Source organism: Zootoca vivipara, chromosome 1, assembly GCF_965207765.1.
Source record: "Zootoca vivipara chromosome 1, rZooViv2.hap1.1, whole genome shotgun sequence".
NCBI lineage: Eukaryota > Metazoa > Chordata > Lepidosauria > Squamata > Lacertidae > Zootoca > Zootoca vivipara.
In genome coordinates, this window is record NC_142582.1 from 57,910,675 (window position 1) to 57,982,763 (window position 72,089).

Genomic DNA, 72,089 nt, shown 5'->3' on the forward strand with positions numbered 1-72,089 from the left:
TAAGCAACATTTCATATAATAGTTGAAGAGCGGCTCTGCAGATTTAAATTCCAAAGGAGAGGCAAAAGGGATTTGGGAATAAGGCTTTATTTATGTTTAGAGTATATGTACTGAGGTTAATTAAATGTTATCTGACCCAGAGTGCATTATTCATTCTTTAGAACAGATACCTGTATTCAAGTTCGGTGGTTGCATTTTTTTTACAACAGGAAGAAGAGATGCAATCTGGAAGTGGTAGTGGTTGCATTTAGAAATTTGCATTCTTCAAAGTTTGAAGCTCAAGCAGGGTTGGTCCAACCATTAAGTGGACCAACACACATTTTTCCCAGGCAGGCAGTGAGTGTGTGCCAAATCTGTGCCCCTCTGCTTCAATTTTAGCTTGGCCATCCATCTGCCCATCCAGTGATGGAGGCTCGTCACTTCTCCCTCCACTGTCTTGCCCCTCTGTCTTGCCTCACTTGGGGAAAGGGCCAGTGGGACCTTCAGAACTAGCACTTCTAGGCAGCTTGGCCAGGAAAGTGCCTTAGCTACCACCATGTTTTGCCAAAGTGGCGAGAAAGACTGATCCTGCATTGTTTCCTATTTGGGGATGTTTCCATTGCCTATACAGTATATTAACAGGAAGAGAGTGTGACCAATGCTACATGGATGATTTCAATATGGGGGCTTTATTGCTCAAACAAGAGGTTGCCAACTTTTTTAGGTTTACAGGCACATTTGCAAACTGGGCATCTCACGCACACTGCAGCCAAGCACACGCGGCAACCAATTATATTAGCAACAATACAATGCTTCTTTCAAGCCAAATTTCAGCAGGGAAGGGGACCTTGTGGATGCCCGGGAAGGCCACTGTGGGCACATGTGAACCTGTGGGTGCCATGTTGGCAACACTTGCTTTAACTCTTCCCACAACACATGTGTATTTTGGCCTACTGTCTAGGAATAACTTGTTTTCATTTAACCCATTTAGCTTTTACATCTATATCTAAGGAAAAATAATAAGACAAATCCGTACTTTAGAATCTACCAAATACCTTGGTGAGCAAGGTCTGGAGACTAGAGAAGGCCTTCTAACCCAATCATTCAAAATCCAGGGGGGAATACTAGAACTCTAATTCCTGTTTATCTTTTCACACATTTTAATCTGCTTCATTGGATGAATACTAAGCTACTCCTACATCAAGCAGACACTTCTGGCTGCCTTAATTGTTTGGTGTTCTCTCCAGGGAAAAAAGAGAAAGAAAATTTCAAATGCCCAAGAGAGCTACAGCAAAAATCTCATGCATGTGGTCCTTTTATTCCTTGCATTCCACAAGGTGAACACAAATACAATACTTCATAATAAGCTATTGCTGCTTATTGTGGTGAAGAACACATCATCGTAAGCGTTCAAGATGCTAAAATTAAGCTCATCAGCCAAAGAAGAAATGGGTAGAAAGAATACAATGGCTAACGGTTACATATCCCAGTGTATTAATCTTTCATAGTTAATTTACAAATGTGAATTATTTATGGACAGTGTTTTACATTTGACTGATCTCTGCTAAAAAGCAGGGGTGGATTAATAAAATTTTAGGTATTAGGGAGGCGTGAACTACAGTAGTAGGGAAAGTGTCTTGATTCCTGATCAATTATGTATTATCTTCCTACAGTGTATCACAATTCTTTCTGTATGAATCATATACTTTATTATAGTCTGTCACTCATCAGTTTAGGATCCAAAGCAAGGCCTTATCTAGGGGGGAATGATAACATAGCTATAGACTGTACCACTTCAGTGTGCAGACAGCAAATACCATTTTTTAATTGGGGTGGGTGGGCAACAGTAGAGGTATATAACATTATGCGTTGTGTAGTGCAGGAATGGGGGGGAACCTGTGGCCCTCCAGATGTTTCTGAATTGCAGCTCCCATAATCCCTAGCAAGCATAGCCAGTGGCTAGAGATCATGCAAGTTGTAGGTCAGCAACATCTGGAGGGCCAAAAGTTCCCCGCACTTGATGTAGGGGAAAGTTTTTCTCCCACTGTCATAAAACCTGAGACCATCCACTGAACCTGAATAGTTGGAAATCCAGGACAGGCAAACAGAAATAGCTCTTCACACATCATATTATAATTTGAATGCTCCTAGAATTGGGGGAGCCATAGGGAAGAAGCAGTAGGCATGACCTACGGTACAAAACCATCTGAGAAATAAAATAGGTGGGAACCAGGAGAGGACCTTTTGTGTTACACGGGGTTTGAATCAGCTTCCCAAAAGAAATCTATCTAGCCCCTTCACTGCAAACTTTTTTTTTAAAGACCATTTTATTTAAGTAAACTTTTTTAGGATTCAGATTTTTTGTTTTCTGTTGTTCTTTTAAATTCCTGTGCCTTTTGCTGTGAATTGTCTGCTTTATACTGAATTTTATATTTTTGTTTTTGTTTTGATTTTTCTGTAAACCATTTTGTGTTACTGTACTTTGTAAAAAAAAGAAAAAGTGGGATATGCATAAGAGAAATAAAGAAAGCTAGGCACTTTTGATTCCCACTTATATCCGCTGGAGAATTAACCATGCACTCTCGTTGAATTTAGGAGACGTCAAAGCTGCAATCTGTGCACATTTTTCCTGGGATTAATACACCTCAGAGTAATTTACCTCAGAGTACTTTACCTCTGAGTAAAGCTGCATAGTGGAAGTGTTTAATATTGGCAAGAATGTGACTAGCACCAGATTGTGAGGGCAATTGGGGGGATATGTCATGTGCGACAGAGGAGCCAGGGGTGCATAGCCACATGGCTTCAATGCCAGTGGCTTCTCCTCCACCTCCTTGTGGCGCTGCCACTAGCAAGAGGCTGCTTCAACACTCCTTCCCCTCTGGCAGGAGGAGGAGGGGAAGGAACCAGCCACTGGAGCTGCACTTTGCCTCTGCACTGTTTGGACATGGGGGTGACAACCCCCCCAAAAAAAATATTGGGGGGCCAAAAGTACTTGGTCCCCAGAAGCTGGTGCCCCCGAACGCTTTACAGATTTTTTAAAAATTCTAAAATTCATACATTTGAATTTCAAAAAAATTCACATTTTTATTTTGACATTCCTCTTTGGTGCTTGTGACTCTTAACTCTGGCTCATGGATTTTAAGAGAGTTATGTTGCAATTTTGCAAGTCCAGGAGTCCCATTATATTATTTTCTATAAAAACCCTTCAGTATGACCAAGATTCTTGTGACATCTTAAAGACTAACAAATATCTTGCGGAATATACCTTTGTTGACCAAATCTCTTTTGCTATGTTCATTTTCTTATTCATGCTAGCCAGAAAACCTAAAACAGCAGAATCCCATTAGTAGCAGAGGAATAAATGCTGCTAATAGTTTTCAAAGTGCCTTAAAACTTCCAGATGGTTCACACCTCAATTCATTTCATGAATGCTCTGGGAGTATCAAATGATTCACACCAATTGTTTTCAAAGGGCAAAATCCATTGGGAAATTTTCATAAATTTCACTGAAATAAATGAATGAGAGCTACTCAGAGTCTTTAAAAAACACACACACATCTAAACTATAAGAAACTAGACTTGGCCACAAGCAGCTGGAAATTTTACAATTTACTAGAATAATGTGAGTCTGTAACATGTCGCCACGGGAGGCAGCAGTAGAGCAAGCTGATCGGGCGTCTGGGGCAGTGTGTATGCCCTGTGCCCAGGGGCGGGCCAGCCACCCGGGGGGCAGGATGAGCTGGGGCAGGACACTCTGCGAGGCCTCCGAGGAGTCTGCCTGCCTCCGCCCTACAGCTGAGGGGGAGGTGGCGGGTGGACCGTTTGGTCTACAAAGAGAAACCATGGCTCGGGCGTGCTGCAGGCCCCGCAGTCAGTGCCGCCTGGCATTTTGTCACCCCCCTCAGTGGTGCAGCCTGCCCCCACCTCACCCCCCTTCCTCTGCCCCTGGCTGGAGGTGCCTGCAACCATGAGGTTTAGATCAAAAAGAGGCCCTCTTTTTGCCTCTGATCCTGCCCACCACTCGCCTAGAAGAGAATGCAACAGTTCTTCACCCATAGGTGAGATGAAGCAGTTGTAAGGTTTCTGTCATGATTGATCCAAGTGCTAGGATGGAAGCTAAATTAAGAACATCTGGAACAAAGAGTCTGTCATATTTGTACCATTCTCCTTCCCATTTCAAATCAGGGACAACTTCTCTGTATCCTATTTCTTGATATCTGTGTGGACAGAAGATAAAGCCTTATATAAGCTTTCCGAGAGCACCTTGGAGAAGGAAGAGTGATGAGGGCACAATGATGCCACACATGCCAGCATGTCCCCACCCCTACTGGCTCCACCCCCAACCTTCCCACAGCAAGCAAGAAGGTCTGAAGGGAGATTCTTTCTGCATTTGGCTGAATGTGTTCAGATTCCTCCCCACAATGAGGAATGTGCAAAAGGCCTTATGTCTCAGTGTACGTTGGTCAACGCTGGCCTTGTGTCCCCTTCACCCTTTGTTTCCCCACATGTTTTTTGAAAGTTTGAATAGTTACGGTTAGTAACTATTTCCGAGAGAAATTCATTCCCAAATGCGTCATACGTTTGCATTCAACAGTAGCTGAAGACCCATCAACAGCAGTGGATGAAGTAAGTTAGACTTAGTTTAAATAATGCAGCAACACAACCCAGTTATAAGCCCAACGCAATTCATGTTAGGTTTATAAACCATTCCTGAGAAAAATAATTATCTCACAAAGTTTACAGCATGGGGGGAGCCTTTATTTCCCCCCCCCAAAGCCACAGACACCACTCTAGTTTAGAGCCTTATGTGCACACCATAGACCTCTTATGTGTACATTCTGCCTCATCCATTGATGGAGCAGCTCTGCGCTCCTGAAGAAATTAGTACAGCGATTCTTTTTCTGCACTGTAATGAGTATAACAGTCTTTGCCAAGTCATGATTTTTGAGGTCACAAAGCGAAGTATTCCTGTACCTAGTTGCACCTGTATAAATGGTGTTTAATTTATGCCTGCTTATTTGGGTGCAAGACTGATGCTAAGGACTGGTTTCCCATGAAATCTTACTATCCATAATATGAAATGCTACCTGAAGAGGAAATAAGGATTCCAATCTGGATCAGCAGTAGAATATTTTAGACCAGGATCTGATGTTAATTGGCTGGTGTTGAGCTAGTTATTCAGCACAGGCTTGGACTTTGATCAACAAGCTGGCTCCTGATGATGTTCTAGGTAGAGTTTTATACATTTTCTCCTCCCTCCACTTCAGAAACACATTCAATCCTATAGGAAGCAAACCAGGTGATGGCACCTTCCCATTCCACATATAAGAGCTGAATGGACTGGAAGCTGAATCATACTTAAATACTGGCAATGGGTCAAGGTCCTCTGCTCTACTTGGAGGAAGCTGGCTATCTTAGAGAGTGCAGATAAAACCCATTGTCTTCGATCCTAAAGCACAGAAGGAACCGCTAAATTCATATTGACAGCCAAGTACTTGCCTTGGAATCTAGAATGGGTATTGATGGATAACACGTCTCGGGATTCTTCCTCAGTGTGCCTAGAATTGCCACAAATCTCACCAGTGGCTCTATGCAAAATTTAGTCTGGGTTAATTCATCCTATACAAAAGTGTTTAGTAAAATATGAGAGCGTATAGTCAAGACCAAATGTTCACTCACAGAGCAAGGAGGAAAAACTGAAATCCCTCTTTGCTATTTCTTTTCCAGAGCCCTGTAACATTTGGTCTCAGAATTATTGGGCCATTTTCCTGATCCCTTCTACAGCTGTTAGTTTGTATCATTAGTAAAAGAGAGGGAAATAATATTCTACACCCCCCCTTTCTCCTATGTCAAGGGAACAAAACTAGGAAGACCACAACAAGTTAATCTCCTGCCCTCTGTCACTAACAACATCAGGCATGCACATTAAGAAGTGTGTCCAGGCCGTGCAACCCCTTCACTTGCACCTGCCATTTTTGCAGCAATGAACAAAGTGCACAGTCACAACTACAGAGTCCATGAAAACAGAAGGGAAAAAACCCCAGAGGATGCCCTGGCAGAAGTCAAAGGAAATTTGGTATCATAAAACATCCAGCCCAGATGCTCTGCAATTTCTCAGGTTCAAAAAAGAACTGAACAAGATTGTCAAGGAGCTACCCCTACACATCCAAGAACAGATCCTCACAAACACACCAGCGGAACCTCGACCAGGAACTTTCTACCTTCTACCTAAAATACACAAACCAGGAAATCCAGGACGCCCCATCATCTCAGGTATTGGCACCATTACAGTGGGTGTTTCCAGCTATATGGACTCTGTTCTGAAACCATATGCTATCAGTGCTCCCAGCTACGTACGTGACACCACAGATTTTCTGAGGAAAATACAATCTTTGAACAATCTTCCTAACAATACTATACTAGCCACTATGGATGTGGAATCTCTATACACCAACATCCCACACAATGATGGTTTACAAGCCATAAGGAACACCATTTCAGATAAAACCACAGCGGACTTTGCTACCAAACTCTGCCACTTTGTCCTTACCCACAACCACTTCAAATTTGGTGATGACCTGTTCCTCCAGATCAGTGGCACAGCCATGGGCACCCGCATGGCCCCACAGTATGCCAACATCTTCATGGCAGATTTAGAACATCGTTTCCTAGACTCCTACCCACTCAAACCTCTCTTGTACCTACGATACATTGACGATATTTTTATTATCTGGACACCTTAAAACCATGGAAGCACCTGGGATGAATAGAGACATCGGATTCTTATCTCATTATGCATGATCAAGCTCTCTTTAGCACCTCAGCCCAGGACTAATTGCAGCCATCAGCAGCCATTAACAGCCATCTCCAGGTTTACCACTCCCATCAGCCCACCACCCTTTCCCACCCACCCCCACCACCCTCTGTATATATATAGGGTCTGACACTTCTGTTTCTAGTGTATCTGAAGAAGTGTGCATGCACACGAAAGCTCATACCAAAATATAAACTTAGTTGGTCTTTAAGGTGCTACTGAAGGAATTTTTTTATTTTGCAATTTCTCAGTTTCAGGTAGAAAGAAAGGCATGCAGCCTAAAATCCATTAAGCAAGTTTAAAGAAATTTTGACTTAAACTCAACAAATCTGCCGTCAGTGTTGCTATCCTAGTAAACCACAGGGACAGGGAATGTGCATTCAGTAAATCTTGTTGATCCATTTTTTGTTCCAAGCCAAGTACGTTTAACCCTGAACCCAGAATGGATTAATGGGGCTTATCAAATAGTGATCCTCTTCTTGAAGGTTAGTCCTGCAGTTTCCTGGTAGATCAGTAAAGTTGGCATGTACATGATCAATGAACAGTGGTGAGAACTTGTGTTTCAGGATTTTCAGTGTTTCAAAAGGTTCTGGTAGATTGCAGCCGTTATGACTCGTAAGACAAGTGAATTGAAGGATATTCAAGAAAAGAAAGTTCCCCGTCCCCTCTTCCCCACCCCACACTATCAGCACCCACTGAAAAATATTTCCAGAGACTCAGCGGTTCCTTCTGAACAATGTGTGATGGGTTACAGAGGGCTGTTGGCCAAAACGGAATCATTCAAATTCAGGTGCACTGTCTTTCCCTCTGACCCACCCATCCCATACAGTTCAGGAGGGGCTGTTTATGGAGAGGCTTTTCAGGGCTTGCAGGTATATGCAAGAGGGAAAAGGAGAAAGAGAAAATGCTTTCCAATCTCTTACTTTAGGATCCAAGCCAACAGGTTTTATCTGCATTCTCTAAGATAGCCAGCTTCCTCCAGGTAGAATAGACTGAGGACCTTGACCCATTGCCAGTGTTTAAGTAAGATTTAGCTTCCACTCCACTCAGGCTCTTATATGTGGAATGGGAAGGTGCCATCTTCGCCTCAGACAGCAGAATGCTTTGGTTCAACCTCTGTTCTGTGTGATCTATAAGATAGGCATGGGCTTGGAGAGTTGCCCTTTCCCTGCTAAGCCACTGGTAGGTGCAAATATTTGGGGATCCAATAAATTCCTGGGATTCCAAGGGGCATGTAGCATCAGATAGATTTTCTCGGCCTCACCTTTCAGTTGGTGGCTTGCATCAGCAGCAAGCTGCTCTATCAATTAAGAATTGCATAGCATGTGAGGTTGAAAAGCCCTGTTTCTGTGCAGAAGCAATTGCACCCACTCAAGAAGGTCTTTGTAACCTGAACCAAAATCTTTTCTCTTCTGGCCAGTTGACATAAGCAAGCCTTGCTTTGAATGCCAAAGTAAATTCAAGAAAGGACAGAAAGAAAGAAGGAAGACTTTGCCTTGGGATTTGAAAGCTGCTCATTTCCCCTCCACCCCTGTTCTCCAGACATTTGGCACAGAGGGGAGAGATGATTGGGGGGAGGCCCACAGTGGCTCCTGTTTGACAGATCAGGCTCCAGGAAGCTGTGAGGCAACAAGAGCAGCTGCTGTGTGCTGCCCTGCCATTTTCAGAAAAGAGACTGGAGCAGAAGAGAAGAAGCTGGCTGCAGTCAGGGGGTTCAAACACATGATCATTGTCTTCTTTTGGGTCTGTAAAATGTCTTCCAAGTGGGCCAGGACATCATTTTAAGGTGTTCTTCAGTCCATAATAACCAACCCATTAAGACACCATGTGTATTGATTTACAGTGTGGATAGTAAGAGAATGATTGCAGTATAATTCAGAGTGATAACGTGGAGGCTGGTTTCCATAAATCATAAAGTAGTCATAATAATAAGAGTCAAAGTACAGCTAAACTGCTGTAATCAAACAATTCTCCAGAACAACTTAAGTGACATTACCGGGCAGCTATACATAACCAGCTATTGCCTACAGACTCTTTAGCTAAGCCCCCAATGGCCCTGCCTTGTGACACAACTTGGAAGACACATTCCAGTGGTGCAGCCTCACACCTATGTGTTATGTGTCTAAAGACTGGAGCAGTGTGAGCAGGGCTGATGGCACATTTCTTTTCCACCCGATTCCTGCCCTCCCTCCTGGAGGTGGGGAGGAGGACTTTATCTTACCCATATGGTGGCAGGATTCTCATATTTATTGCCGCTTTGGGAAAGTGGCTATGACATTGTAGCAGGAATGCAAAGAGGGTTTCTGAGGTAAGATTTAAATACTGTACTGATTCCTTGTAGTCAAATATAATGCTACTAGCTGACCCGGCCACGCGTTGCTGTGGTTCTTTCCTGTGATCCCCCCTGTCACGATCCATGACGTATCCTGCCCCTCCTCCCTCCACCCCGGCTCATCCCTGTGTTTCGGTAGGATACCCTTCCCTCTGTTGTCCCTGGGGAGTGTTGGCCCCTCCCCCCTGTATCTCCATACCTTGGCCCCCACCCTTGGAGAAGGAACTGTTAGGTTCTGGGTTCTATTTCCCAGCATGCACTTTTGTCTGAGCCCTCTGTTGTCCCTGGGGAGTGTTGGCCCCTACCCCTGGTATCTTCCTACATTGGCCCCCATCCTTGGAGAAGGAGCTGTCAGTTTCTGGGTTCCATTTCCCAGTATTTACTTTTGTCTGAGCCCTCTGTTGTCCCCTCCCCCCTGTATCTCCATACATTGGCCCCTGCGCACGCATCGTGAACATTTCTATAATTACCCCCAATGGCCCTGCCTTTGACGCCTCCCTTTCCAAGGAGGCGCAGGTTGCATCCACAGCAAAGGTGGCATTTTTCCATCTCCGCTGCATCAAGCAGTTGGTCCCTTACCTCTCTTGCCCCGATCTGGCCACAGTGATCCATGCGACGATCACCTCCAGGCTTGACTATTGTAACTCGCTCTATGCAGGGTTGCCCTTAAAGCTGACCCAGAAACTCCAGCGGGTGCAGAATGCCGCGGCGAGGCTCCTTACAGGGTCCCGGCCGCGGGATCACATTCATCCAGTGCTTTACCAGCTGCACTGGCTCCCGGTGGAGTACAGGATCAGGTTTAAGGTGCTGGTTCTGACCTTTAAAGCCCTATGCGACTTGGGACCCTCGTACCTACGGGACCGCCTCTCCTGGTATGCCCCGCGGAGGACCTTAAGGTCCACAAATAATAATATTCTGGAGATCCCGAGTCATAAGATGGCTAGATTGGCCTCTACTAGAGCCAGGGCCTTTTCAGTACTGGCCCCAACCTGGTGGAACGCTCTTTCCCAGGAGACCAGGGCCCTGCGGGATTTGTCATCTTTCCGCAGGGCCTGCAAGACAGAGCTGTTCCGCCTGGCCTTTGGGTTAGACTCAGCCTGACCCCTGTGTTTTTCTCCCTCATGGCTTGGATTTATGGCCTACTTGAAATGAGGCTGCACTTTAAATTTTAATACTGTATTTTAATCTGTATTTTAATCAATTGTTTTTATGTTTTATTGTGGTTCTGTTGGTGTCAGCCGCCCTGAGCCCGGTTTTTGACTGGGGAGGGCGGGGTATAAATAAAAATTTATTATTATTATTATTATTATTATTATTATTATTATTATATTTAGATTAAGGATCGGGGGTGATGATGTGCCCTGGGACCCAGAGAACTACTTAAAGAATCCCAACCCGGGGGGGGGGGCAAATAGCGAAGCCCCATAGCAACAGACAGGCCCAGACAGAAGGAGGGGGGTCATATGGGCCACCCCTATGAGGGAAGGTTACAATGTTGGGACTTCCAATTTAGAGGGGGGGAAAGCTAAGTGTGGGGAGCAGTAAATGGATACATACAGCGGGATTGTATAGAATTATGCATAGTGGGGGAAAAGGGGATTAAGAAAAGTTTTTCTCCATCTCTCATAATACTAGAACATGGGGTCATCCAATGAAGTTGACTGTTGAGGGATTCAGAACAGACAAAAGGAAGTAGTTCTTCATACACCATGTAGTTCACTTTAAAAAATACAAATGCAACACCAGCTTGTCCTATGGGGAGTTGCAAAGCATTGTTGAGGCTTCTCCAGGCTACTGGTACTTTAATTAGTCATTTCCTCCCCCCACCTTTATTTTAAAGAAGCATTTGCTTCTGCAGGGATGGTTTTTCTACATGAATTTGCTAGTTCTGTCATTTTTTTTTTGAAAACTGAGTCCCTGAGTGTTAGAATGACTCCATGAAACTTGGGTACTGAGAACGGTCATCAAGGGATTCAGAATTGATATTATACAGGTACTCTCTTGAGTCAGAGAAGGATGTGGGTAGTGACAAACTAACCCCAGAGCTCTTTAAATACTAAATTGGACAAATCACTGCAAAGTGATGTTGCAAACCACACTTTCAGTAGGAAGATGCAAAGGGTTATATCAAAACTAGCCCAGATATGGGAAAAGACAAAGTGGAATTATAATTGGATCTATCTCATTGTTTTAAATAAATGGCGCTATTATTGTTGCAGCTGGTGGAATTGTACAACAGGGACTAACTAAGAGCTAAAAGAACTTTTAAAATCATTTAGCCTTATTGATTCACATGATGTTAATAGGCAGGTTTCAAGGAAGTAAATGGCTAGAAGAAGAAGGGAGCATGGAGGAAACCCTTCCAAGATTCAGTTATCCTTTCAAGAGTACAGCAAATGAATGGAGAATTCCAGTGGTAGAGTATGGATTTTATTAACGGACAAAATAAAGGGTGGGTTGTGGGGCTTGTGTAGGGTTGCCAGACTCAATAGAGGACAGGACTTCTGTGTCTTTAATTGCCCTGCTCTCTTTTGAGTCTGGAAACCTTAAAGAGAAACCAGCAGACCCTTTGCTTGGAAATTACACAAAGGGTCTGCTGGTTTCTCTTTAAGGTTTCCAGACTCAAAAGAGAGCAGGGCAATTAAAGGCCAGAAGTCCTGTCCTCTATTGAGTCTGGCAACCCTAGGCTTGTGCAAAATGCTTAAGAAAACAATTGTGCAAAAGAAGAACTCAACTAGGATGCAACAACCAAGCTGCAGAGAATAGCATGATCCAATAATGATCTAAAGAGATGAGTCCTGAACTGAAGAGAGGGGACCAGTTGTGGTGGAGAATGAGCAAGAGGGAGGAGGAAGTAAGAATTTGGGGGCTGCCAGAGGAAAGCTTAAGGAGATGGGAAAGAGATGCTGGAACAAAAGGTGGATGTAACAGCTGAGGTTAGCAGGGATAGCAATTACATTGTGCAATAGCACTGATAGGAATTAATCAGAATTGAACCTCCAGAATGAGATACATACTAACAATTACCCATTGGCAAGTAATAAGCTCATGTTGAGTTTCGGCAGTCTTTGGGGAAAGTTTACATTTTGGAATTTCAGTTTCATTGTAAAAACAAACAAATGCTGCCCTTATAAGCTTTAGGTATTTTCTATTAACATATATATTCTTTCTCTTCTTATTTCTCAAGCAGATGCCATGTACTGACAGATTTACTGATTTATTTGTAGATGAAGCGGAAACAAGGCAGTCCTTGTCTGCCAAATGAGGAAAAACAACCTGAGGAGAATTGCATGCTCTTGTAGACAAATGGAATCTCTTTCCTTCTAAGCTTTAAACAAAGATTGATGGGTCAGAAGCAAAAACAAAATGCTATCTTTCAGGAAATTCTTTAGCTCCTTTAAGCTAATTTATACCCATTAGTTTCTAAAGTTTTGAGATTTACAAAGTAGAATTCTGTGGTTTGAATAGATAATTTGTGTCACTTCAGTAGGTTCTTATCACGAGAGAAGGTTTCAAACTTTCCCAGTTCCTTATCAATCTCTCATAGTAAGTAACTATTTTGTTTTGGTCCTTTTGTGACTGTAATTCTGTGCACACCTACCTGGAAGTAAGTCCTGTTGAACTCAGTGGGACTTACTTCCAAGAAGATATGTGCATGATTCCACTGTCAGTATTGCAAAATGCAGCTGAGGAAGGGTCATAACTACGATAGCCAGGTGAAAAAGGTGGGATGCTCCTTCACCTTTAATGGATGTGTTGAAATAACCTATTTTCTATTAAAGGTGTAGGAGCCCTCTCTTTTCCATCAGACTGCCCTTAGTCAAAACTAACTTACAAGAAAAGTGTGAATGGAATAGTGATAAATACCACCACATCTGGTATGCGGTAACTGAGCAAGAAATGAATGTCACTTTATAGGAAGTGACAGCATGGTATGTGGTCCTAACAAGACAGGGAGGAAGTGGCAGAATGATCAATGTGATGAAGAGAGAGCAAATTAGCTCCTCTATCTCCATCACTGCCATGTTGAGTTCTCTTTATACAAAATCTCCAAAAGACAAAACTGACCACTTAGTGAGAAAAGGAACATTGGTTTAGAGACAAGGTACAACCACAGCTAGAATCAAAGACAATATAGGTAACCGATTTATATAACTCCAAATGAGGACGACCTTGCTTTGAATAAAACTTTGCACCATATTTTAATATTGTTATCACAACATTTAACAAAGGCCTCAGGGAGAACTGTGGGGTTCAGAGATCTTGTGTTTCAAATGTACACACTGCCAAAGAGGGCTGGCTCTGGAAAGAATTACTTCATCTAAAGAGCTTTCTCAGAGCTGCTTGTTGACAGTCAATGATGGTATGATGTAAGAGAGGCTGGCATTTGATGACCCAACCACTTAGAGTGAGTAGTGTTCACCTGTGTAAAGAAATAAAGGGAAATTTCTAGAACTCCACCTATGAAATACTTGTGAGTAATATTACCACATGATCAGGCCATCATTTTGATCACATGATTGCTGTACTAATTATTTCCCCATGATCCCTAGAAGACAATTTCATATTCAGCAAATAACTTTTTAAAAAAATCAACATTTTTTTCATTAAAATATTGATTACACCTTTTTTTATAAAATATCACAAGGCACTATAAAGACCAAAAACATAGTGTTACAATGAAACCAATTAAAATATCAAGCACATCAGTAAGAGCTGCTTGATGATATTTATCTCAAGATTCAATGATGAGGGAGAAATGGCAATTCAAAAGTTTGATTCCATGCAAATGACAACAGAATAACTTGTGGATAGATTTTTTATTATTGCATTAGACTCTGCAGCATGGTTTCCAAAAGGAACAGAGGCCGTCTCTTCAGTGGCCACTAGTTCCACTTGCCTATTGACTCCAAACTTACAATACAAAAGCCTGGCCAGTTGAGACCTTTCAAGTCATTGTATAGTAAGGCTTAGCTGGAGGATGCATATCCAGAAAAAATACAGTGGGTGGTGACTATCTATTGAAGGTTAACTGCAGGGGGGTGAAAATATAATAATAATAATAATAATAATAATAATAATAATAATAATAATAATAATAATAATCCATATGCTGAAATGCTGTTGTCAGAGTAACCCTTCCCTCCCCTTGTCCAGTCACAGCTGAGCCATTAAGACCTTTGAGTTTCTTCCGTGGGAAAGTTGTGAAATAGGTGCATGTGTACAAATATTGTAAATTTCAATTTTGGAAGTCTGCAGCATAAACAGAGGGAAAACTAGGGAAACAAGACCTGCTCCTGCATTTCTGCTGAAATACCAACTCACATTGCCTTTTTCTCCCTGAAATGTTTCAATTCCAGCTGGTCATTAAGAAAAGCTGCCTGAATGTCCTTGTTTTCTTCTTTCCTCCTCGTCCCCTTTTCTTTTTGTGTCCTGACTTTTAGATTGCAAGCTGGCTGGAGGGCAGGGACCATCTTACATAAGCTGCTATAGGAGCTTTTTCAGCTGAAGAGTGGGGAGAAAATACTACAATTTATTTAAGTAGGCACATCTCTTAAACACCATTTGAAAAGAGGGAAATGGACATATATTGGTGAATGCGAGAATATATTTGGGTTGCTGTTGCTGTTGCTTGCTTTGAGAAAAGAAGGCATCCATTCTCTGGAGATATTACCTCAGTGCAAAATCCACATATGTAAAAGGCTATATTGAGGAATATGTGAAGGATCAACACATTCAAAAGGTTATATTGAAATATCTCCATATTTTATTAAGATCACTTTCCAGTACCTGATATAATACAATGGAGTACTTCACCATAGAATGTTAACAAATTACGTTGCCTGCATATTAGCAACTTATGACATCAGTAGAGCCCCCAAATGAATTACAGGCATTTATTTTTAAGCGAATGTAATCTATACAGTAATTTAGTACTGATCATCTGTAAACTCTGATGCTGTTTTTAAATAAATGCAATACATTTCAACAACTGTCTTCAAGCATTTTTGTATTTGTTCTTATTTTCTGTGTGCAAATGTCAATGAAAATGAACCTTTAAAGCAAAAACATAAACAAATGAGAAGCAGTTGTCTCTCCTATTCTTGTGACCAGAGATTAGCTCAATACTATTTGCATTTCCTGACTGTAAACACATGGAAACTAGCAGCAGAATGTGTGTGTATGCACATGAAGCCATTAATTACCCAGTTGGAGAGGGTGCAGATCCAGCTAAGCGGGTGTAATGAGCTTAACCAACCCTGAGGTAGAACCACCACTAGCTCCTTGAAGGATGTGTCTTCTCTCTGAACTAGCCGCCAGCCTTGCAGACTAGGAAGCTCCTACCATCAAAGACCCATATCCCATTAGGCTCATCAAAGGGTGGTGACTGGTGAATCAAAAGAACAGAGTTTAACGTTCCACAGAGATAGACTATCCTTATAGGATTTCTCTGCAGAACATCCTAGTATAGGAGCAACAGGGGAACTGCTTCCTGTAGCCAAATGTTGACTAACATTCAACGTCATCATGAAGCAGCTTTCCATGACTAAATGGGAAGACACCCAATGGAGAAGTATACTTGTTTGGCTTTGTGGAGAGGTAGCCTAAATAATACATTGGTGTGTGGAGAAAGTGCAGCAGGATCAGGGCCTCTATTTGCCAGGCAACAGAACCACAGCAAGTATTGTATACTATAAAGATTCTCAATGCTATGGAAACAGTTGCTTGTGCCACAATTTCTGGTAGCCCAGTTCTCTTGAGTTGAGATTATGTGGAAATGGTGTTTTGAAGATATAAATACTGAAACCTCTGTTTTACAAGAACAATTATATATCAGCAGTAAGTCTCTTCATGAAAGATGCAAGTTTGAGTCGGGTTGTACTGGTTATCATATTCTTGTTTCCATTCCACATGTTGCAAAATTATAACCAAGGGTCATTGCACTGCTCTATTTGTTTGGGGCAATTCAGGGCAATCCATAGGAAGTGGGTTAATGTAATAATGCATAATCCATCAAGGCACTAACAGCATTAAAACACACACATGCATCTGAGTTCATATTGCCTATTGGCACAGTTAGTGTTACTGCACACTAGTTTAGGTAGCCTGCTATATGTGCAACTGAGTAACACACACTCCCATTGGTGTTATATATACTGCTGTGTTTTGACTGGACCTGCCATACCCAGCCAACCCCAGCTCTCCTTCTGTGCCTTTAAGGTCAATGTGACAGACAATGTATCAGATGAAGCTTTCCCCAGGATTATTCTTTCCTTATGTAGGAAAAAGCTTCACTTGTTACATTTCTGTAGTATATCAAGCTGCCCTTAAAGGTACCACCAGAGTAAAGGCAGTTTGTTTGTTGTTAAATTGGTTTCCCCGGGGTTAGTGGCTTATTAGAAGAGAAAGTGGTCATGAGGCCAAAGTTGGTTTTGTTTTTTTTAAATTCAACAGGTAAAATCTAGAAAGAAGGTTATACTGAAAGATTTGTAAAATTGTGCTCTTGACATATGACCTTGGGAATTTATGGAGGGAATGTTCCAATTGTCCTCAGATTCCACACCATTCATCTTATTTTATTCATATGTTAATATGAAGCAATTAAAAGCAATGTCTCTAACATAATGCCCTCCCTCTTTCTCAATACACAACAGCAAGGGAGGGGGGAATGCTTGAGGAAATGCTGCTGGGCTCTAGACAGGGTTTAGAAAGGAGAAAACAAAGTGCTTTCGGGTGCAGATATTAGCTCAGCCAGCTGACCTGCGAGTAACTTGCTCACACAAGAGGCCTACTTGCATGAACAGTGTAAGGTTTGACGTGAGGACACACGGGAAGATTGCAGCTGCTACTTCCGCGATCAAAACTGCAAGATACATTTCCCCCCTAAACACGGAAGTAGCTCTACGATCTAAGTTTCACTGCTTCAGACGTTAAAATGAACATAGCCAAAAAGCTAATTTTCTTTTTCTTTCGGGGGGATCAAAATTGCTTGCAAACGACGACTAGACGACTTCCACATCTACGGCAATGAAAGGGGAAGGGAGAAAAGATAGAAACCTCCCATTTTTCTCTTGCAAATGTTAACGATCAAATCCACGCTGGCCAGGCCCTTTAAATGTAGCCCTCAAGGCACAATGAAGGACTTGGGTAGAGCAAGTAAAGGAATTCGCCTCTAATTTTAAGGGCATTTGTTCGCAGGACACCTTGCTGCTATATTCTCTTGCGAAGTGTATAAACACGGTAGCACCAAACAGCACACGGCGTGTTAGCAGGGCACAGTCAAGGTTCTTCCTATTCACGCGGAGTCATTTTGACTCTTGACACCCAAAGTGGTGTGAAGAATTCTTTTTCCACGAGGCGTTTATTTAAAATATGCTGCTTTGCATACTGACAGCATAGACCCGACTCCCCAGGTGACAAGCACCCTCATGCATGTCACCTTCCCTCTTGCTCGATGAACTTGAGATGACAAGGAAAAGGGGGGACCCCATGAGGTAGAAAAGCCCCGATGAGCTTGGGATGGGGGGAAGTCATGGAGCTTTTTAAACCCCACCCAAGCTGGTGGTGGAAGTCAGGAGGGGGAGCGGGTCTGTATTAGGAAGGACACAGTAACGCAGGTCTACACAACGCGGGACACCTGCCCTCAAATCAAACGGAGCCCATCAACCATGTCGTATCTTCAGCTTATCTAGGGATTGACAACCCAATTTCTGGCAGCAAAAATAAAAGGCATGTCGAGTTCCTGGTGGGCCATAACATGACCGGTGAGCCACGTTCGGCTTGGCTAGTTACAACGCGCAAGGATTATTAGGTAGCCTGCCGTGTGACGACCCACCAAATCTACACTCAGCTCAAACTGCCCTGACAGTCTTCGCTTGAGGCTCCAGCTTATTTAAAGGGCTGCGGGGAAAGGGGCGGATTGATTTTTTTAAAATGGTTTCTTTCGCGTTCTCAAACTATACTGAGCAGGCCTTGTTTATATGTGTATCCCTCCGCACCGAATCTTGCGAGTAAGCGTGCAAACGGCATTCATGGTGTCCTTCCGCGGCAGAAAGAGGTTTAGAAACTGCAAAGGCGAACGGGGATGGGTTGCTGTACCTCGCTCCGGCCTGTGGAGTTAAAACGCTAAGGTAAGAATCTCTTTGGCGGCGTATTCCTCCGCTCTCTCGCAAGGCGGTCTTCGTCCAGCCTGCCGTGTCCCTCCGCCGCTTTTGGAGCACACAAGCAGGAGGCGCTTCTTCTGGCTGTGCGAGGAAAACAGGGGGTCTGGAAGGAAGACAAAAGACTTCAGCGCGCAGCGAGGATTTGCCTCAGTGGGTCTGGCTCGGGGCGCCCGGTGTTTCTCGCGGAAGGAAGGACCGTGCCTGGGTTTGTTGTTGCTGCGCCGCAGGGTCGTCGTGAGGGGACTCGAGGACTTTTTCTCTCGGGGCCTGGCGGATGGATCTCTAGGTAGCTTTCCCAGATATCGTTCGCCTTCGTCGCCGCCATCTTGGATTTTAATCCGCCATTTTTCCCCTTGGAATTATTATTTTTATATATATAGATGATTATTTTTTTTCGCCTCTGGCCGAGATTCTGGACGGCGGCGGCGGAGGCTTTGTGGACCTGCGGGGCCGCGGCTGGCGAAGAGGACTGCAGTGCCCAGGGGCAGCTAGGAGGTGAGTGCTGGCGGAGGCGGAACGAGGGGAGGGGACGGAGGTGTGTGTGTGTGTTGGGGGGGGGGGTCCTGGAACTGGCACGGCGGCGGCGAGGGCCCCACTCCTTCCGGGGAGGGGGCGGGATGGAAGCGAGGCCCCCTCAGGCTGGGCAGGGCCCGAGGTGGGGGGACGACCCGTTGGCGAAGTGGGGGGGGGAACCTGCTTCTCGTGACGGATGAGACGAGGGTCTTCGGGGGGCAGAAATATGGGGAGGGGCTTCGTTTCTCTAAAGGGCATCAAATAAAGAGATGGCATCGTGCGCTTCGTTCCCCCTCCGGCGCTCACAGATGAGGACAATACGGTGGCGCTGGGAGGGCGGTAGGCGAAGGAGGCGATGGGGATGGCCGGGGCCGGCAGGAAGAGCCAGGCAGCCTTTCCTTGGAGATGGCGGAGAGGGTCGTGTCAGCACTTGGGGCACACTGGGTGGGACTGGGAAAGGCCACCAAGCGCACCTGGAGAAGCAGTCGGGCAACTGTCCAGCCTAGGACGAGGTGCTTCGAGAACCCCCACCCCTACCCCTTAGCGGGGAATCTGGCACCAGGTGCTGCTCATCGTACACCTGCCCGCAACGTCCGCATTTCTAATGAACTCGAGAGTGTCTTATACATGGAGGTTCCTAAGTGACTCCCCCATCCAGGCCTAGGCCTCTGCTTGGCTTCCCGAGATGGTATTGCGCACGGGGCGCCTTCGGACCGCTTTTATGGGTCTGGAAGGGGAAGGGGAGCCACTCCCGAAGATCGGACGGGCCACTTAGGCTATTTAGGTTTTAGAAGCACCCGCAGAAAGCGGCTCTGGGCCACCAGTGGCCGTGAGACCCGCAACACACCCATCTCCCGGTTGGCTGTGACAGCTGGCATCCCTCCTCCTGCTGCTGCGCTGCTTCGGCGTTTAAGGGGATGCGGATCTTCGGAGAGGTGGAGCTGGCACGGGATTTCTGTGATGGGTGGCGGAAAGGCAACTTGATCCTGGGTGTCTCGTTTTCGCAACGTTTGAGCTGGGCTTGGGGAGCGGTGCCCGACACGGAAAGCAGATGTGACTGGATCGGGCTGGGCTGCCTTGAGTGGAGGAGCATTGCTCCCGGCCTCTGAAGAAGGCGAGAGGCGACCTCTAGGGGGCACCGCAGTTTCAGCTAAGGGTCGGAAAGTAGAATAGACTTACCTCCTTGATCCAGCTGAGCTGCAAAAGAAGTTTGTTCTAATCCTGTCAGCTGTCAGGATTTACCCGCTAGTTTCGCTTTGCATGAGATTCGATCAAAGCTGTGTGCAGAAATGCTTATTAAACTAGGAAACTTGTTTTGGATTTTCCACCACAGACACCTGATCACTGAAGAATGAATATAAAAGGGTGTCTTTTAATTATTGACTGAATCGCTATTCCATGATTTTTGTTGATGGTTTTATTATTATTTTTTCATATGTAAAATGAACCCAGTTTCTTCTAAATACAATATGATCAGTAACCTCCTACAGGGGTATGGAACATGCAGCCCTCTAGATGTTCCTGGACTACAACTTCCATCATTTTCCTTGACCACTGACCATGCTAGCTGAGGCTAAGGAATTGGAGTCCAAGAACATTTCCAAGACCCCAGGTTCCCCAGCCCCGCTCACCTGAGACAGCACTTTTTTCTTTCCACCAAAATGCTTGTTTAAAAGAACTGTTGTTTTGAAACAGAAGGAAGTATCAGTAAGCAATTGATAGAGTTACTGGTGGGAAATTATGTTCTTGCCTTTTGGTTGAACAAGCAAATGCTGAGATCTAGGTGATGGGGAGTAGAGTGGTTTGATTGTTTTTATACTCTGTTCATTGATATCTTAGCATTCTCAGACGCTAATTGGGATCACAAGCAGACTTTCCTAATAAATCTCTTGCCCAACCACTGTTGCCCTGCAGTATAGAGCTGCATGAGACTGCTGGCTGTGTACAGCAGTCAGTTCATGCAAGGCAATGATGTTGTGCATTAGGCTGAATATTTGCAATGCACAGGGATTTCATGCTGATGTCAATACAGAAAGTGCCCCTGTAGGTTTGAAAACCACTTTGTTCTCAGAACTATTTCTTACAAACAGCTATTGAAGGCTGCAGGTGGGTCCCACATGGTAGAATTATTGCCTACACATAGAAAACTAGAATACTCAGAAGAGGTCAGGCTAGAATCCTCTCTGACCTCCTAGCTTCTGTGCCTAGGCAATTGAATAGAGCAATACTATCTAGGCTTCACATGAATCACATGAATCCCACCTACTGAAATGATGAAGCCTAGATAGATTTCAGACCATCTGCTCTTTGTGAGAGCTGTGTTGAAGGGAGGCAAAACAGATATGGTGATATCTTTCATTAGAACCCATTACAAGAACACACCCTTTTGAGCTGTGGAGAACTGGAAAAGTATTTTGTTGAAGCAGCTTACCATAAATTTGACAGAGTACTTCTATACTGTTTGCATTTGTTTAGGTCTCAGTATTGACTCCTTTCCCTTGCTTACCTTAGTCATTTAAGGTAACATAGCAGCACATTATATCCACCATTGTTGTGGACAAGTGTTCATGGTGTATCATAACAGAAGTTATATTTTGCATTTGTTTTTCATGCCAATTCATTGGAAATGTAGGAAGCACTTCTTTGTACACTTAAAGTAAAAACTTGTCTATGATGTATTCTTAAATGCTTTATTGCATATTAGTGAATTTAAGAAGCTTTTTCTTGAGTTGGATGAGTCTTGAACTGTGATTTGACTATGTAGATAACATTTCATGAGGTATTAGTTAAATAAAATTTAACAACAAAGTAGCAAAACCTAATTGGCAGAGCATTCCAAAACCCCAATCTTCTGTGCTGGAGAGGGTTTGGATGGGGCAAAGTTGCTCCTCTGCCCAGCCCTTCCCTGTTCTGTCAGTGGGGCAGCCCTGCTGGCAGCTGGCAAAGAGTGCCCAAATTTCCCAAATGGTGGGTATAAGCAACCACTGATAATACCCCTTTTAGCGGTAGCCAGAGGAAACACCTGAAATTGGGCATTTCAGAGACAGAAAGGGCAGGACTGGCACAGGACCTAGCCCTGCTAGCATCAAATGACAGTAGTGGAATTGCTCAGTCAAACTCCTTTGCTGTGCCAGTCTGGGAGATGGCAGCGCATAGGGACAGTTTTTCCCACACCTTCCACCCTGGTTAATGTGATCAACAGGATGCAGTGGTTTGTTGTGGTGCCACTTCACCTAGCCATGCTGTTGCCTGCTAGGGATTGGGACAGCCTTCTTAAACTCATTTTTGAATCTTTATAAGTCACTTTGTGTGCAGTTTTTTATTCTGTACTGTTTTAGAACTTATGTTGTAGTTGTATTTGGTGCCTGTCCAAAGTGAGCCTAATTACATAAAAACAGGAAAAAATACACCTGACTTTTGTCCTGTAGTTTGTTTGTTTGTTTGTTTTTGCCAAAAATGGACAGCCTCCAAACCACCTTTAGTGAATGACTGGATTAATAAACTTCATGAATTATCATTACTGTAATGTCTAAGGTCCTAGAATTAGATGATACTCAGTTTAGGGATTAAATAAAAAATCATTTACGGTAATTCATAATTTTTTTTTAATTCTAGCCACTAGGTGATATTTTGGTGTTTTAATTGTAAATTCTCCATATTATTTCATGATTCTAATATTTTTTATTCTGATCAAATAAATGTGTGAAACAGTGATTGTGATGTATTGGCAGAGCACTGCTCTGTTATACCTAAGGCAAGTTGGAGGCAAATCCAACTTACCTTCCGTGTAAGTGGTATACAGTGGTACCTTGGTTTAAGAACAGCTTAGCTTATGAGCAACTTGGATGAAGAACGCTGCAAAACCGGAAGTAGGTGATTTAGTTTGTGAACTTTGCCTTGGAAACGGAACATGTTCCGCTTCCTGATGAGCGTAAATTGAGTCCCCCGCTGGTATGGGGAAGCACGCCTTGGTTTAAGAACGCTTTGGTTTAAGAACGGACTTCCGGAACGGATTAAGTTTGTAAACCAAGGTACCACTGTACTGTTAAAAACTGGCTGTTAAACTAGTGTATAATAGTGTTATATTGCTGCCTTATAGTATACAAAAGGCTTATAGTATACAAATAACCCCATCATTATCTCTCTTTCACCAATTATATACCAAGTAAGTAGTTTTACTTATAGGAGGTGGTGGTGGTAACTGCTGCTTTAGCATTAACCCATGGGATTGTGCAAAAGTGCAGTATCTATTACTGATGGGATTCTCGCATAATTCCCTAGTTACAACCTTATGTTTAGTGCAGTCAGCTTTGTGCATCATGTCAGCTCTATAACTTTGCTGGCAAGTTGCAGGATTGATCTATTTGACGTGGAAAACACACTGTATTGGTTAATCACATTGGGCTGACCTGGGTGTGGGTCAAGAGGTGTTTTCTGCTTCATATAGGTCAGCTCTGTAATTTTCTGGAGTACGCAGGTACAGATCTTGTGACTCTTTATCTTCCTGAAGTTGAAGGTAGACTTCCACAGCAATTCAGTTTTAATTAAAAAGAATATTAGGACAGAATGGGTACTCAACTGAAAGTAATTGAGTATGGATAAACAGTGTCCGTGCTTGGATTATAGAGATCAGTGGAATACTTGTTCCTGTTTTAATGAGATGCTTGTTTCCATGTATACTCTCTTTGACCTATAGCCTGCTTCCCCTCCCCTCTTTTCCTTTCGTTTAGCTGAGACCTGAAATGAATGCTACATGTTGAACTTCCTGTCTTTGCCCCCTCCCTTTTATTCCTAGTACAGTTTGAATACATAGAGTCACTAGCAGAGTTTGAAAGTACCTGCAATACTGTGATGAACAGAAGTTGTAAATGTTTTTATTACAGTTCAGTACAGAATCCTATTCTAGACCACCTCTGGTGCTAGGACTGTCCACTCTGTGGTACTGAAACAATTTTATTTTATTTTTTGGTACAAAATGGTAGGATCATTTTTGTTTGTATTTCTTGGATGGCTTAGGATACTTGGGCTGATGTATATGTTTTAGTTTAAACAATTTATTCTGCTTCTGATGAACCTTTAAAATAGGTGGTTTGTTATTAATAGCCTGTCCCCATCAATTTTTCAACTACGTACTGGTGTTTGGTACAATACATCAGAGTAAAAAAGTTACCAAATAATGTAAATACTGTGATAGTATTCAAATCACAGTTTTCCGAAGTGCAGTGTTTGCTCCCTGGGAGGGGCGCTCCAACCGCTACAGGTGCTTTCTGCTCTTATCTAGATTGTTAGAACCTTTGAGATAATCATAGAGAATAGCCTTGACAGACTTTATTCAAGAACTTTTAGCAGTTTTCTTTCATTTGGGATTAAATACATCAAATAATAATGAACCCCATGGAGGATAAGGAATGGTGGATTCAGTTCTGTGCATTTCCTTTATTACATATGAATACAGTGGTACCTTGGTTTACGAACTTAATCTGTTCTGGAAGTCCATTCTTAAACCAAAGCGTTCTTAAACCAAGGTGTGCTTTCCCATAGCAGCGGGGGACTCAATTTACAAATGGAACACACTCAACAGAAAGCGGAACATATTCTTCTTCCAAGGCAAATTTCACAAACCAAAACACCTACTTCTGTTCTTAATCCAAGTTGTTCATAAACTAAGCTGTTCTTAAACTCAAGATACCACTGTACTAATCCATTATCCCATAATATGTGGTACACAAACTGAGAAGTTATTTTAAACTTAAAAGAAATCATTTGTAAGCTACTATCTTCTCTCTTAAACACAAAGTTGATTAGCTGTTGGTGTGTAGACAATTAAAAATATTCATAACCTTCCATAGTGGAATTTTAATATCAATAAAGATATGGCCATTTTAACTGATACTTCTATGTTCACTCAAACCATTGGGATATGGTTGGCTCCAGTGAATAATAAAAATGATAAATTGCTATATTAGTAAGTAATACTAATTATAATCTGGATTTGTGCATTAGAACATGCAGCTGTTTGGAAGACCTCAAAGCTGGAATACCTACATGTTCTTTGACAGTCTGAAATCAGTATTGGAAGAATTCTGTAGGAAATTGGGGGCGGGGCGAGGAATGAAACAGGCCCGGTTACATTTTGTCAAAGTGAAGAAACCTAAGAGTTTTTAAGAAGCATGCATTCCAGGACTTTCATCCCGCCATCTGGATAGTTTGGTGCGTAAGCAGGTGATATCTAGATCTGTTAAAATGGAATGTGATTATTCCATTCATTGCCCATTCATTTTTTTAAAAATAAATCTTTCCAGCTAGCTAGCTAGTGATTGATTGATTGATTGATGTGACCCAAGCAGGTAATAAGTTTTAGATGAGGAAAGGACCAACCCCAAATTTGCAGATACTCTCCCATAGAGCAGTGGGCTCTCACCATCAATTTGACCTTTAAAAATAGTTGGGACTCAAAGCTCTAATAGTGCTAATAATTTCATGAGAAAAAAAGGTTTCCTGAAATCCCCCCCCCCAAAGAAAAACCCACAAGAGTCCAGTGCATGTACTCTGGAAAGTGGGGGGCAAGAGTATATTGTGCAGCTTTCTTGTGTCTTCCTGAATGAGCAACATCCACATTTCTAGACAATAATTCTGCATAAAACTGAAACATTTCTTCTCATTCTAGGACAAGCATCCAATGCTAGGCAGTTGCTCTAGAAACTGCCGTTAAGACTGCGGCCAATCCATCATTCAGACAGCTTCAACACCCCCAACCATCAAGATGACGGACGTTTTTCATGTCTGTTAAAAATCACTTTAAACATGTTTTAATATTTAATAAACTTCCCATTCTTCTATGGGGCTGTTGGTGGTCTTCCATTAAAGGGACTCATTGAGACCACATCCACAGTTTCAGCAATGTTGCTGCGTTAAATGCTTTGGACCACTGACAACCTTTGATGGGCAGGCTTGCATGCCCATCCAGAAGCATCTTGTCCAGACTGAAGGCAGTTATGTGGATATGCTAAAGAACAGTTAACCTGAGTATTTACTTGATGCCCTTCCCCAGAACAATCAACCATTATTCAACCACTGATCTAGATACAGATACCTCTGCTCCACAGTGCCTTTACAGCTGCTTTGTCAGTAGAACGTTGATGCTGACTGCTGCTGAGTACTTCCAGAACAGCAATTGGTTACTTTGGTGGCCTGTCAAATTCTGCAACACTTGCTTCCTGAACTCTGTACTTGCATCCAATCCCCTCTGCTGACATCGCAGTATACTGCTCCTGTATCCTGCTTCATACTCCTTTATGTTCCTGTCTGCTTTCTAAATGAATTCAGTGGCTGCTGACTTCAGCTCATCTCCAACTTTGCCTTCACTTTTTGTTTTGGAGTGGATCTCTTGGTAGCTGGTCCACAATGGATTAGACCAGACTATTGGTTGTTTCTTTTCCTTCTGTTCAGGCAATGGAATAAGGCTCCCTACAACTCAGCTGGTGAAAGGCAGCAAATCAAGATTTAGCCTGGAGTCACTCTTGAAAGGGACTGCCTTTGCTTGTTACTTTCAGAGTGCCTCACCAAACCTACAAAAAGGATAAGTGTTTGAGTACTAAGAGTGCTGCTGTGTGCGTTTCAGACTGTTTTCTCTTTTAACAAAAATGCAATTAGTGGGAAATGCTGTTACATTTCTGCAGATATGTACTTGCAATGAATCATATTTTTCAAGTCAGTTTCTTGTCATGATTTCTCATACTGAACCAGTGCTGCAAAAAGTTATTCCAGAAGATATAATACAGGTGACTCTGAACTTAGGCTGGGGTTACATTCCAGGGATAGCCAAAATTGCATATAGTCAAAATGTATTGGGTTCGATGACGGATGGGATTGCCAAAGTATTTTTTCCTGGACGCTTGCCCCCTTTCCTCCTTTTTTATTTATTTCAATTTTTTTGCTAAGCACACGAAGCTAAATGCACACAGTTTAAATGTTCATAAATTGCGAGTTACTTTTAATCCTCAGAGTAGAAAAATGAAAGAGTTAAGGCCTAACACTTACTCTCATCAACGTATGGAATATAGGTGAGCATTGGGAACTGGAAAATATTGAGTTGCTTGCTCTCTGTATTATTGTCAGTTGTGAAACCAGTGGCCAGTTTAATGTCTAACAGTAGTTAATAGCTTGTAATTTGAAAGAGATGAATGCAATTATGTGTATTGAATTGCCATGATTAAAGCTTTTGCTTTCATGTTATTTAAAACAGGCTTTTGCCTGGTAGCGTTTACATGGTAAGGAATTTCATGCAGGGAAATGCATGGATTTCCATGTAGGTGAATGAGCAGGTTGATAGTGGAGAGACAGATCACTCTGTTGTCTCCTCCACCAGCCTTCTGAATACTGTGGTGGCTGTGGAGGAAGGCATGCATCACATCTTGCATGGAAATGCAGTGAATTGGTAGAGAAAAAGACATAGGAATCTGTTCTTCCTCTATCTGCTATACATGTTAGTTATGGAGAAAGGAAAACCCCTTCTTCCATAAAGGACTGCTAACGTTTCTGCACTTAATTTACAAGACTGGATTTTAAAAGTTGAGACTGATTCTGGTAGTAAAAGGTACTTTGTATGTTCCAAACACTTAGTCTAAGCTTTGTGGTTGACCCTTCCTTGAGTTAGTGCAGCAAATCCCAGATCAGTCAGTAATGTAATTGGAAAATGAATTACAGACAATGGCTGATTAACACACATCCAAATGTTGCACAATTGCATGTGTGCGCCAAACCGGGAAGTGACCTGAAAACATCACTAAAAGGGTGGAACAGGGGAGAAAGGGGCAGGGTGTGCTTACATGCACTCCGAGGCCAGGAATGGAACCCCTGCATGAAATGGTCATCAACTGTAATATACAGTTGTACCTTGGTTCTCAATTCAATCGGAAGCCGCAGAAGCTGCATCAGATGTTCAGCTTCCCAAAAATGTTCACAAATTGGAACACTCCTGGGTTTGTGGCGTTTGGAAGCCTAAACCTTCGAGTTGCAAGGTGTTTGAGAACCAAGGTACGACTGTAGATCTCTGGAAACTTAAATGTATTGTAGTGGTAGTTGAAAAATGACTAGTTTGAGCTGAATTTACAAGTATGTATACACTGTACAATAGGGATCAAATAGCTCATGTTTTCTTTTAAGCCAATAGGGATTTAGGGTTCCTGTAAAAATTAGTTCATTCACAGACAGTATTTGTTCAGTATATTTTTTCAGAACTGTATTTTATATGTTCTGCTGCTTTTTGTTTTAATGTTGTACACTGCTGTGGTATTATTAAGTGTTTAGCAGTCTCTACATGCTCCAAATACCTAATATTCTGTGCATTGCCCACAGTATGTCAGTTATAGGCAATCTGACATATGCAGTAAATAAATAAATACATCTTTCAGCAGAGTTTTTAACTATTGTGTGTTCTGTTTCTACTAGGAAGCTGAACTACAATTAACATCTTAAAGCCTTTGGAAGAAGGACTAAATGCAACGGGGACAAATTGCCTGTGGGAATGAAGTGGCTGGGAGAATCCAAGAACATGGTGGTGAATGGCCGGAGAAATGGAAGCAGATTATCTAATGATCACCATCAGAACCAGTCCAAATTGCAGCACCCTGGAAAGGAAAATCCAAAGACTGGCAAAAATGGCGTTGAGAGACGGTCAAGCAGATGTATGTATATGCTAATGTGATAGCAGTGATCTCTAGTTAATTATTTGTAATATCTGGTTTCCTTATGGAATATTGTGGTATGCATTTTTAATGTAATAAATGTATTTGTTGAGTTTATTGTTTTCTCTGTACATATTTACATTGTTTCTGGTTAACAAATTGCTTTATTTCATGACAGATTAATGTGGTTGAATAATTCTTTCTTATTTCTGAAATAAATCTAAGTCCCAATAAATGCTTAAATGTGAATATTCTTCTATATTAAATGTGAATTATCAGAAAAATTGTGCATACCTCAATTTTTCCACATTATGTTGTGTCCCAGAAAAACAAGAGATTATGCTGCAGTCTACAGCTATGAAATCAGTGGGAGATTTGTTATTTACTTCACACGGATATGGATTGTGGTCTTGGCGTTCATGGAAATAGTTGCAAGGACTTTGTGCTTATTCAGTTTAATTTCTATTTACTTATGTCTTAGATATTAATAAAAATCTGATGATCCTACTCTATCATATGTAAGGAAAAGGTTGACCATTGTGCCCCAAGACACAATGTACTACTAAAAGGTTTTTGGTATTGCATAGCCATATGCAACTAATGACAGAAAAATGTTTGCCACCTTCAGGCATGAGTATATAGTGTTGAAAGATAATCTTTATCTTGGCAGAAAGATCCTTTGTAATTCATTTTTATTATGCAGGTGTTTGTATTTCATGTGCCACTACAAATCTAAGTTGGCACAAAATTTGGCTGCCTGAAATTATTAGCTCTAACTTTTTTAAAAAAGCAGTGGTACAAATATTTATTCATAGGGTGGTCATCTGTGCTTCCCTGCTCCCATCTGCCTACAGCATGGGCTGCTTTTCTTTTTGCACTTTTAGAACCTAGGAATTAAGAGCCTTAAAAAGGGAATAGGGATCCTTCCTCAATATCTGCCTCCATGCTGGACAGCAAGTGGCATGCTCTGTCTCATGTTTCAGGCCTAATCTGAAGCTGGAAGGGACTCTGCTAATAAATTTTGACAACATGGTCACATTTTAAGCAAGACAAAGCTCATGCACATGATCTACTTGCATGATTTTCACTTTCACAGAACAGTATTCATAATCTCATAAGAGATCACAGCTCCCTTATTGTGCTGATCATTGACCAAATGCATAAACAGTTTTTTCATTTTTTTCTGCAAGTTAACTATTGTCATACAATTGGAAACATCTCCGCTGTGTTAAGTAGGGTTATACTACTGAGGCTACCAACTGTGCTTCCATTATATTTTAATTTTAAGCAGGTATTATTTAATGTTAGAAGGGAAGTGAGATAGCTATGTGGCGCTTTATCATTAAAATAGTGAAAGATTTGCCCAAAAGCAATTTTTGCATGTCACAGTCAACCAAGCATGTGCCAAGTATAAGGCCATTGTGTCTTCAAAATATTTGAACAGTCTTTATCTACTCAATATTCACTAACCAACAGAAAAACATTGTTAGCTCTCTGGCTGGCAGGTTATATAGTTTCCATGACTCATTTCACCAGCTCCAAATGTGTGTCCCTGATGTCTTCTTCTTCCTTCCTTCCCTGTTTTTGCCATAATAGATCAAAACTTTTGAAAACCCAAATATTGACTTTGGATACCAATTAAATGCATGCATGGCAATTTCTATAATTTATTTTGCATATGCAAAAGGGAATCCATAATATTCCCACCCTGAACTTTCCAGGATTAAATAAACGTGCACTTCAGTTGGAAATGTGCAAAGCAAGACCAATATAAAATGAAATACAATATACCTCTTGCAAAAAGTATTGTGGGGGCATTTAGGATGACATGTAGGCCATAGCTGCCAAGTTATCCCTTTTTTTAAGGGATTTTCCCTTATGCTGAATAGGCTTCCTCGCAAGAAAAGGGAAAACTTGGCAGCTATGCATGTAGGCTTCATCTAAAAGGTACAACTGGTCAAATGCAAATAAGATAGAAGGCTAGCTCTTTCTGGAATAGCATCACTGCTGCCACCCTGCCAATCTTGATTAGAATATATTTGTTTAGTTACATATTTAATAGTACTAATGACACCAAACAACTTTAGTGTCATTTGGTGGCTCTTGATCATTAATTCAGCATCACTGAATGTTCAAATGTCACCCAATAGTTTCACTTGGTATAAATTGGTATAAACTGATGTTTAGGGGCCTCGTTTGTTACATTTAAAACTCTAAATTCCCCAAGGTTAGAGTGATGTATAAATAAATAAAAAACAGACTATAAATAAAAAAACAGGATGTGATTGGAGTCATACAGCAGAGACCCATTCTCCCACCTTACGCTGCGTCCACTTTGAACTTCCATAGAGTATTAGGACAAATCGCATTGGTCTCAAAGCTGTTCCTCATGTTGTTGTCCTTCATGCGATTGCCTCTTAAATGGGTAAGGTCCAGAAGAGTCAGTAGTCTATTTTGGCTAATACTAATATTTCTTTTGATTTATGCAGGTAGTGGTGGTTCGGGATTTGAGGGCCAAAGTCGCTACGTGCCTTCCTCTGGAATGTCTGCCAAGGAGCTGTGTGAGAACGATGACCTAGCAACTAGTTTGGTTCTTGATCCATATTTAGGTTTTCAAACACATAAAATGAACACTAGGTAACTTGCTTTGCTTTATCTATCTAGAAAACATAAAGCCTTGTGTGTATCAATAGTAAAGAAAAAATGTAGATATGAGCTCTCAAATTCTGCTTGCTTTTTTTTTTAAAAAAAACAACCTTTAAAATAAAACAATGTGTTGGGAATTGTGCTTCAAATATTCCCTTGGGACCAGAATGTCAAGTAGACTCATTCATTCATAATTCATTTAATCTCCATTGTCTGCACCAGGTGAGGCCTCAGGCTAAATCCTATAACCAAAGCTACAGTAATTCAACTACCAAAATCTTGAATTACCCAGACCATTATATAAGTGTTCCCACATCTTACTATTCATGTGCTGATTAGATTTCTCACTCATTAACAACATGGGCAGCCATTACGATCAATCATCATTTAATGATTGATTGCTGCCTTTTATCACTCAGATTAGCTTTCATTAGGTGATTTGCTTGAGGTAATATGATTTGCGGATTGAACATGTGAGTTCTATATTTATTGTTGTGTTTTGTAGTAGGAAACTTTTCTTGTTATTTTTCACATTCTTCTTGTTTTTCTATATACGATTGAGCCCACAATATAATTTTTAGTTAGGTGGGTTCCATTTCTGTTTATTATCCTGGCACCAAGCTCAGTCTTCAGCATAATAAATAACACTTTTAATAGCCAATCTCTAAAGCATCTTGCTGAACTTAACGTTTCATACTGGCTCAGAAGTGTGCACAGCTTAGAAGCTACCAACTCCTCAGAACAGATTTGTCTAGGTTGGGGGTGGGGGATTCAGTCCCACTGTGCAGGCAGAAGTCCTTCTGGTTACAGAGCAACTTTGTTGGATGTAACCCTGTGTAATTGTAAACCTAAGAAAACTTAGGTTACTGCTTGTGGCTTGTTTCGAAAAATCTTATATGAGCCCAGGTTTGGATGGCACGATAAACCAGACTTTGGGTGACTTTATCTGTCATGTGGCAGGAGTGAGGTAGCACTCCAGGAACTTTTGGGTAGGATGTGCCTGTAAGATGCATTTTCACATTAAACCACAGTTCATTTTAAACAATAGCTTAATGTGGCATACAGAGCAGGCCACTGTAGAGTTCTGAATCCCCTCCTGTGGAGATTTGTTTCTGTATAGCTGTCTTTACGCTGGTTTTATTAGATGAGATCTTTGTGCTTAGACATTAAATTGAGTTTGAATAATCTGTCTGATTGTGGCAGCTTCAGGTATTAGGAGAACTTATTTCTGGTTGAAACTCATAGAATCCTAGGAGGCTATTTTTCATAAGCTCTTGAGAAGAAATTGCTTTAAATATTTCAATTCTGGATCTTCCTGCATCTTGACTTTGTGGGGAAAATGTTCTAATTCATAAAACGGTTGCTCTTTAACATACCTTTAAATCTACTTAAAGATAATGCTCTACAAAAAAATGTTATGCAAAATATGGTCCAAAGTGATGTCTTTTGAACATAGAGCCCACACCTGCTTGATCAAATCCTGGTTTAATAAGCCAGGATATACATGAGCTGCTTGCACCTGCAAACAACCTGTTTGCTCCTACCTCACCCTTCACACGAATGAGGAAACAAACCAGGACACTGTTGTTAACCCTAGTTTCTTGTTACATGGGAACTTTGGTTTTTTATTTTTATTTTTATTATTATTTTATTTTATTTTATTTATACCCCACCCATCTGGCTGGGTTTCCCCCACCACTCTGGCGGCTTCCAACAAATACCAAAATACATTAAAATATCACAGATTAAAAACTTCCCTAAACAGGGCTGCCTTTAGGTGTTTTCTAAATGTCAGGTAGTTGTTTATCTCCTTGACCTTGGAAGGGCATTCCACAGGGCTTCCAGATGCTTAAGTATTTCTGTGTTCTGCCCAAAAGCTCATTCTTGCTTTCTGATTATGCTTCCAGTCAATGCTGTTTGAGCTAGTGTGAACCAGCCATGACTCTTTAAATAATGTGCCCCTTTTCTATATTCAGTTTGAGAATAAGTGTTGACTACAAGTGATCTTGACGGTTTTACCAGAATACCTTGCTGGGGGAAATGCTATTCTATTTTAATAATAATAATAATAATAATAATTTATTATTTATACCCCGCCCATCTGGCCGGGTTCCCCCAGCCACTCTGGGCGGCTTCCAAAAAAAAAACAGAAATTCTAAAATACAGAAATCCATCAAGCATTAAAAGCTTCCCTAAACAGGGCTGCCTTGAGATGCCTTCTAAAGGTCTGGTAATTGTTCTCTTTGACCTCTAGTGGGAGGGCATTCCACAGGGTGGGTGCCACTACCGAGAAGGCCCTCTGCCTGGTTCCCTGTAACTTGGCTTCTCGTAATGAGGGAACCGCCAGAAGGCCCTCGGAGCTGGACCTCAGTGTCCGGGCAGAACGATGGGGGTGGAGACGCTCCTTCAGGTATACCGGACCGAGGCCGTTTAGGGCTTTAAAGGTCAACACCAACACTTTGAATTGTGCTCGGAAACGTACTGGGAGCCAATGTAGGTCTTTTAGGACCGGTGTTATGTGATCTCGGCGGCCGCTCCCAGTCACCAGTCTAGCTGCCGCATTCTGGATTAGTTGTAGTTTCCGGGTCACCTTCAAAGGTAGCCCCACGTAGAGCGCATTGCAGTAGTCCAAGCGAGAGATAACTAGAGCATGCACCACTCTGGAGAGACAGTCAGTGGGCAGGTAGGGACTCAGCCTGCGTACCAGATGGAGCTGATAAACAGCTGCCCTGGACACGGAGTTGACCTGTGCCTCCATGGACAGCTGTGAGTCTAAAATGACTCCCAGGCTGCGCACCTGGTCTTTCAGGGGCACAGTTACCCCATTCAGGACCAGGGAGTCCTCCACACCCGCCCGCCTCCTGTCCCCCACAAACAGTACTTCTGTCTTGTCAGGATTCAATCTCAATCTGTTAGCCGCCATCCATCCTCCAACCGCCTCCAAGCACTCACACAGGACCTTCACCGCCTTCACTGGTTCTGATTTAAAAGAGAGGTAGAGCTGGGTATCATCAGCATACTGATGGACACCCAGCCCAAACCCCCTGATGATCTCTCCCAGTGGCTGCATATAGATGTTAAAAAGCATGGGGGAGAGGACAGAACCCTGAGGCACCCCACAAGTGAGCGCCCAGGGGTCTGAACACTCATCCCCCACCACCACTTTCTGAACACGGCCCAGGAGGAAGGAGCGGAACCACTGCATGACAGTGCCCCCAGCTCCCAAGCCCTCTAGACGGTCCAGAAGGATGTTATGGTCGATGGTGTCAAAAGCCGCTGAGAGATCCAGCAGAACAAGGAAACAGCTCTTACCTTTGTCCCTAGCCCGCCGGAGATCATCGACCAGTGCGACCAAGGCAGTTTCAGTCCCATGATGAGGCCTGAATCCTGACTGGAAGGGATCCAAATGGTCCGCTTCTTCCAGGCGTGCCTGGAGTTGTTCCGCAACCACTCGCTCAATCACCTTGCCCAAGAATGGAAGATTTGAGACTTCAATACCTCAAGAACTCTGCATATGAAGGCTAGAGCCCCAATAATTTTCTTTCCTCTATTTGTTCAGTGTGGAGACCAATATTTTTGCTTGTGGGAATCTTTGATTGTCAGAGCTCTTCCTTTGTTTTTGTTTCCCATATTAGAAGTCACTATGCTTGCAATAGTTTGTGTAGAGAGCTGCATAAAATGCTCTGTTGGGAGCCACCCAGAGTGGCTGGGGAAACCCAGCCAGATGGGCAGGGTATAAATAATAATTTTTTATTTTTATTATTATTTATTATTCTCTGGTAACCAGAGAGTTGGACTACTGTAATGTACTACCGTATACATTCCATTGAAGACAGTTCAGAAACTTTTAATTAGTTCAAAATGCTGCTGCCTAACTGCTAACTGGGGCTGAGCTGTGACACTATTGTTTCTTACCAGCACTGAAGCAGTTTCACTGGCTCCCAGTCAATTTTCAACTTCTATTCACAGAGCTGGGCCTTCTGCGCCATTGCACCTGACTGACTAAGTCAGGCATCCCCAAACTGCGGCCCTCCAGATGTTTTGGCCTACAACTCCCATGATCCCTAGCTAACAGGACCAGTGGTTGGGGAAGATGGGAATTGTAGTCCAAAACCTCTGGAGGGCCGAAGTTTGGGGATGTCTGGACTAAGTCATCATCTGTGGTGAAATGGATGGAACCCAGGGAGAGGGTTTTTGTTGTCATTGTTGCAAGCCGATCTTTGAAAGGAATTCCCTGGGTGGGATTCCCTGCCACCTGTGTTAATTTCTTAATACCAAGTAAAGATCTTTGGAGTACTCCTGGATCCAAATTGGTGACTTGTGGCCTAGGTGACCTCAGTGACTAGGAGTGCCTATTTCCAGCTTAGGCTGGTTCACAGCTACCAGTCCCTTTTGGACAGATATGACTAGAATAGGGACAGCTATCTAGAAGCAGCACTAGCAAGAAGTAAATACTCTTGGGTGTATGGTTCAAAATGCCAATTAATAGTGGAGTCCTGTACTTTTTATTATTATCAAGTTACAAGCATGGGTGAATGTCTTATAGACACCCTCCATAGAATTCCAAGTGGCTGAAAAGCATATTGCTATTTGTCCATGGTGAATAATTTTTTTTAGTTCAAGATTGGGTTCTTTTGCATACTCTCATATGAGCACTTAATCCATGATATTTTCCAGTAAGAAACACTCGTTTGCAAACGGGTTTGTAAGAGATATTTAAAAACATGTTAAGAGTTATAAAAATGAGAGAATTATTAAATGCAAATTGTCCTATATACAAACACTTAATTGAAAGCAGACATTGATAAAATATCTTTAAAATGTTTAGAACACAGTTTCACTTCCTCTATTTTGACTTGTCGTCCCCCCCCAAAAAATTGATACTAACATTTATTGTCACCAGACTAGAAATTATTTAAGGTTTCATACCCACATCTAAAATCACTCTGTGTATTGGGATATGTGCTTCTAAAAGCAAGCATTTGTTCTCAATACATAGTAGTTATATTTGATTTTTGGCTAGGATTGATGTAAGTATTCTGTACACTTTGAAAAATTTGAACTTACATTTTTTCTATGGCCTATGACAAAAGCAAAATTAAGAAGGAAAGGACATGGGGGGGACTTCAAGAGTAAAATGAAAATGCTTTTGTTTAGCAGTTGTGCAGTGCAATCCTATGCATGTTTACTTGGAAATCACATTGAGCTCCATGGACTTGCTCTGTAGAAAGTGTTCAGGATTGCAGCCTTAATGCTTCTGACAGAAATGTTGGGTCAGGTGGCTTCTTGACCCCAGTAGCTCACACAGGGAAACTAAATATAAATAAATATAAAACTGCAAAATACTCATAGATTTACACTCTTATTTTTTGAACCCAGGTAAGTCCTGTATTCTAATCGTTGCAATTTTAGAAATTTGTATTTCTGATGACAATGACTGCCTGTTACCACCTGAAATCTTAAGGTTCCAGTTTGTAATCATTTATTGTAGCCAAACTCCTCTTAACCTTCTGTTTTAGCTTTCTTCAACCTGATGCCCTCCAGACATTTTGGAGGACAACAACTGTTATACCTGACAACATGGCCAATGGTTGCTGCTGTTAAATATTTGAAAGTCTCTTTCAAACTTCCCCAGCACTGATCTCCTAAGCAGGCCAGGTTCTTTAATTGTAATGATAAAATCCCCATTCCTATAGCTGCTCTTGTGATTCATCTTTACATCTGAAAATCAACAGCAACACAGGATGATATTTTTAAATAACATTCCAGCTTTCCAGATGTGGCTTCTCCAGTATCTTACGCAAGCATGCTGGTGTTTCCCTAGGCTTACACAGATTTGCACAGATTTCAGCAGTACATTCCTTTTTCTCTCTCAAAGTAATTCCTGAGACTGTTGAATAAAGTAGTCCTTGAGGAACTCATCCAGTTTATTCTTTGCTTGTGTTAGCATAACTCTCTGATTTTCACTAGAAGAAATAACTTTTCTAAGGAATGAGGGCAAGAGTTTTGGGGATCTTCCTGTGGCAGACTACATACCTTATCAATGTGGCCATTGTTTTGAATTTGTGCCTAGAATACCAAATCAGTTGCACGAGATTTTTGAATTCCACTGCTGGTGTCAAGAGGGAGACAGAGTGCCTGCTTGCTTGTAACCATTTTTGGCTATTTGTCTGCAATGCTATGTCTGCATTCTAAGATTATACTTGAGGTGGTCATAGATTGTGGGGATGATGCTATACAAATTTACAACAGTCTGTACACAGATCGGGGCCATGCCCAGTTTACAGCTTTGCTTGTTTGGAAATGTAATTTCTTAAACAATGTTACATGGAATGAAGCACCACTCAATACTTAGAGCTGTGTTGTGTGTTAAGCATCCTTAAGGATGGGTGCCAATGGCTCTAATTTTGAGGGTCAAGTGTGTTGTTTCAGGCTGCTAATCCCTGTAACCCAGATGTGTGGGAGGTGTCAGTCTACACTGCTCTGCTCCAAGACAACATGACTGACAAGAATTGGCACTTGTTTTATTTATTTATTTATTTATTTATTTATTTATTTATTTATTTATTTATTTATTTTGGTATTTCTGTGCCGCCCCATAACCGAAGTTCTCTATGTTACATCTGCACAGCTGGCTTCCTACATGAGTGCAGGTGCCTCAGAGGAAAAGACTCTTGTCATTCCCATTAATGGGACACTTCCAACTGTTAACAGCTGCCAGGTATGCTGCTTAGAATACAACATTCCAAATAAACATCTCCACAGCTCTGTAAATAAGGAATCTAATAGCTGTGTTTCTGTTACATTTATTTCCTTAAATACTCAAGAGTTGTGTAGAGCCTGCTGATGGCAATGTTCATTTTCATTTATGGCCCTCTCAGTGATACAATTGCTCTAAACGTATATAAAGTAAGTAAGCGAAATATGACTAATATTTTGCTTTTTAGATTTCGACCAATAAAAGGAAGGCAGGAGGAATTGAAAGAGGTGATTGAGCGTTTTAAAAAAGATGAGCACTTGGAAAAAGCCTTCAAGTCCTTGACATCAGGTGACTGGGCCCGGCACTATTTTCTTAACAAGAACAAAATGCAGGAAAGGTTGTTCAAGGAACATGTAGGTATATTTATACTTAATCCAAGTCCAAGTTAGTGTTTGGTTTACAAGGTGTTGTGAATGTTACTCAACTGAAACTGCTTGTGTTGTCTACCCTTGCTTTTAGCTTCAGCAAATACTGCTTTGGGTTTTTTTTAAAAAAAAATCAAATTGATAGAAATTAATTGATGTTTATGGAGACTGTTCTCCATACTTAACTGCCCAACATGGTCGAAGCTATAATGGTCTGTTAGGTATGCCACTAGTTTGAAGGGACCATGAGGGCCATCTAGTCCAACCCTCTGCAGTGGAGGATTCTTTTGCCCAATGATGGGAGAAAGATGCAGTAGAAAAGACTGTTCAGAAGGAATAATAGGAAATCGTTTATTATTTAGTAAATGCCCTCCATAGTTATAGGCAGGTGCAGATTGAACACAGCTGGTTGTTTAACCATGATTAAGTGTTCGCTGGCATTATGTCTGCACTGCCCCCATTTGAAGGTATATATGACATTGAATTGATGCATTAAAATAATCAGACTACAACTTTGCCTTTTCAGTAAGCTGTGGGTGTTATTCATGTAGGTTTTACTCAGAGTATACCCACTGAAATTAAAATAAAACTAGTTTAATGCCACCCTAAACATTTTTTGGTAGTGGTGGAAGAGTATTGTAGTGGGGTGGTGATAAGTTTTCCACTAGAAGACCTGGAGATTGTAAGTACTTTAGAAAGGTAAGACCTAGTACTCAATGTATTGTATTGAAGCTTTTTTTTGGAAGCAGAATTTGAGTTCCAAGTCATAGATCTCTGGAGAGTTCATTGCTGTACAGTACTTGATGTCTAGACAAAACCAGCTTTGGATATCTTGGGCTAGGATAGTCAAGAATGAAGGCCAGACTCTTTTCAGTTATGAGTATATTTATCATCCTCCCTTTCTTGGCATAAGAGTGAAAGATAGCACATTTCATAAAACCGTAGAGTTGGAAGGGACCTTGAGGGTTGTCCGGTCCAAACCCTGCAATGCAGGAATAGGCAGCTGTCCCATATGGGGATCAAACTTGCAACGTTGGCATTATCAGCACCATTCTTTAACCAATGGAGGGAATTTAAGAACAATGTTAAAGGGATTGTTTCATGAAATCCACATTGAGCCTGTATTTTTCATTAGTGTAAAGTTATGTGAAGTGAGTTTGTGAGAGAGGGTTGACCACATAAAAAAAAAGTTGTGTACACTCATCAAACAACAATATAGCATAATAGAAGCAGCAACTCTATGCAACTCAGTCAAAATTGTTCCATAAATGCAGCAGACAATAAGAGTATTTGTAAGGTCCATTTTAAAACTTCTGGCGCTTGTCCAATCTCATTGGAAAACAAGTTGCCAGATGTGGAACAACTGATTCACATCAAGTAATGCAGCTGTTCTGGATAATTTCTTTTCCTTTCCCCCCTGCAGGTATTTATTTATTTACGAATGTTTGCAACTGACAGTGGATTTGAAATATTGCCATGCAATCGGTATTCATCAGAGCAAAATGGAGCCAAAATAGTCGCAACAAAAGAGTGGCAAGTATTGCAGTAATATTAATGCTACACCAAGTTCTCATGAGGTTCAACTTCTGATATGAAACTTGCTGGTGGGGGAGAATGCAGGGGACTTGCTTTCTATTTTTTCAGTTTTTAATGTTTGTTTGCAGCCATTGCTTCTCAGATCTGCTATCTCTTCTTCAGTGCTACTTTTTTATTTCTTTGAGTGATCCCACCTCATCAAGCATGCATCCATCCATGTTTTGGAAGCATATTCCAGTGCCCAGTTGGACCAGCTTCACCTGCTCTGCTGTGATACCTTAGTTTCTTTACCACAGTGTGGTCAGGTGGGAAATATTCTCTGGGGATTGTAGGAAGCTGAATTACTGTTGGATATGACATGCACTAGAAGTGCAGTGAACAGCTGATTAGTTGGTATTGCTTCACTTCAGAGATACCATGTATACTCTCCTGGCTTTTTAATAAGTTATCCAAAAAAAAAAATTCATTGCCTAGCCAGGGGGACAAGTGAACAAACAAATGTACAGAATGCAACTATAATTCATTCTGTTAAAATATTTTATGCTGGAGAAAGACTTCATTAATAATATGTATTGTTTGTTCTGTTAACTAAGGAGTTTCTTCCTTTGTTTGTTTGTTAGGAAACGAAATGACAAAATAGAGTTATTGGTGGGTTGTATTGCTGAACTCTCTGAATTAGAAGAGAACATGCTGCTCAGACATGGAGAGAATGACTTCAGCGTCATGTACTCAACACGGAAGAATTGTGCTCAACTGTGGCTTGGTCCAGCTGCATTCATCAATCATGGTAAGTAACAAACAAAGAAAATACAATGGAATTAATTGTTATATTCAGGACTACTTTTAATTTATTTCTTGATTTGGAGTACATTTCTCGCCTGTGTTTTATTAGAATGATCTAGATTACCGTTAATGTTCTTTAAAAATGTGCAATATATTTCTTACTTAGTGATACACCTAATTGTTCAGTTGAATATTACCATAAGTAAATTAGCATGAAACCTTACTTTAGGTATTTGTAACTATTCATGTTCCAGGTCTTATCAGCAGTTAATTGATTTTCTTTTGGACTTTTTTTCAGATTGTAGACCCAACTGTAAGGTATGTGGTCAGTGTTTTAAAATCCTCCAAACTAGCTTTTTAAATATATGGATGTTTTAAAATTATATTTGATTAACTGAGTAATATTACATGCCTCTTATTGCCCTTCATAGTTTGTGTCAACTGGCCGGGATACAGCATGTGTGAAAGCTCTGCGAGATATTGAACCTGGAGAAGAAATTTCTTGTTACTACGGGGATGGGTTTTTTGGAGAAAATAATGAATTCTGTGAATGCTACACATGTGAAAGGTATGTTCTAGTCATGTAAACAGTGAACTGAAATACAGTGCAGTTGCACTGTACACCTGCGTGGTTGATCTGTGCGTGTGTGGCTAGTCTTGCAAGAACTTGCCTTGAGCATCCAAAAGTCATTCCCCTTCCATAAGAGGTACACTGATATCCTCCAAATAAGGACTGAAAAGAAAACATGTGAAAACTGGACTGCTGAGAGTAGATGGCATTTGAATTGTTGCTTGAAGAATTGCCATGAGTGAGGTATTTCATCGGTGCCAAAATACTAGAAAAGAATGGTTACTTCATAGATTGCCATCTTCTCCCCCCTCCCTCTCTCTCCCACTACCGCAGTAGAATTAAGTGTGGGAAGTAGCTCCAGAGCTCTTTCTGTATAATTCCTATCTCTCACTCTGCCATGGCTCCCAGTTCCTACTCTAAAGGCAAATTTGCATGCTGTGTCAGCCAGGCTCTTGAAAATCAACCCACGAGTGACCATGTTTGGGATCAAAAGAGTTCTTCAAGCTCGCATCAGGAGTTTCTGTTAGCCAAGTGGAATTTTTACTTTTAACATAGAAGAGCTGATCCCAATGCCATGATGCACAGACAACTTTGGAAACCTCATTTGCAAACAAGCTTCACAGCTCTCCAGATTTTCCATGTAATGTAGTATTGAATTTGCATAGAATTGAAACTTTGCCCCTTTCAGTGTACAGTTATTTGAATCTTTGCATGCCTCACACATTAAAGTAATCATACTTGAGCAATGCTCCTGTTTTACCCAATTCCTTATTATTCTATGATAATAATAATAATTTTTTATACCCCGCCCATCTGGCTGGGCCTCCCCAGCCGCTCTGGGCGGCTTCCAACAGAAATATTAAAATACAATAATTTATTAAACATTAAAAGCTTCCCTAAACAGGGCTGCCTTCAGATGTCCTCTAAAAGTCTGGTAGTTGTTTTTCTCTTTGACATCTGGTGGGAGGGCATTCCACAGGGCGGGTGCCACTACCAAGAAGGCCCTCTGCCTGGTTCCCTGTAACTTGGCTTCTCGCAGCGAGGGAACCGCCAGAAGGCCGTTGGCACTGGACCTCAGTGTCCAGGCAGAACAATGGGGGTGGAGACGCTCCTTCAGGTATACTGGACCGAGGCCGTTTAGGGCTTTAAAGGTCAACACCAACACTTTGAATTGTGCTTGGAAACGTACTGGGAGCCAATGTAGGTCTTTCAAGACTGGTACTATGTGGTCTCGGTGGCTGCTCCCAGTCACCAGTCTAGCTGCCGCATTCTGGATTAATTGTAGTTTCCAGGTCACCTTCAAAGTAAGCCCCATATGTTGTGTGCCCATTAAATAAATAAGTTACACTGTACCATTTTTTTAACTTATACTAATAATTTTATTATTTGTACCCTACTCATCTGACTGGGTTGCCCCAGCCATTCTGGGCGGTTTCCAAAAATATATAAAAACACAATGAGACATCAAACATTAAAAAACTTCCCTATATAGGGCTGCCTTCACAGATAGTTGTTTATCTCCTTGACATCTGATGGGAGGGCATTCCACAGGGCGGGCACCACTATCGAGAAGGCCCTCTGCCTGGATCCTTGTAACTTCACTTCTTGCAGTGGCAGAACCGCGAGAAGGCCTTTGGAGCTGGACTTTAGCTGCAGAGGTAGTTTAAGATCCCTTGGCTCAAATAAAGTAAAAATAATAATAATCACTGCTGTTTGAAAATTTTGATTCTGATGTCACAGTATTTTCACTATGATGATTCAGCTATAGTTGCCTTTTCTTTATTTATCTTCATCACTGCCACACATTAAGAGAGGAAACTGCAATTTAGGAAAAAATATATGCCCCAGTGTGCTTCCTCTACAATTTTTGTTCCTTTGCATCCAACTGTGAAGCTCTCAGCTAAATAAACTCTTGTTTCTCTGGGGCCACTTCACATGTTGCAGGAAGCGCAGCTGTGTGTATTATACTATCTTTTGTGAAATGTGAGAGCTGTGTTTGACTATGTGCACATAATACTGGAAAGCATGGAAGCCTAACAACATTTGTATACCACTTGATTGTAGTAAAGAGGTTTACAAGAAATAGTAAAATTATAAAAAACACTGAGGAAACAATTAAAAACATTAAAAGTTTGTTAAATTTAACAGTAAAGGAAAGTAAACATGTGAACATCTGCATGTCTGGCCAGGTTTGCCTGAACAAAAAAAGGTTAAGTAGGCACTGAAAGGACTACTGGGCAATAGAGTGGTCAATAAACCAGCAGCAACCCCAGTTTAGCTCTCTGGCCCAACACCAGGGCCCAGACCCTCTAAGTCCATTCCAAGGTAAAGAGGTTTTCTGGTAAAGGAGTCTAGCCTGGTTCTGTACAGGGTACCCAGATGGGCACAGCTAAGACGGGTCAGACCCACCTAGCTCATGCAGCCAAGTCTTGGTAATATTTGCCAAAACAGTCCCTTCATAAATTATCAAGCAATGAATGAACATGGTCTTAACTATGGACTGACCTGGAATTCAGTAACTGCACCACCAGATCAGTGGGCTCAATGGATAAACTACCAGTAACTTGTAGAGGAGTGGGAGGGCTAAAATGGGGGGCAGGGACCAAACACCTAGGCCTCTGCCACAGATGATCAGCCTTTCCAATCACAACTATACCTTTCCTTGCACACCATCTATGATATTGGGGCAGCATCTTCATAACTCTCTGCTACCTGCCTACCCAGACATCTGCCTGCCTACCTAGTGCCATCACTTGGTATCACTACATACATCTCAGAGATTAGGACCACAGATAATGAACAAAGGACTGGTAGTAGGCACATCCCACACTATCAGACAGAAGATAGTAATGCATGTATATGCATGTGGTCCAAAAATCAACCATGGATCCTAGGTAAAAGGAAACTTCACAGAGAAGCAGGCATTTCTGTATTTTGTAAAGTTGCTCATAGTAAAATAAAGGTATGAATTTTCCTACTAACATTATCATCCAGAACCTGGAAATAAAGAAGATGGTATTAAAATTTGCTTGAATTATTCAGTACAGTGGAACCTCGGTTTACGAACACCTCGGTTTACGAACAACTGTAACCCAGAAGTAAGTAAACCGAGGTGTCCGACGCCTCCACGAAGGCCTCAAGACTGGGCCGCAGCTGTGGAGGCGTTCCTATGGCTCAGCGAAGGCCCGGAGCCTTCCGCAGCTTCAGAAGCACTCCCAGGGCCTCTCCCTTCCCCCCCACTCACACGTTTCTGGGCCTTTCCTGGACCTGGGGCTTCCGGCAGCCGAGCGTCCTCGGCGGGACGATGCAGCAGCAGGGCGATAAGGCTGAGGCTCTTCGTCTCGCAAGGTCCCTCTCCCCTCACTTCTTGTTTGGAGTGGGGTTGGCCTCGGTGGGTTCCGGGCTTCCCTCGCCCTCTCCTCTGGTGCACTGGAGTTCCACTGAGCACGTTGCCCTAGGCCACAGGGTTCTGGGGCTCCTCCCGGCTGATGGACGGGTGCCGATGGCCGGGTGCGCTCTGGCTCTGGTCCCGGGCTTGTGCGTTCACGGGGTGTGTGTGTGTGACAACCCCCAACCAAGCCACTGGGCTCCCCGGGCTCCCCCCACACCTATCGTGGAGTGGGGGCGGCGAACTCCGCAGATCGGGGCCGCGGACACGCCGGCTGCTTTGCCGGATGTCGGGAGCACGCCGGCTGCTTTGCCGGATGTTGGGAGCACGCCGGCTGCTTTGCCGGATGTCTGGAGCATGCCGGCTGCTTTGCCGGATGTCGGGAGTGCTTCCCCCGAGCAGCCCTGAGCCGCCGAGTCCGCCACCGCTCGTGCAGTCGTCGTGGGGGTGACGACCGGGAGGGGTGACGACTCCTAAACTGAGCCACTGGGCTCCCTGAGCTCCCCCCCACAGCTCGGGGGGCGCGGAAGCACCGGCTGCTTTGCTAGATTGTCGGGAGCGCTTCCCCCGAGAGGCCCCAAGCCGCGGAGTCTGCCACCTCTCGTGCGGTCGCCAGGAGGGGTGACGACCCCTAAACTGAGCCCTGGGCTCCCCGAGCTCCCCCACCTCTCCTGGGGCGGCGGCGGACTCCGCGGCTCGAGGCCGCTTGGGGGAAGCGCTCCCGACTGCGGATGTCACCCAGAGTTTAGAAAATTCTGTTTCCCTTTCTGCATTAGCTTCCCCAAGGATGTGCATAGTTGTGCATACCTTCATGCATAAAGAGCAGAAACCTCTTTTTCATATGAAAAGTAATTTTGATTATATTCTCCGATACTACCGGTATGTCATTATTGTCCTCTATAAAAACTTACTTCGAAATGGAAGCTTAAAAAAAAGGGCTGTGGTTTTGGAAATACATTTTTTTTTTATGTTTTACTTTACCTCTGGCATGCAAATGTACACATTTCCTAGTGTCCGCACTCATTTATAGAAACACAAGTAGGATGAAAGAGTATTCTCCTATAATGAGGGGTGATACTGAGATCTAGGGAAAGGAGCTAACATGTAACGGCTCCTTTTATTTAATTTCATACAAGAATCCTAAGGTACATGGGGTTTCCAGGTGGTCTCATTCAGGTGTAACTAGATTGTTCATGCTAACATTGTTACACTAGTAGCAGATTCACATCAAGGACAAGCATTGGTTCCAATTTCACATTTAGCAGGCATTTTCCTAGAAATAGTGTATTCTCTTGAGATTTACCAGTATATGTTTAAAGAAAGGGGAAATAATTTCAGAAAAGTATGAAGAATCATTTCCTGTAATTTTTACTTCAAGTTATTCCTTCAAAATTGTAATAGTGGAATGCTGACAATGTTGAAATGTTTGCATGAGCTTAGATTTGTCTAAACATGTGGTATTGACATGGGATTCAGAATACTGTTTCATCAGATATCCTTTTTTATTATTGCTATGCCGGAGTTATTAACGTGTTCTATTCTCTTTTATAGACGTGGAACTGGTGCTTTTAAATCAAGAGTGGGACTGCCTGCGCCTGCTCCTGTAATCAATAGCAAATACGGACTCAGAGAAACAGATAAACGTTTAAACAGGCTTAAAAAGTTGGGTGACAGCAGCAAAAATTCAGACAGCCAGTCTGTCAGCTCTAACACTGATGCAGATACCACTCAGGAAAAAGCTAATGCAGGTAAGCAAGGGGAGCTAACTTTTTGAAGGTCTTTTTTCTATGCTTGTTGTCCTATAAGAAGACACAATTTGGGCTTTTCATTAGAACTTTTTTCATTCAGAATTCGAGGGTTGGGGGTAGATTCAATTTAGAAGTATAACGTGCTGTTAGGCCTCTGAAAATTTATGTGAGTACCTAGAGCAGAGGGTTCTAGGATATATATAATCAATGCCTCAAAATGTAATAAAATGACTAATACTTTGTACTAAAATGGTTTTCCCTATCGTTATAATTATCAGTTTAAATAAATGTTAAAAATTACAGAGCAGTTTTTGACTTGGTGTTAAGTTAGCAAGTTGAGTAGGGGAAAAACCTTTATCTTTATAAATATCAGCTTTTTTGGGTAGTATTTCTAATTATACTCTGCCTGTCACTTAAATAACCATTCAGTTTGCTTTCATTGTCTGGCAATAAATTATCATAATATGTGAATCATAGAGGGTCAAAAAATTAAATTTGTTCAGAGCCATGAAACTGTTGCTGTCATGGTAAATCAGGGATAACCAATGTGGCACTTTCTAGTTTTTCTTGGACTACAGTTCCCATCAGGGTGGCCAGTGCTCTAGGATGATGGGAGTTGTAGTCCAATAACATCTAATGGACATCATGTTTGCTAATCCTCTGCTAAATCAATGTTGACAACTGAGAAGTGGACAGAATTCTTGGAGCCTTAGACACAAGAAAGACATAAGGATAGCTTTTTCCAGTATGAAATTAAAGGCATCCTAATAATGAAACACGTTGAGTGTAGAAAAGCCCAGAAACTTGTTCTTTATCTTTCAAAGATAAAGAAAAGCCCAGAAACTTGTATGATCAGACAGATTTTGTATTTTATCCACAGGCAGAACACAGACAATGCAGTATCTCAAAGTAATTATAGTCCTTTTAAAAAAAAAGTGCATAGTAAAACGGGGATTCTTGTGGCTCTCTTTTTAGTGCTTAAGGAGAACTGAACAGATTGCATGCAGTTAGTTTGTGACTGTGAATACTGGTACAGTACTTTTTATAGTTAGTAGGGTTATACCAATGTAAATTATTGGTGGATAACTTGGGTTAGGAGCCAAAATTACAAATGTGGCTTAGAAATAGCAGACATAAGTCTTTTATTCTCCTGGATAGATTTGCTAGTGATTTTTAATCACAATTCATTAATATTTTAACCATATTTTTAAAGGTCTGCATAGGTGACTTTCTGTGGACAGTCTGATTTAGCTAAACTTGAACACTGTGTGCTGTATGTACGTATAATAGAGCCCCTGTTTAGATTCAGATGAAATGTTATTACTACATGCTAGCAATCAGGTGTGAGAAACAACTTTGAAAGAAAACCTAACTTTATTCTGTTTACTCTTTCAGCTAACCGCAAATCTATTGGTGTAAAAAAGAGCAGTAAGAGTAGAACATTAACAAGGCAGTCTATTTCAAGAATTCCAGCTTCATCAAATTCTACCTCATCCAGACTAACTCATCTAAATAATTCCAGGGTACCAAAGAGATTGAAAAAGCCTGCAAAGCCTTTACTTTCAAAGATAAAATTACGAAACCAGTGCAAAAGGCCAGAGCAGAAACATGCATCTCGAAAACTCGAAATGGGAAACTTGGTTCTGAAAGAGCCTAAAATCGTCTTGTATAAAAACTTGCCCATTAAGAAAGAAAAAGACACAGAGGGACCAGTAAAAGTTGCCGTCTCTGGTGGCTGCTTAACGAGGCATGCAGCACGAGAATATAAACTAAATTCAGTGAAAGGTGCTCATGAACCTGGGGAGATATCACCCTGTACGTATATAACAAGGAGGTCGATGAGAACACGAATGAATCTGAAGGAGACCTCTGACTTAAAGCTTGAACCAAATATGCTGAATAGCTATAAAAACAATTTGACTGGCGTGAGAACCGATAGCTTGGAGCAGCAGTCTCTTGTGATGCACGAGAGTGAGCAGGCTCATGGGACATCACACAAGCGGGAGGGTAGGTGTCAGAAGAGTGACAGGGTTGTGGCCAAAAAGAAATCCCGACAAGGAAAACTGGTGAAGCCATCTTTGAAAACGGAGGAAACTGATGCTGCACACAACTTGTCTGGCAAGGACAAAGTGCCAGATTTGATCAGTTCACATTCTGACCTAGGAGAGATAAACAATGTAGTGGATTCAGCCATTGGCTACAAAGACTGCATCCCTTCCTCCGGTGGCTGCTCCATTGTGACTTCGGACACTTTCAAAGTAAAGGACCGTTTTAGAACTGCAAAAAGCAAAAAGAAAAGGCGAATCACAAGGTATGATGCACAACTAATCCTTGAAAACAGCTCTGGGATTCCCAAACTGACCCTTCGGAGGCGGCATGATAGCAACAGCAAGACAAACGACCAAGAAGATGATGGCATGAGTTCTTCAAAAATAAGCATCAAACTTAGTAAAGACCATGAAAAAGATAATAATCTATATGTAGCAAAGCTTAATAATGGGTTTAACTCAGGATCAAGTAGTAGTTCAACAAAATTAAAAATACAGCTAAAGCGAGAAGAAGAAAACAGGGGAACATATTCTGATGACCTCCATGAGAACGGGGTATGTTGTAGTGATACTCTTTCTCTGCTAGAGTCACGAATGGAAGTGGATGATTATAGTCAATATGAAGAAGAAACTGTAGATGATTCTTCATCTGCAGAGGAAGAGGAGGAGGAAGAGGATGAGTATGATGATGATTTTGAAGATGATTTTATTCCTCTGCCTCCAGCTAAGCGATTAAGGCTTATAGTCGGCAAGGATTCAATAGATATTGACATTTCTTCCAGGAGACGAGAAGATCAGTCTTTAAGGCTCAATGCATAAGCTTACAGGTCTTAAACTGAACAGGATGTCCATTTTTTAAAAAAAACAAAATTCCAATTAATTATTCCTCAACTGATGAACTTTCTGAAAATGTTAGTGGAAGCACTTCTTTAATGTTTATTCACTTATATCAACATAATATTGTAGAAAGTGTACAGCATACTGACTCCTTAAGTCATTTGTGCAGATTTTTATTGTACTTTTTAATAGCCTTCTTATGTGCAATTCTAAGTTAGAAAAATGCTCTATTGTAAAATAAAGGCTCAAGCAAAATTACAAAAATGCCATCAAATGTTTCCATGCAGGTTAATTAAATCACAATAATGTGGCTTCACAATTATTTTTAATCCGTGAGAGCATTATTTTGCTCTTACATCTGACTAAACAATCTTTAAAAAAATCATAGTAGCAGCCTATTTAAGGTTTTCTAGTATGTTAATATCACCAGCAATGAACTAAAGCTTTTCAGTTTATTTGCTAGATGTTTTCCCCCTTGGAGTTTGTCAGTTTTAACACTGTATGCTGTCCCCAGACGTACTGTTTGTGGCCTTTGTTATAGTAGCAAACCGTTGGTTTGAAGTCAAATTGATTTCTTTAAAAAAAAAAAGGTGTTGACAGTTTGCTGACTTTTAGTACATTATATGTACAAAAGTAGCAGTATGCAGAATACCAAGTTTGGATATGGTGTATTTATTTCTTGTTATGTAAATTAAAACACCTTGTATTTAACACTTTTTCGATACTTTTAGATAAAATTGTTCTTTGCAAGAATGATTGGTGCTTATTTTTTCAAGAACTTGCTGTGAAACAATGTGATTACAACAGGCAACATTTATCCAATGAACTGCAGCTATCTGAATTGGATCCTCATAGTTTTCTGTTGCACTTGTAAAATGCTACAAGGAATTTAAAGAAACCTATTCACTTTAACTTATGATAGTTTTATGAAATTTAAAAGAAAAACCTAAGTCACAGCTTTTGTTCTGTGGTGATCTATAAAAATGTTTGTCTTTTGAGATCCAGTGTAAAGGACTGAAAAAATGTATATGTTGTAAATATTTGTGTGTTGTGAGAAATTTTGTCATAAAAATTGATAACTTACAGAAGGGTTTTTAAGTTTAGAAAAACATTCATGCCAATAAATAGGAAATTATAAACCTAGTTTTAAATCATTGATATTTTTTTTTTAAAAAGGTTTTGTTTTAGCTCACATTTTGAGGTTTCTTTCCCCATTGTTTTTTTTTAAAGTTCACTTTTTTAGAACTAGAGTGAGAAATTAACTGGTGGAGAATTTAAGGATATAAGTTAACCATTTATTTGAAAGCACATCTCAAATGGTTTGAAAAGACAGTTAAAGAAGACTCAATCAGGGCTGCTCAGCTTTTACAATTCTGTGCACTGAAATTCTCACAGAATCTTAGATACAGAATTCCTGAGAACATTGGCTTGCTTTCTACAAGTTTCTACTTCACACAATAATGGATATATGTTTACAGGCAGTTTTTACCAATCAACAGATCTTTGTGCACTCAAAAATGCAAATTGAGCCCTCCATTGAAATGAATAGGGGAGCTCTTCTGAATGGGGAAATTGTGTAAGCATCCCATAATAATAAGCAGTTGCTTAATTGGAGAAGGCTGTAGTGGGTGGTAATCGGAGAGTCTGTGCACAGCTGTCCAGTTATATTCCCTTTCCTGTACATTACTTATGCAAAACAAAACAAAAACCCTGCAAAAATTTGGCCACTTTCAGACCAAATTATTGATATTGTATGCAATAAATTCATTCACTTATTTGGGTGGTGTATTACTTTTTTCTAGCCAAAAACAACAACCTGATTTCCTTGGAGCAGAAACTGTATTTTTGATTGAATTATTATGATGATACATTGGCATGATAGCTACAACAGTGCTGCTACTTCTGCTGCTGTCAGAGTAGCATGGGAAGTTCTGGACAAAGCCGAATATGCTCACATTTTATATAGGGAAGATCCACAACATGGGCTTTCCCTCCATGTATTGGGGCTTCTCTTGTTACAGTAGCAGCATTCCAAAGACCAGCACTGCTCTCGATTCCATACTGCGAAGTAACGCAAGGGTCCAATTTGTTTTGCTTGACAGCAGATGAAGATTGCAAAAGCCGTTGATCGTGGTATGCTTTTGGAGGGATGGGTGGTTCCCCAAACTTGGATGGTCTGCCAAAGCCTGCAGAAATATTGAAGCTGTACAATATATTATTATGAAGCACAATTGTACTGTCCAGAAGAGCTGCACCCCAAGCCCCCCCCCCGTGTCACAAACATCAAAACAAATTTGAAAAAAGGACCCCATCCTTGGCTAGTTTTGTGTCATCTCAAAGCACATGCCCTTAAACATCAGTTAAATGAACTTTGGCACAAAACTGCCCAGTCATTGTCCCAGGAGAATTAAGAAACAAGTGCTGTCGGACCGCCCACAATTAGTCCTGAGCAGTTCTTGCATTTTATAACTCAGACTGCTTTTAATGATGCCAGAAGGGTTACATTTAATTGAAATCTTTCAAAAGTTTGGAATCTGCCTTGGAAACTGGAAGTTTTGTCATGTGAATTAGTGATAAAAGTTTGTGTTGCTGAAATTTGATTTCAAGATGTTTACATTGAAATTTTATTTCAGTTCTAGTAAAAATAGGATTACGGAACTGAAATGAGTGTTTGGCATTCCCCTCTTCCCCATAACTTATGTTGTCACAAACATATTCCAAATGCAATAAATATTATTGAATTATATATCTGTAATATTGATGACGGGTAAATATATTTAATATTGATGCTGTTAAAAGGATTTTTTTTCAGCTTTTGCAGTGATCTATTGAGTATCAAATAACTTTAACGCTTGCTCCGAGCTGTATCCAGTATATAAAATGGAACCATCAAAATGTATTACGAGAGAATTAGTGTACATAGTGATCAATTTTTATTTGTGCCAATATGGATTTGAAATAAATGGGACCAAAAATTTGGAATTTTAAATTCATTAAATACTGAGCTGGCTCTGAACAAGTTTCTACCTGCTTTTTAAATGTTTAATTATCTTTGTGAGCATTCAGATTTGCATGTAAAATATGGATATTGTGTTTGCCATGCACTGTTTAACTCAACACTTGGTTTCAGCATGAACCTGTGCAAAGTTGATTTTGGGGCAGATAGCCCAGTCAAGTACAGCATTGGGAGCATCTTATCTGAATAGTCTGGGCCATGCAAAAAACAGAAACTCTATTCATATTAGACTATTGTGATATGAGGCTATGGCTATGTTGTGAACCACAACAAAATTGGATCTAGTCAGACAGTTTGAAAAATTGGAATTCAAGTGTCGTTTCCTTTAATTGCTTCTCACCTGACACTTTAAATACTGAAGAACACAGCAGTCTAAAATAGGGGTGCAGCAGGAGATGCTGCTCCAGTTACCGTACTTTTTTTTTTAAAAAGTCTCCCAGTTCAGAATAGTTTCTTCTTTCTTCATTTTACTTCATGATGACAGTGGCCCAGTTCAGATGGAGCAAACTGCTGTGGTTTGTGACTCCATGCAGGAGTTGTGGGGTTGTGCATTCTCTTATCCCCCTCCATGCATGAAGTATTGATATTTTAAGCTACTGTTGGTTAGGAACAGCACATGGTTTGTTGCAGCATCAAGCTCAGGAAATAATTGGTTGAGTGAGAGCCTTCAAATCCTGAAGCTGTGTTCATCTCTAGAGCTGCTTATCAAGAGAATCAGAGAATTGTAGAGCTGGAAGAAACCACGAGGGTCATTTAGTCCAACCCCCTGCAATACAGGAACCTTTTGTCCAATGTGAGGCTCGAACCCACAACCCTGAGATTAAGAGTCTCATGCTCTTCTGGCTAAACTGTGTGGGTTCCTAGTTTGATGGACTTGCTAGCAAACTGTGGTTTGAACAAACAATTGTTTGCTGTGTTTAGGCCCAGGAGCTCTTCTGGAAGCCTTTTTGGCTGAAGAATGGAGTTAAAATGCTTTATTGTCTTATTTTTGATAGTTTTGTCTCTTAATCTTCATCCAAGGAGCAAGGTGCTGTGTTTTAGACTAAAAAAGCAACCTATGAGGTATGTAAATCATAAATCACTTGACCAGGACCACTCTTATCTGTTTAAAATTGGAATAGTGGGGAGTAGAGAGACAGAACAGCCCACTAAACCAGGGGTTGGCAAGGTTTTACCTGCCTGGGCTGGTCAAGTCCCGCAGAGAGCTCTCCGTGGGCCAGATCGCGCATGCGTGTGATTTAAGGCATCTGGGCATTTCTGGCGTCTAGACGTGCAGGCGCGATTTCCGGCATCTGGGCATGCGAAGACGCAATTTCTGGCACTATGGAAATGAGTCGCCTCACCGCACCAGTTTAGTGCAGCGCACGGGGACTTGCTGAGTGGGCAACTCGGTTCGGGGGCAGCTCGTGGCCTGGTTAAACAGCCCCCGTGGGCCACAGGTTGCCAACCCCTGCACTAGACCTTGGCTTTCCTATATTCAAGCCTGTTTCTGTTATATCTCTCACTGAGTTGTAAAGCAGATTAAATCCTTCAGCACGCCATTGGTGATGGTATTGCATAATTAGCTGGTGTGTTAAAATACATGTACAGTGGTGCCTCGCTAGACGAATTTAATTCGTTCCACGGGTCTTTTCTTATAACGAAAAATTTGTCTAGCAAATCCCATAGGAATGCATTGAATTTTTTTCAAAAATTTTTTTTGCCCATAGGAACGCATTAATTGAATTTCAATGCATTCCTATGGGAAACCGCCATTCGCTAGACGAATTTTTCATAAAACGAATTCGTCTAGCGAGGCAACCTCCGCTCGAAAAATCCTTTCGTTAAGCAGGGCATTCGTTAAGCGAGGCACCACTGTATCTGGTTTTCAACATTCTCTGTTAGCTCTTAGTGGGACGTAGTTCTGCTGATTCTAGGACAGTTTCCAAACTTCAGATGCCCACTGAACAGTCTTATTTCTTGGTTAAAATTAGAGGCACACATTGTGCTTAAGCTGAAATACAGTCAATGTGTGTTCTCTGAGTCTAAGCTCCCAGAACAGTGAGCGCATCCTCCTTGCAGCTGCTGGATAAAATGTAACTTTGATATAGGCACACAGCTGTCTGCCCTCTCCTTTGTTCAGTTAACTGGATTTTGAGGGCAGGACCAGAAAAAAAACAGAAATGCAGTTACTGTTGGGATTTCCCTTTGCTATATCTTCAGCTGCACTGTCCATATATTAGCAGAGGGGTGGAGGGTTGATGCCATACAGGGATTCCCTCCTGCAGCTACAGAGTAGGGTTGGGAGGGGGCATGTGACCTTTCAGATATTGCTGGATTACATCTCCCATCAATCCTGACCATTAGGTATACTGGCTGGGGCTGATGGGAGTTGGAGCCCACGAGCACATCATTTTAGAATTGCTCCTCTACCTTCCCACCAGCTGTAAATGAGCAAATCCTGCTCCTTGTCTTTGTCAGTGCTCCCACAGGCATCTCTTTGTTTTCTCCCATGTATTTGAATAATCATCCATTCTTATGCAAGGGAGCAGCATTATAATGGCAAAATATACGTGTCTGTAATGTCAATGACTATTTATATAGTTTTAATATTATGTTCAAGGCAGTTTACATCCAAACTGACAAAATGTACCAAAATACAGAATCATAAAATAAGGCAATAAATCATAGGGCAATAGTATGTAAATGGCAAGGTATTAAATGGCAACCCCTTAAAGTTCAATTCAGCAAAATAGAACTACAAAAAACAAGCCCACTCATACAAACCAGTTCATAATAACTTCATTAATCTCAACAGTCAAATAGAGGGAAATGACCCCAAGGGAAAGGGCTGTGTCTCCCCAGGATCCATGGAATATAGAAGCATTCCTACACTTTCTGTTTAACTAGCATGGAATGAAGGCCAGTTCTCCAAAATAAAGTACAGCTGGCAACCCTGCTGCTGGCTATTGTTTTTTTCTTGGCTGAACTTTAGCTTGGTAAGCTTCAAAGTGCTAAATGGAACTTTGCTTTACTTTATAACTTTACACCTTTTCCTCGGAGGTTCTTGAGTTGTGACATGCTAAATCTCTTGTAGCAGAAGAGAATTTTCCTCCAGCTGGTGCCATCTGAGGTCATCCAAAGAAGTCGATTAGCGGTTAGTTTTGCCATTAAAAAAAGAAAGAAATAACCATGTATGAAACGAAACACTGCCTTTTGTCACATTGGAGGGAGGTGAGAGGTTAAGTGAACGGGTGGCTGTTCACTTATGTTTACCTGTGTTGAATTGACTGGAAAGAACTGGTGGTTGCATTCACAAAATCTGAACTGGCAGGGGTCAGTGAGGAACACTTAGCTACCTTAGCAACTGCCTGCTGCCTCCCAGCCTTTGATTTTTGCAGTGAACCATATTTAGTGCTGTACTTAGCATGACCTTTGATTCCTATCCTTGCAATGCTCCAGTGCATGGCTTGATGTCTTCACATTTTGGAGACTTTTATTTTGCATAGATGTTCAGTAGAGGCAGAGCTGTGTGTGGAGTTTTTTATTCTGCACCCCACCCCCCGAACCACTGAGCCTCTTGGGCATGCCAATCAGAAGGTTGGTGGTTCGAATCCCCGCGATGGGGTGAGCTCCCGTTGCTCTATCCCAGCTTCTGCCAGCCTAGCAGTTTGAAAGCATACCAGTGCAAGTATGGGATGGCTAAGCAAGTAGATAAATAGGTACCACTGTGGTGGGAAGGTAAATGCCATTTCAGTGCACTCTGGCACTCGTCACAGTCCTCTGTGCACCAGAAGCAGTTTAGTCATGCTGGCCACCTGACCCGGAAAGCTGTCTGTGGACAAACGCCGGCTCTTTCGGCCTGAAACAAGATGAGCATCACACCCCATAGTCACCTTTGACTGGACTTAGCCATCCAGGGGTCCTTTACCTTTTCCTAGTACCTAAAAATATATTCTGTCCACACATAGATATTGATGTGAATAGCTGCCTTTGGTGCATTGGTGGCCTGAATGTTTCAAGAGCATCCTTGCCTGGTGACTACTTTTTACAGGCTAGAGGAGATCATGTGGCTTATTGGTCCTTGCATAACATGCAGGATGGACTCTCCAACTTAAGCTACTTAAAAAATAATGTGTAGCATTTGCACAGCCGTTTGTTTTTCTAGCATTCAAAACTGTGTCATACTATAGTAATCCTAACATTTAGAGCAGGGCATTATTCATTTTAGGATTTATACATGCTCTACATTCAGACTAGGACAGACCATAACCAAAATACAGAGCATAAAAATGACATTAAACCAGTAAGAATTAAAAGCAGAAAGAAAATAGACTCCTTGGGAGAAACCATGTTGGGCCTAGCTTTCACTTCAAAGAGAAGAGAATGCCAGAGACCAGACGCTCCAGTACTAAAAGGTTTGCTGCAGGGGCACTCATTCACAGATTTAAGTGACCAAGGTGGGATGCAGGAAGAGAGAGGGCTTCTTAGATGTTACACCCACATATAGAACATGGGAACATTGGACCAGTTGAGTGAGTCAAACAACTGGTCCAATATAATCTAGCTCAGTATTGTCTACCCTGGCAGGCAGGAGCTCTCTAAGATTTCGGAAAGGTGTATTTCCCAGACCTACATGGAAGTGATGGGAACTGAACCTGAAACCTGTGTGTATTGCAGACAGCATCTGAGGATGGGTGAGAATGGTTAAAGCCATATATTGGGTCAGCTTCCTGGCTCATAGCTCACACTCTTAAGACCAAATAGTACATCACTACCATTTTTAATTAGCCCCTTGTTTTTTTTAATATAAAATATTCTATGGATTTCGATCCATAAGGGGATCTAGGAATGTTTGCTATGGAAATCATATACTTCGTATATATGCAAGGGTCTATAGCTATGAAATATACTTGGTACATGATATTAAATAGGAAATCAGTGACCAAATTCTCTTTAGGATTAAGTTTTATGTAAGAATGTTAATAGACTAATACCAGTTTTTAATTGCAAACATGAATAGAACTCAGAGTAACTATAAGTCAATAAAGATAAACTGATTTCTGTAATACTTATTGTTACATGACAGACCAATCTCCACCGAGTGGTGCGTGAGACTTTGGGGGACCCAGGTACTAACCCAGGGAGGACATAGCAAAGATGCTAAGTGAAAAACACAAGGGAATGAATATAATCCTAACACTGAAAAAATGGGAGAACTGATCGTTTGATTTAGTCACCCATGTAACAATCATATTAGAAGGGTGTGTATTCGTGCAGAGAACAAAATATTTGTTGAAAAATGGCTGACACCCTCCGACAGGGAACTTTGGTGATGAGAGCCAAAATGGCCACTGAAAACTAAACCCTTAAGATGCTATAAGTGAAGCAAAACCAAGTGCATATGAATCCATGTTAACTTCAGTATTGTAAATGGGATTAAGGTTAACAGGGATTCATACACTTGGGTTTGTTTTAGACTGCATTTATGGGGTACTTAAAGCTACAACTGTGCAAGATACTGTACTTTGTTCTGTCCAAGCCAAAGGCAAAGGATGGCTCTTCCCTACTTTCCTATAAATGCCCATCCCCATCTCGATATCAATGATTAAGGCCTATTTTCATTGTGCCTGCCCTTGCTATGCACAAAGGGTCACCTTTGGCCCTCCAGAAGAATTTTGGCCAATCCTGGAGGGGAGCTGGAGTCTTAACAACATAGGAGGACCACAGCTTAGCTACCCCTGGTCATTGTGTAGCTGTATGCACTCTAATTACACTGCATGTGCTCCCACCAACAGAAGCGTAGCCTGGGGGTGCCGGGGGTGCTGCAGCCCCGGGTGCAATTTTGAGCCTGGCTCAGCACCAGAAGGAGCAGCTCCTTGGCTGCGGCACTTGTGCCTGGTGCAGCTCCGCCCCCCGGGTCAAGCCTGATCCAGGCCTGATCCGGCGGTGGCGAGCAGGCAAGTCGGTGGCAATGGTGCCAGCCCCCCTCCTTGGCTGCGAGGGTGGCACCCTCTGACACAGCGGCAGAGAGCATCCCACCTCGGCCACAGTGAGGTGCACCCACGGCGCTGTCAGGTCAGGCATGAACCAGTAGTGGAGAGCTGGAGGAGAGTGGGCAGCAGCTTCCTCGCCTCTGAACTGTGGTGCATGGGAGGGCGCCCTCTGTGCCCCACCCTCTCGAGGGTGTACCCGGGTACGCCGCTGACCACCAGGATATGGCAATTACACTGTCACTTTAACCTGAACACCAGCTCCTATGCGCTATTGCATGCATCACCTCAGTTCATAGAATCAGATGTTTGCTTTTTCCTTTTTGTGTGGTGTATATATATATATATATATAATTTTCTTTGGTTAGGGTGTGGAACGACAGGTTTCTACCCATTCTTTAAAACAGACATGTACATAAGGTACTTTTTTCTTAGGAAATCAACTGCACACATTGAATAGTAATGTGAGCTAAGCGTCAACATGAGACTGATAGAATAAGCCTTGGTGTGGCCTGCCTATTTAGGAGAGGGGGCAAAACTGTGTCTTAGCAGGAGGTGGGTTGGGCTCCTGGGATCTCTGCCTGAAAATCCCAGACAGCAAGATTGGCAAAAACCTCCCCAAAGAGCTTTGAGAGGTGCCACTAGAGAACAGATGGCGCTGGGCTGCGCATGCCAAGGTTATAATGTGATAGCAAATGCTGGGATAAAGAAGAATGGAGGTCATAAGAAACTCTTCGTGTTCTTTACCTAGATGCCTTACTTCCAGCATTCTATATACCGTAACTTGGGAGCAAAATGTCCCTCTGCATTATTCTGTGGTACCACATTACTATGATGCATTTATTTCCCAGCCCCTCCTCCTCCTCCTCTCATGCAAATAGCTTTTTGAGGGAGCTTGTGGATGCTCTGATAACAGATATACACTGAAACTGCACTGTGCTCCCACCGGAAGAAAACTCTTTGGGTTGAGTCAAAAATTGATGGGCTGCGATATGCATCAAAGCGCTCACAGCAGTTTGCTGCGCCAAACAGAACTCATCATGACTTGGTACCTTTGGCAAAACGGCTGTGTGGGTTGGCCTGTCTGATTCCTTCGCTGTCTCCACTTCTGGAAAACTTTTAGTTATGAGTCTTAAATAATTTTATCATAAATAATTAGATCTATCAATCTTCATTTATATCCTGCCTTTCCTCCAAGGAGTTCAAGGCAGCATATGTGTTTCTCTCCACACACCTCCATTTCCATTTTATCCTCACAGCAGCCCTGTGAAGTACAATAGAAACGGAAGGAAGGAAGGAAGGAAGGAAGGAAGGAAGGAAGGAAGGAAGGAAGGAAGGAAGGAAGGAAGGAAGGAAGGAAGGAAGGAAGGCCCACTATAATTCAGTGAGCTTCATGGCTGAGCAAGGATTTGAACCTAGGTCTCCCTAGTCTTAGTCCAACGCTTTTATAAGATGTGTTGACTGGGCTTTTCCCACCCCCTTTGCAGTGCAGAAAAATGGCTTGCCTGAATTCATTGTGACATCAGGTGATTGACAGGTGGGTGGGGATCTACCCACCCTTGGAAGTGTTACAGTGGATCCAGCTCCCCAGGCCAGCTCTGATCAGAGAACCATGGTGACTTTATACCACTAGTTAGGTAGAAGAGCTGTTCAAACAAATGTATACACAGTAAAAGAAGCACACATATCACACTTCAGAAGTGGCAATGTAGATTCCAATCCAAAACCCCAATCCAAAACTCAGGGTTATCTTAGTGTGAATCTTCTCTTGTAAAAAGCTGCCTAAGAAACAGTTAAGAGTAAAGGCACTTGATATCCATTATTCTGTCACCAGGTTCTCCAGCAGGTGGTGCTAACAGTCCAAATCCTGGCTCTTTCTCCCAACATTGCCCATGTTGTTGTTGTTGTTCAGGCACTCCTGTCTTGCACCGCCTCCCGCAGTTTGGTCAGACTCATGTCTGTAGCTTCGAGAACACTGTCCAACCATCTCGTCCTCTGTCGTCCCCTTCTCCTTGTGCCCTCAATCTTTCCCAACATCAGGGTCTTTTCCAGGGAGTCTTCTCTTCTCATGATGTGGCCAAAGTATTGGAGCCTCAGCTTCACGATCTGTCCTTCCAGTGAGCACTCAGGGCTGATTTCCTTCAGAATTGATAGGTTTGATCTTCTTGCAGTCCATGGGACTCTCAAGAGTCTCCTCCAGCACCACAATTCAAAAGCATCAATTCTTCGGCGATCAGCCTTCTTTATGGTCCAGCTCTCACTTCCATACATCACTACTGGGAAAACCATAGCTTTAACTATACGGACCTTTGTTGGCAAGGTGATGTCTCTGCTTTTTAAGATGCTGTCTAGGTTTGTCATTGCTTTTCTCCCAAGAAGCAGGCGTCTTTTAATTTCGGGACTGCTGTCACCATCTGCAGTGATCAAGGAGCCCAAGAAAGTAAAATCTCTCACTGCCTCCATTTCTTCCCCTTCTATTTGCCAGGAGGTGATGGGACCAGTGGCCATGATCTTGGTTTTTTTGATGTTGAGCTTCAGACCATATTTTGCGCTCTCCTCTTTCACCCTCATTAAAAGGTTCTTTAATTCCTCCTCACTTTCTGCCATCAAGGTTGTGTCATCTGCATACCTGAGGTTGTTGATATTTCTTCCGGCAATCTTAATTCCGGTTTGGGATTCATCTAGTCCGGCCTTTCGCATGATGAATTCTGCATATAAGTTAAATAAGCAGGGAGACAATATACAACCTTGTCGTACTCCTTTCCCAATTTTGAACCAATCAGTTGTTCCATATCCAGTTCTAACTGTAGCTTCTTGTCCCACATAGAGATTTCTCAGGAGACAGATGAGGTGATCAGGCACTCCCATTCTTTTAAGAACTTGCCATAGTTTGCTGTGGTCGACACAGTCAAAGGCTTTTGCATAATCAATGAAGCAGAAGTAGACATTTTTCTGGAACTCTCTAGCTTTCTCCATAATCCAGCGCATGTTTGCTATTTGGTCTCTGGTTCCTCTGCCCCTTCGAAATCCAGCTTGCACTTCTGGGAGTTCTCGGTCCACATACTGCCTAAGCCTGCCTTGTAGAATTTTAAGCATAACCTTGCTAGCGTGTGAAATGAGCGCAATTGTGCGGTAGTTGGAGCATTCTTTGGCACTGCCCTTCTTTGGAATTGGGATGTAGACTGATCTTCTCCAATCCTCTGGCCATTGCTGAGTTTTCCAAACTCATGGATCACTGCCTTGTCGTGGCGAAGGGGCTTAAATAACTTGGAGAAGTTATGTTTTGACCAAACGTGATCCACCTGGAGAAGGAATTGGCAAGCCACTCCAGTATCCCTGCCAAGAAAACTCCATGGACAAAGACAACAGGCATATAAACATTGCCCATAACCACCTTTTAAACAAAGTAAACAAGTAGCTGTGCTTAACTTCCCAAAAGAGCCTGGCAGCATTCAAAACTGCCTGGTCAGTCCTCATTGAAATCCCTGCTCGTCATTCTTACATCTATGGAAGAGCCTGCAGTTGCTCAGTGGCGAAGGCACTCTGCCAATGGGAAGGGCGGGTTCCTTTATTATTGCTGGAGATACCGTAGTCTCAAATTTGAAAATGCATTCCAAAGCTGAGCCTTTATAACCCTGCAGCTAATTAAACTTTGAATCTAGAAGTCCTCTGAAAGAACAGCTGATCCAGTTGGCATTCTTCCTATTTTAACAGAGTATCTGTAGAATGAGGTATGATGCTAAAAAGAAAAAGAAAAAAAAAGAGGTGATCTCAGTTGTAGAGTGACGGAATGAATCCTAACAATAAAAATAATTGCTATGAGGGGGAATGGTGTCATCAATATGGCAATCACACACACAAGCACACTTTCTCCTTTCCTTCAGCATTGATGTAAGAAATCCTACCACTGACTAACATTCTGATAGTGTTATTGGTACCTTTTGAAACATAAAAATAATTATAAAAGAATGGGGAAGGAGCTGATCCATTCTTCTTTTCTTTTTTACTACTCATGTTGGGAGACTGTACTAATTGGGTGCTTGGGACACACTTTGAACCTAGAGAATCTGGATTTGCTACACTCTTGGGATCTTGTAGCACAGAATTCTAGAGCTCCTCTGTGTGTGCAGCCCAAAAGCAGAGTGGCAGTGCTGTGCATGTCTTATTCAGGTCAAGGAGGAAAACTGTGAGAAGCCCACCTTCACCCTATTGGCTCTAGAGCAGGAAACTCTGTGCAGGGACATATACGTGTGTGCCTGTCTGTGTCAGTGAGCATTTTCTTAACCTACCAGGTCACTGAGTTCTGATGACGCACAGTGTTGATTTTAGAGATTGAGTGCTAGAGCTTCCCACTGACTGACCAGAGTAAACAGTTCACACTGCAGCCAAAGTTCACTGTAGCCAAGCTGAGTTGTCATGTTCCAGTTCTCATTGATAAAAAAAGGGGGTGGGGGTGGAATATAGAGCTGGAGTCTTGCCAGATTGTTGATGTGTCCATTCAAAGGGCAGCACGGAGCCAGATGGCTGTATTGTTACACACCGCTCCAATCTCCATGAATGTTGCGAGATTCCAGGGGTTGCAGTCTGGGTTCCCTTTTGGGACAATGAGGCACAACAGATACTGTGGTGTCTTTATTTATTTTATTTACACACATATATTTATACATCCTGTGCCTAGATTGATTGCAGAGCATTCACATCCTATGAGGGTCTGTCTTCCCCCTTAAGGGAAGCATTGGATTCAAAGGGCAACAACAAAATCATCCTCTCTGTCTCTTGGTTCCAGCCTGTCATCCCCGGCTCACTTGAAGTCCTGCCTCTTCTTCGCCTTCTTGTTCCTGACTCCCAGGACCTCTCCCCAGTGTATGCCATTCAAAGCTGAAGCCCTGGCTAAACCTCACCTTTGCCTCTCTCCACTTGCACTTAACAGAGAAGGGGCCCCACTCTCCCTTGCCTGGCAGTCTTGCCCTCTGATAGTTTCCATGATGGGCCTGCTTATGGCCCATCCAGCTAGCCCTGCTGTGCTTGGCTTGGCTCATTAGCATAATTAAATCCAGGGCATAGGTGCTGGCTCCCTGGGGTCCTGGGTGGCCAAGCATCCACAAAATTCCCCATGAAGAGACCAGGCACCCTCAAATTTGGGCACCAGGGCCATGCACACTGCATGGCACCCATGGCCCTGGGCACCCACAGTCGCAGGGTCATACTGGCACTCCTGTTCTGTGTTTAATCAAACCTTGATGAATTCAAGCTTTTACTAAATCCAGGAATTATGGGGAGAATCTGGCCCCCTGGAATTTAGGGGAATCTGGCCCTCCACAAACCCACATTCATAACAGCATGTTCCATTTTATGGCAAACTGATCTTAAGACTGATCCTCCACAGCTCTGGAAGAACACTACAGAAACCACCTTGCAATGTCTGAGTGACACATCCATTAAACAAAACGTTGACTTGAACTTTGGGATAGATATCTGCTGTCACAGCAATCAAATAATTTGGCTTGATAAGGAGCTTTGAGATACCGTAATACTGAATAATAATCCCGCTTGGAAGAATAGAGAATGTGATCTGGTCCGACATGTTGTTTCTATTAGCTTCTGTTAATGTTGTTGTGAAAACAGCAGAGTCTTGTGGCACCCTAAAAGATTAAGGGAGAAATTCCGTGTTGCACTGAAATAAATGTTCTATTTCTACTTGCCTGATGGAATGACCTCTCCTCTCCTTCCCAGGGCGGGGCTCTCTGATCCCCCAGAGCTGCTTTGTGCTGGCTCCTAATAGTGGAACTACTTAATTGATCTAGCCCTTACTGATTACTTGTAGCACAAGCTTTCATGGATTAGACTACAGTTTTTCAGATGCATGGAAGGTTGTACTCTGTTGGCAGGAATCTGTATCCATCTGCAAGAATGTGGAGGAGCACAGCTCTGGTCTTCTCCCTCCCTGCCCCCCCCCAATAGCAGAATCAATGATGCCATCTGGCATCCCAAGCAGTCTTTGCTTGGGACACGGCAGACTATGTCTGGCCCAAGGTCACCTAATGGCTCATGCATGATCAAAGATGTGAATCGAAGTTTCACCAGTCAAAGTCCAGGTCCTGCATCACCCGTTGCCAGCTCAGTATTGCACAACTGTCAACTGATCCATGACTGTCAACTGGATGTCATGTTGTGCTCTGCTGCTCTTTGGGTTAACACAGCTGACACGGTTATGGGCTCTCTGTGAGGGTGGGGGGTATGGGGGCTTGGATGGTGTGCTCCTTCAAAATTTATCACGACACCTGTCCCTCTCTCCCTCTCCCTCTATGGGGCTAAATGGCAGTGCAAGGAAGGACAGTCTGTGACAGTTCTATAGAAAATGTAAGGTAAGGAAAGTGACCACAAGAGCAGTCATGCCCGGTTTGCTTTGTTGATCTACACCTGCAGTGGGACAAGAACCCTTGGTCTTTTTGTCAGTCCTAAGCAAAAATAATTAAACTCTTTAATGATGGTGCTGGTGTTCTTTTATTTATATAATTAATGGTGTCAAGAGTTCATCCTGCTTTAATGAACCAGGTTATGGAAATGATAGGGCTTGAAGCCAAATTCCCTGAAGGAGCTCAAAGCAGGTACAGTATAGCTGGTGACACCGGCGTAAGACAATGTGAAAAGGCTGGTCATGGCTGGTAGGCACGGTACGAAGACTGGATAAGGGTGGGGATTGACATTGTCTCTCTTTTGCTGACCCAATTTAGCCTCATCCTAATACATCCTTAAAAAACAACAACACACATGCCCACATAAATGCGTACCGGTATGGCTTTTTTAATAATAATGATGATGATGATATTATAGTAATTTATTATTTATACCCCGCCCATCTGGCTATGTTTGCCCAGTCACTCTGGGCGGCTCCCAACAGAATATTAAAAACACAATAAAACATCAAACATTAAAAACTTCCCTAAACAGGGCTACCTTCAGATGTCTTCTAAAAGTCAGTTGTTTATTTCATTGACATCTGAAGGAAGGGTGTTCCACAGGGCAGGTGCCACTACCGAGAAGGCCCTCTGTCTGGTTCCCTGTAACTTGGCTTCTCGCAAGGAGGGAACCGCCAGAAGGCCCTCGGCGCTGGACCTCAGTGTCTGGGCAGAATGATGGGGGTGGAGACGCTCCTTCAGGTATACTGGACCGAGGCCATTTAGGGCTTTAAAGGTCAGCACCAACACTTGTAATTGTGCTCAGAAATGTACTGGGAGCCAATGAAAGTCTTTCAGGACTGGCGTTATATGGTCTCGGCGGCTGCTCCCAGTAACCTGTCTAGCTGCCGCATTGTGGATTAGTTGTACAAAGCATTAAACAACCATTGGGATTTCTGATTTAAAATGAATCAGAAATCCCAATGGTTGTTCAATGCTTTATACAACTATTCCATGATGCCTGTCAATTACATTTATTGCTGGCGTCATCCAGTGGGATAAAGATATTCAGTACTGTACCAAACTCACCAACGGCAGAAGAGGTGTAATTGCCAGTTGTTGATGCTGCTGCTCTGGACAGGGTGGCCAATTAGGTCCCCAATTTGCCCCAGATAATGGCATTGTTACTGTGACTCACCAACCTTGACTTTATCCTTTAATGGCCCAGGAGGAGTCGGGGAACGTTTCCTTTATGGAAGGTGATGACTGAGAGAATTACAGAGATCATCTCTGGAATGTGAGAGAGCTTTGAGAAAATAACCTTCACTGCTGATGGGGGCAGGGAAGAAGCTGGTGGGGGCAGAAGCAGTTTGATAAACAGGGGGAAACAGAGATTATGGGTGGGAGGAGTTGTGAGCAAAAGGCTAGAAGGATCTTCAGGTGCAGGGTGCCTGATATGAGATAGCAGTTCTGCTGTCTCGTAGGAGTGCACAGGCTGTTGCTGTTGGGAGAGAGATCCAGCTGCAACCGAGGAGAAGAATGCTGAAGGTCATCCTTGAGAATATTTATGGGAATGTGACCCTGGTATCAGTGGCCCTGCTCTCTGGGTCTTTCTTGTGAGATTGTTGTAGCAGCCAATCAGAAGCAGTGTTGGGGCAGAACAAGCAACATTCTGGAGACAGGGTGTGTTTGCATTACCTGCTTCACAGCTATTTACCCCTTAGCTGTTCACATCAGCAGGGCTTCAATTATATCCTGATTGTATACACACCAAGGGGCACTGATGGGGTGGGATGTCTTTGCCCTAGGCACAGATCCGCACACCTTGGCTGGAGATGAATTAGGAATGCCTTAAGGACTGAACAACGCATAAAACAATAGCATGCTATAACGAAGACCAGGATACATATGAATTTCGGATAACGTTGAGTGAATACGGATTGAAAAACTGAGCACTGGAAATGAGCACAGGAAACAGGAGCCCACCTCTGTTTGGCCCATGGGAAATATAGAAAAGGGAGTCAACCTACCAAGTGACCCAGAGAATAGGAACAGTTCCTCCTCCTGCCTCTCCCCACAGATGAGACGGCACAGATGCTTGAACTAGCTGCAGCCAATTACTAGCTACAGCACCCCCCACTCACTCACTCTGCCCCCCTCGCCACATGCCAAGTTCTTGCCGAGGGCAGATCTAGAGACAGTGCTTCTTTAGGGACCAGCTGTGCTGCTGGAGTACAACCTGTTCCACACACCAGGGATATTAGCCCATGCTGTTCTCCATGGGTGTAGCCAGGATTTGGGGGGGGGGGGGAGAACTGCCCTGATGGGTCAGTTAAGTATTTCTATTGTTTTACTTGATGGGAGGGGGGACCTGCCCCCCCTGGCTACGCCCATGGATAATTGCTGGCCTAGAACTATCTACCCAGACAGGTTTCTACTCTTGGCAAACAGGCAAGAGTCTCCTGGAGGGAAAGTGTTTGCTTTGTCCGAGGATTATTCATGTGCTTTCATTGGAGTGTCCACAAATGTTGCTGGCAGTTGCCAAGCAGATATGCTCCAGGCGTAAAGGGAAGCATTTTGTATATTAGGGCCAGCCCTGGAAGAAATGACTTTGAACTAACTTCGTGCAGGGCATTTTAATACACAAGGTTTTGAAAATTGTCCATGCGGGAGAGAGGCATTTGAAATGCTAAGGAGAATTTTGGCCAGTGTAGGTTTTACTTTACTAACGTATAGCAAGCGCCTCTCCAGCAGCATGAAGCAGTGTGCATTGAAACTGCTGCTAAAACTGAAGGCCCTCGCCTCATTTTAGCAGCAGATTCAGTGCAAACCACTTTGTGCTATGGGACCAAGCCATGCCTCCCCCTTCAACTGAAGGACCCCAGAAGAGGTTTCCCAGCCCAGTCTAAATTAGCATAGATGTTGTGTCAGAATTTGGATTTGTTCAACTATTCTTCTTCCTTGATGTAATTCACATCCTGACCTTCAACCAAAGCTTCCCAGGGTAGCTGACAGCGATTAAAATTAAAATTCAGCTATGCAAATATAGTGAAACCAATAATATAAATGAAACACAAATTTAGAATAAAATAAGAAAGTCAACAGGAAATCCAGCAGCAGCTTAGGTCTTGCATCAACTGTAGACATGGAGAGAAAAAAATGTGCCCTTTTCTGGTGGTGCCTAAAAAGAACTAGTGCAAAAAACAACAACTGTAATCTCCATGGGGAAGAAGTTCCACATCCAGGCTGCCACAGCAGCAAGTGTATTGGTGGTCCTAAATGCCATCCCCACAAGCCCCATTGCTCAGAACCACAGGGCACAGAAGAGGTGGCTAGCTCTGCCAGAAGATGCCATGGCTAAGAGTGTAAGCAGATGCAGGCTCATATTCTTATTTAAATTGCCAACAGGTGTGTTTCACAGTGCTAGGTGTATGTTAGCCTGGCCTGGCCATCGGTGTCTTGTCGGTCTGCAGCAGCAGCAACAACAGCAACAGCAACTCTCTGCATCGCCACCTGTCTGTTTCCCTGGTCTCAACCACATTGGTTTATATATTTAGCATCACCCTGTTTTGTACCTAGGTTTTCTTGGCATGCATTTATTGACAGGTAACGATTGGCAATGGAAGGACACCAAAGGGAGATAGAGGAGGAGGGAAGCAAGGACACCTGGAGTGGGAAGGTGTCAAAGGCAACAGCAGCAGAAGGAGTGTGATGGAGTCAGAAGGAGGTAAAACAGGAGGATGCAGATAAGTGGCTGGTCTCAGGATGGCAAGACCTTGGAAAGGGAAGACTAAACACGAAGGAAGGGCCCAACACTCTGGAGATGCAGGCAGCTGCTTTGCCACAAAAAAGGGGCAAAAACCTTCACTGAATCCCCAACCAGGCACATAAAATCCCCAACCAGGTGGCATGTTTGCTCTTATTCAAGCTGTTTTAGGAATAATGAATAGGTTTTCAGTTGTGTCATCATGTTAAGACAAGAAGTATTGTATGATCTTAAGCAAATGTATTTACTCCTATGTATTTGACGATACATCATAATGCAACTATAACCATAGTTGGCCTTTGGCTGCTGTTATTAGGAAGAAGCTGATATCTCTTCTGCAACATTTCTGCAACATTTCTTTGTTGTTTCTATATGCACATGTGGTGTAGTGGCTAAGAGCAGTAGACTCATAATCTGGTAAACCCGGTTCATGTCTCCGCTCCTCCACATGCAGCTGCTGGGTGACTTTGGGCTAGTCACACTTCTCTGAAGTCTCGCAGCCCCACTCACCTCACAGGGTGTCTGTCTGTTGTGGTGGAGGAAGGGAAAGGAGATTGTTAGCCGCTTTGAGACTCCTTAGGGCACTGACAAAGCGGGATAGCAAATCCAAACTCCTCCTCCTCCTCCAAAACTGGATTAATTAGTTCAGGGAGGACTAGTTTTCTGCCTTGGTCAAAGCATTTCCTAATCTGAGTATCTGGCATGGAAGATGCAAGGTCAAATTCTTCCCACTGCCTTGTCTTTATACATGCCGTTTTATTTTGCCCAGTCTTAGCTCGCATCCAAATTATTAATGGGAACAATTCTTCTGTCAGAAGTTTAATGTCAGACAGGGCTTTCAGCAGTTGTGGGGAGGGAGGGTTTATTATGCTGCACAGCTCCTGAACTCTCCCCATGGTTGGGAGATGCAGTATTCTTTATTTATTTTGCATACCTTTGGCAAAATAAGTCAAGGTAAGCTGGGGGGGTTACCAACATGGCACCCTCCACATGCTGTGGGCTACAACTCCCATTAGCCTCAATCAACATGGCCAGTGGTTGGGGGTGGTGGGAGTTGTGGTCCACAGTGGTGGAGTTGTGATCTGCAAGGCCCTGCACTTGCTAGTGCACTGCATTTGCATAATGCACCTGCACTGCTCCATCTGCAAACAACATGCAAACACCTTGGGCCAGGGCTTGGATGTAACTGCAGATGGAACTAATGCACACCATCCCCCCACCCTTTTAAAAACAACAACAACACTCACACACCTTCCAAGGGCAGACAAAGCAGAGGAAGTGGAACAGCGTTGGCACTTCCCCCACCCACAACACCCTCCAAAAACCCAAGAGGTGACAACTACCCTACCACTCCTCTCCAGCTTTGGATACCCAGGCAAATCCTGTGCTCCAAAAAGGAGGTGAGGCATTGACATCATGGCCAAATGGTGATGGAAATAGGCAAGCTTTTCCAGCTCCATGCTGCAGAGCCAGAAGCAGTATTATGCTGACCCCTCTACTTGCATCAGGTTGACAACCCCCAGGTTAGATGGTTGCCTGTATATTAAGCTTCATAACTCTCTTTCCAGAAGGGCTAAATACTTTTTTTTAAATGAAAGCCGAGTCCTCTGCTGGCATAGGCCCGGTGCAGTTAGTCTTTTTGTACCATTATAAATCCAGTCCTGCTGGACTCCAGGACCTGCTATTGCCTAGTGTCCAGTCCAAACAACTTAGTTAACAATCAGAATTCTGACTTTGCTCACTGGTTAAAAACACTGATGGGAAGCAGCAGCCAAGCTGGGTCATGTAACAGAAACTGGTTAGAATGGTACCTACACAATGTGTTTCATAACATTGCAGGTGACACCAAACTGGGAGGGGTAGCCAATGCCACAGAAGACAGAACTGGGATTCAAGATGACCTTAACAAATTGCAAAATGGGGCCAAAACTAACAAAATGAATTTCAGTAGGGACAAATGAAAGGCAGGAAGAACCAGCTGCACAAATATAAGGTGGGTGACATCTGGCTTGCCAGTAGTACATGTGAAAAGGATCTAGGGGTCTTAGACCACAAGCTTAACATGACACAACAGCAAAAAAGGCTAATGCTGTGCTAGGCTGCATCAACAGAAGTATAGTGTCCAGATCAAGCAAAGTAATAGTCCTGCTCTTTTATGCCGTGGTTAGGCCACACGTGGAACACTGTGTCCAGTTCTGGGCACCACAATTTAAGAAGGATATATTGACAAGCTGGAATGTGTGCAGAGGAAGGTGACCAATATGACAAAGGAGATTCCAACTACACATCTGTCATGTATGATGTTGTTGAGATTCCTGCATTGCAGGGGGTTGAACTAGATGATCTTGCAATCCCTTCCAACTCTACAGTTCTATGATTCTATGATTCTTTTCAGAAGGGCTAAATACTTCTTCTTTTTTAAAGAAAGCTCAAAGTCGGGGCTGCTGTTTGGGGGAGCCGATGAAGACCTTCATGGGTGCTGGGCTGGCAAAACCTGCCCTAATGGGCTGGCTTCCGCTGACTTTAACTGAAGAACAAGAGAAATGAAGAGTGGAAACAATGCAGCAGGCTAGAATTCAGCCATGGCGCTTCATTGCTTGTGGCCTGTTCCAAAGGTATCCTTTCAGTTCACAATCTATAATAATAACAAAGGGGGGTGGAGGCATACCTATAAATCTGCCACTACAAAATTTATACTGCACCATCTTGCCTGCCCCTGATGTAGACCATTTGTAATTAATCCGGGTTTCAAAACTTTGCTTTTCTCAATGTAGAATCTGGACAGTTATTTTAAGCACAGAGTGGACATGCTTCCTGTACGGTTTTCAGTGCTATATACACTATTGGTCATTAGCCGGGGGTCATCATAACCCATGGCAAGTGGGGCGCAACCTGATTCAAAGTGAGGCAGCTATTTGTAGGCACTTCCGCTTCAGTCTGTTGAGCAAGTCCTGGCTACAGTATGCAGGAGAAGGGAAGCATCAGAAAGTTGGAGAGATGGTAATGTAGAAGAAAGTGAGGGTGTGGGAGGTTACAAAATAGAGCCCCTATTGAGGGCTGGAGTCAAAATCTGGATAAGCAGCAATGGAAGACTGCTGGTCTATCCAGTGCTTGAAATAGAGCAGCCAGATGAAAAGAAGAGCAGGGCTCCTTCACCTGTTGTGTGGCAGAGGAATTTCAGCAGCCATAGTTCACATGGTGAAACTCCCTCTTCTATGCAGCTATTAAAAGGGGCTTCGTCTTTTGCATCTGGTCACTCTAGCTGGAAATGCAGCTTTCAGAAAGCCCTTGCACCAATTATCGATGACTTTCATGGTACACGCTCTAAAAATAAAAATTCTGACAAAGAGTTGGCCCCTGAGCAGCAAGCCTGTAAATCTTCCAACAACAGGCCACTGTGCTCTGATGAGCAAAGCTAATTTGGAGGAATTGACATTGAGGGACTTGGCTCTGAACAAGCTGTGCAAACAGGAACCCAAGATAAAAAGCCTTGAGTAAGAGCTACTAAAACAAACAGTGTGTGAAGTGGCATGCTGGTGGAGTGGCCTCCTCAAGGCTAGAGTAGTGAGTGGGTGGGAAGGAGAGTTCCCTGAAAACGCTGCATACTTTGTGCTGCACACCTCTCCTTTCCTCTGTGAAAACATTTCAGCACATGATCCGAATTAGCTTGCAGGACTGGTTTGCCAGTCACTGAAAAAGAAGGTGGCAATTTTCTTTCCCTAGGTATGCGTTAATCAGCTATACCGTATGTATGTACAATACAAAGG

The 72,089-nt window shown here is 42.5% G+C and overlaps 1 protein-coding gene and 1 long non-coding RNA gene across 6 annotated transcripts in view; both read left to right on the plus strand.

The window, feature by feature from the left end:
- Positions 1 to 18,164: 18,164 nt before the first annotated feature.
- KMT5B (lysine methyltransferase 5B) lies at positions 18,165 to 50,945 on the plus strand. 4 transcript variants are annotated; one of them, XM_088665679.1, is made up of 11 exons: positions 18,345 to 18,784; positions 25,470 to 26,865; positions 28,253 to 28,488; positions 30,978 to 31,125; positions 38,082 to 38,247; positions 39,683 to 39,792; positions 40,416 to 40,582; positions 40,877 to 40,896; positions 41,010 to 41,146; positions 46,089 to 46,285; positions 47,681 to 50,945. In XM_088665679.1, the coding sequence occupies exons 3-11, from the start codon at positions 28,329 to 28,331 to the stop codon at positions 49,150 to 49,152; spliced, it is 2,577 nt and encodes an 858-aa protein (XP_088521805.1). In that variant the 5' UTR covers positions 18,345 to 18,784; positions 25,470 to 26,865; positions 28,253 to 28,328; the 3' UTR covers positions 49,153 to 50,945. The 4 variants fall into 4 exon arrangements, with proteins under 4 accessions (XP_088521809.1, XP_088521805.1, XP_034978450.1 ...); XM_088665683.1 differs by lacking the exons at positions 18,345 to 18,784; positions 25,470 to 26,865 and adding an exon at positions 18,165 to 18,256; XM_035122559.3 differs by lacking the exon at positions 25,470 to 26,865.
- Positions 50,946 to 71,853: 20,908 nt separating this feature from the next.
- The window catches only part of LOC118088649 (uncharacterized), an 11,087-nt gene continuing 10,851 nt past the window's right edge, over positions 71,854 to 72,089 (plus strand). For both annotated transcript variants that reach the window (XR_004693039.2, XR_004693038.2), the window contains exon 1: positions 71,854 to 72,088. This is a non-coding gene — a long non-coding RNA (uncharacterized LOC118088649). The remainder of the gene's footprint in view (position 72,089) is intronic.

What these genes read in the sequence shown, in the direction of transcription:
- KMT5B (XM_088665683.1), top strand. Translation starts at nt 28,329, where the DNA reads ATGAAGTGGCTGGGAGAATCCAAGAACATGGTGGTGAATGGCCGGAGA. An exon ending in TGAGAGACGGTCAAGCAGAT is followed by an intron (nt 28,489 to 30,977) that starts GTATGTATATGC and finishes TGATTTATGCAG; the next exon opens with GTAGTGGTGGTTCGGGATTT. An exon ending in ACACATAAAATGAACACTAG is followed by an intron (nt 31,126 to 38,081) that starts GTAACTTGCTTT and finishes TTTGCTTTTTAG; the next exon opens with ATTTCGACCAATAAAAGGAA.